This window comes from Cryptomeria japonica, chromosome 2 (assembly GCF_030272615.1).
Source record: "Cryptomeria japonica chromosome 2, Sugi_1.0, whole genome shotgun sequence".
NCBI lineage: Eukaryota > Viridiplantae > Streptophyta > Pinopsida > Cupressales > Cupressaceae > Cryptomeria > Cryptomeria japonica.
Window position 1 is genome coordinate 128,516,879 of NC_081406.1, and position 72,089 is coordinate 128,588,967.

The window sequence follows — 72,089 nt, forward strand, 5'->3', positions numbered from 1 at the left end:
AAGGACTTGATGAGGTCCAATCCTCCTTACTTTGATGGTATGGGTATTGGTCTCGAGGCAGAGACCTGGCTCATCGGTTTGGACCGGTGTTTCACTATGTTTCCATACAGTAGCAACACCAAGGTGAGATGTGCTATTATGTGTCTCAATAATTTTGCTTCAATCTGGTGGAGATTAGAGGAGGAGAAGATCGGTATATGCATTAACACCGTAACATGGGAGTTATTTTTGGAGAGATTCAGGGCACGATTTCTCTCACCCCAGTGGAGGCAGACTCGAGAAGATGAGCTCTACGCCTTGCATCAGTATGGGATGGTAGAAGACCATTATGAGCATAGGTTCTATGAGCTCAAATAGTATGCTAGGATTGGTAATGACGAGGCTATGCTTGTCTAACATTTCTTGAGAGGTTTCAATGACCGCATTAGTGGAAGAGTGAGGGTGTTTGAGCCACCTTCAGTTGAGATAGTTGTGGTGAAAGTCAGATTGGTTGAGCTGAACCTTAGCCATGCACTTGGTGGTTAAATAGGGATGTAGATAGGGAGTGCACCTTCCAGTGGGAATAGAGCTCAGGGAAATCAGTCTCAGTCAACTACACCATTTAGCACCCCTCAAACACCCGCTAAGGGTGGACAGCAGTAGCAGCAGCAACTATCGAAACCAAAATAGTTCTAAGGCCAACAAGGTGGCAACTCTTAATATAAGAAGAATAGGAACTGGCAGAAGGGCAAATAGGGCCCTACAGGGTAGTCCTCGCACAATGCATCTCACGCCCCTAGTCAGGGAAGTTTCCAGCAGTCTAGTGGGCTGACAAGTAATAGAGGATCTTGCTTCTCTTATGGATAGTTTGGTCACAGAGCCGCGCAGTGCCCTTAGCGTTTACACAATGCAGGTAGTCAGAGGCTAGTGGCATCTGAACCTACAGTGGGAGATGTAGGGAGATCCCATAGAGTGTTTGCAGTGGTAGATGACCACCAAGTTGATCATCAGGGTATAGTCATTGAGGCAATAGGTATGTTGCATGGAATCCCTATCTCTGTACTTTTTGATATCGGTGCTTTGGATTCTTTCATTTCTTCATCCATTGTGGAGCGGTGTGGACTTACGTCTGCTAAGCAGGCGGATAGGTGGCAAGTAGAGCTAGCTACAGGTGTCTGTGTTTCTGTAGATGCTTTCATCCCCAGTTGTAAGTTGGACCTAGGAACCATAGTTACCTCAATTGACCTTTGAGTTATTCCTTTGGGTTCTTATGGAGTTGTATTGGGGATGGATTGGCTATCATCTCACGATTCTCGTGTGGATTGTCCAAAGAAGATAGTGGAGTGTTTAGATGACCTTGGTAGAGAAGTGGAGATTGTTGGAGTCTAGAGGTCGATATCCCTACGTATGATCTTTCTATGCAACTTAAGCAATGCATGCGAAGAGGGTGTCATCTTTTTGCAGTTTCTATTGAGGATATGGATGAGTTAGAGAGTTGAGAAATCACTCTTGATAGTCACCCTATTCTAGGGGAGTATGCTGATGTGTTTCCATTGGATATTCCCGGTATGCCTCTAAAGCAAGACATAGACTTTCGTGTCAATTTGGTTCCAGGTGCAGAACCTATTTTGAGAGCTCCATATCGAATGACTACTCAGGAGTTAAGTGAGTTAAAATTGCAGATAGAAGAATTGTTGGCCAAGGGATTCATTCATCTTAGTGTTTCCTCTTATAGATGACCTTTTTCATCAGGTTAAGGGAGCCAAGGTGTTCTCTAAGATTGACTTGAAGTTTGGATACCATCAGTTGTGCATTCAGGATGTAGACATTCATAAGATAGCATTTCGTACTCGTTATGGTCACTATGAGTTCACAGTGGTGTCATTTGGGTTGACGAACGCACCTTCAGTTTTCATGAGCTTAATGAATGGGTTTTTTCGCACCTATCTTGATCGTTTCATCATTGTATTCTTGTATGACATTCTGATTTATTCTAGATCTATGGAGGAGCATGAGGGTCACTTACGTCAGGTATCACAGTGCTTGAGGGAGAATTAGCTTTATGCCAATTGGTGAAGTGTGACTTCTTCTAGACTGAGGTGAATTATCTTGGTCATGTGGTTTCAGGAGAAGGTATATCCATGGATCCTTCAAAGATCCAAGCCATTGTTGATTGGCCAGCGCTGACCAACATTTCAAAAGTTAGGAGTTTTATGGGTTTGGTCAGATATTACCGTCACTTTGTTGAATGCTTTTCTCGAATAGCACACCCAATTACTTCTCTTTAGAGAAAAGGGAAGAAGTTTGTTTGGTCAGAATAGTGTGAAGCAGCTTTTAGGACCTTGAAGGAACTCCTTGTCAGTGCTCTGATTTTGGCAGTTCCTGATCCATCTAGAGATTTTATGGTATGCACAGATGCCTCTTTGGAAGGTATAGGTGCAATGCTTATGTAGGATGGATGTGTGGTTTCTTATGAGTCTCGCAAACTCAAGAACCATGAGTTGAACTATCCAGTTCATGATTTAGATTTGGCAGCTGTAGTTCATGCTCTAGTTAGATGGTGGCATTTCCTGTTAGGGTGTCAATTTGAGTTGCATAGTGATCACCATAGTCTATAGTATATATTCATGCAGCTGAACTTGAATGCTCGACAACAGAGATGGATGGAATTCTTCTGCGAGTATGATTTTGAGGTTCGTTATATTCAAGGGAAAGAGAACGTAGTGGCAGATGCTTTGATTCATAGGCGGCATGAAGTTTCAACATTGTCCCTTGGAGTAGACTTGAGAGAGAGAATTCTAGGAGTTCTTCCTCAGGATACTTGGTATCAAGATGTTAGAATGGTGATATAGTCTGGAAGGCCTTTAGAGGGTAGATTTTCTGGATATAACCTTGAGGTAGATGGACTTCTTCGTCACCATGGACAGATCTATGTACCTCCTTTGGAGGGTCTTCATGTTTTGATCATGACTGAGGCCCATCGTGCACCTTATTCGGCACATCCAGGTGTCAAAAAGATGCATGTAGATCTTAGACAAATTTATCATTGGGCTGGTATGAAGTGTGACATTGCTGATTTTGTGTTGAAGTGCTTAGAGTGTCAGCAGGTAAAGGCAGAGCATCAGCACCCAACAAGGCTTTTATAGCCTAATTTGGTACCGGATTGGAAATGGGATATCATTTCCATGGATTTCATTGTTGTATTGCCTGTCTCTTTGCGTTGTCACGATGCTATCATGGTCATAGTTGACAGATTGACTAAGGTTGCTCATTTTGTTCCTATTCGAGCTTCCTATATAGTAGCGGTGGTGGCACGAATCTTCTTGGAAGATGTAGTGAGATTGCATGGGATTCCAAGGTGGATCATATCTAATAGAGATCTTGTCTTTACCTTAGCATTGTGGACCTCACTTCAGCATGCTTTGGGAACTCAATTGAATTTTAGTTCAACTTATCACCCAGAGATAGATGGTCAGACAGAGTGAGTGAATCAGGTGTTAGAGGACATGCTTTGCATGTATGTGATGGACCAACAGTCACATTGGGAGGACTATATCTATCTAGTGGAGTTTTCTTATAACAATGGATATCATAGCTCCATAGGTATGTCCCCCTTTCAGGCATTGTATGGTTGTCCTTGCCACACTCCTTTGAGTTGGGATCGGCTAGAGGACAAGGTGCTTATAGGACCGGATATTCTTTAGGAGATGGAGCAACAGGTAGAGTGGATTCATGAGAATTTGGTGGCTGCACAAGATAGGCAGAAGAAGTATGCAGATGCTCATAGGGTAGATCATTAGTTTTCTATTGGTGACCATGTGTTCTTGAGAGTACATCTATGGAAGAGTTTGATCCATTATGGAAAGGGTTCTAAGTTGGTGCCTCGATTTGTTGGACCTTTTGAGATCCTTGAGAGAATAGGACCTATTGCCTACCGTCTTGCCTTGCCACCAAGTCTATCCCGCATCCATGATGTCTTTCATGTTTCAGTTCTTCGACCTTATCATCCTGATGTGACACATGTTCTTGATTGGAACTCTTTGCAGGTCGAGGTTGACGGCTTTCCATGGAGCCCGTGTGCATTCTTCAGCGTCGGGATTTGATCCTCAGGGGTAGCACCATCGACCAGGTAAGGGTCCTATGGGACCCAAATGATGAGACCTCGGTAACTTGGGAGGATGCAGCGAAGATGAGAGAGTTGTATTCTTATTTTTTTTAGGCTTCTAAGAGTAAGCCTAGTTTTGGGGGGGAGAATGTAGTACCCCTACTCGTTTGAACTTATTAGACTCATATTTTATTATTGTTTTTTTTCAGAGGATACATTACCATGATGTGTTATTCAACTTTTTTTTATGGCATGATTTCATGCTTTATCTTGATATGAAATGAGTAATTTATTGCAGTATTTCAATACTTGTGATTTATGGCATTTTATGGATTATTGCTATGTACTGACACTTTACTTTATCTATGCAATGTGGAATTATATGTTGTGTGTCTAAGAGTGTATTGGATGCAAGGGAATGATTTTCCTTCACTCATTTTGGTGAGATAGGCAACTCGTGATTCTCCTTCATTGGTGTGTATGCCATGTTTTCTATATTGTATATATACATGTGTGGTTCGGTGATGCAGGATATTGCAGGTAAAAGTACCAGGTAGGTACGGGGTATCATCTCCACCTAGCTTCACAAGTCTAAGCATGCCTTATATTTTCCGATGGAAGTGGAGGAGATAGTAGTTGACCCTATTTTACTCATTTGCACTCATGTGAGTGTCGTCAGTTGGTCGTCCAATCAGTTAGTTCGGCCTTCGTATTTTATCATTTGATCTTTTTATGAGTATTTACTTGAGATTTGTTCAGTTTGTGTGTTTTAGTGGATTTGATTAATTAATTAAGTTATGGAGTTATCTCATAGTTGATTTATGTATGCATTGAGATTATAAATTTAATTAATTAAAAGAAGTTATTAAATTAAGTTGCAAGCTGCATGATATTAGAAATATATTTTATTTAAAATCTAGTGAAAAATAAACTAGATTAATTTCATTTATTGTTACTAGAATTTTAAATAAATAAAAGAATAAAAGAATTAATTAGAATTAAAGTATTGCTTTAATTTCTTTATTTAGAAAATTAATTAATTTGCATGAGAAAAGAAAAGAAAGAAAAATGATTTTTAATTATTACATGTTAACTTATCCCTTTCTTAGAAAATTGGAAAAGAAAATAAAATTGCTTTTATTACTAAATTTAGGTTTTTGGAAAAAGATATTCAACCTAAAATTTTAGTTTAAAAAGAGGAATCGGTCATTATTTTAGGATACACAGGAAACAGGTCAGGGATTTAGGTGAAGAAATTTATTTGGAAGATTATTGAAAGGATTAGGGCTCTTCTACAAATTTCTTCCAGGAAAGCTATACCAGGTTGGGTGGCTTCTTTTGATTGTTGTTTTAAGAAAATATTTTTGTTTCTTCTATCTTCTGAATGATGTGTGTGTTAAGATGATTGTCATATCCTGTCTAATTAATTTTGTTCTTAGCTGAAGTCCATACCTGAAGTTAATTTCTAGTTTAATGGAAAGAAGTTATTTCTAGGTGTTTGTGGATTAAATTTTGAGAAAATCGGGAAAATTATTATGGCAAATTTTGCCAAGAATTTTGTTGTGCATGGAAATTGCAAGATTTGGGGGGGGGTATGGGATTTATCAGAGAAATCATTCCCTCTTGTTTGTTTTTATTCCGATATTGGTTATGACAATCTTTTAATTGTATCACTGTGAAATTGTTAATTACTTATTTGTTGGGTTATTTAAGTTTTGGGAAAATATTTTATTTAATTATAAAAAAAATATTGTTAAAGATTAAATTCTATAAAAATGAATTTATTGGAAAATTATTGTTTTATTTATGTTATTGAATTTACTGAAAAGAAATTAATTTTTACAAAATAATATAAATAAATTAACCCTCGGTAGCACTACCGACAGTAGTACGGCTACTGTACGGTAGCATGGGCTACCGTGCGTAGCATTTGCTACCATGCACAGTGGCAGAGATTAAATGTTTTTTTTTTCTTTAATTCCGATGTGCGTACCTTGACATAGCACTTTCGAGTTTCGTGCTCGGGGTTGTGTATTTTGAATTCTTTATTAATTAATCTATAATATAATATATGTGTGTGTGTGTGTGTGTGTGTGTGTGTGTGTGTGTGTGTGTGTGTGTGTGTGTGTGTGTGTGTGTGTGTGTGTGTGTGTGTGTGTATAAGTTGTTTTTTATTAATATGGGTATTATATTATGTTAGCTTTATTTTAATACTGTGGAAATTAAATTCTGAGTTGTTAAATATAATATAATTATAAGTGAATTATTTGTAGGTGTTCATATAATTATATTATATGAATATAATTTAATTTATAGTTATATTTATATTTTATGAATGTAATTAGATTATAGATTTTATTAATATGGGTACTATATTATGTTAGCTTTATTTTAATACTGTGGAAATTAAATTCTGAGTTGTTAAATATATATTTTGTAATATAATTATAAGTGAATTATTTGTAGGTATTCATATAATTATATTATATGAATATAATTTAATTTATAGTTATATTTATATTTTATGAATGTAATTAGATTATAGTTTGGGTGTTTTTAGAAAAATTTGTAAATTTTGAGATTTTACATTTATGCTTGAAAACATTAGGAGATTAATTTTTGTGTGATTGATTAAACCTTATTGGACAAATGACAAAATTGATTTATTTGTATTAATATAGTTGTAAATTCTTATTGTCATTAAATTCCTTATTTGCAAGTTATTTATGCTTTTGGTTGTTGTAAGAAACGATTGTCTGTATTAGGGTATTGTGTAAATGGTGTTTGCAGTCCAGCTTAATTTCATTGCAATTCTGGTTGAGTTGTCATTGTGTCCTATGTTATTATATCTCCTTGGTCAGGTGTTGTTGTATAACCTTATTGATGTGAACCATTGTGTGTTTTGTCCAAATGGTCAATCTTGGGTTAGTGATTGTGTATCCTTCACCTGTGGTTTGTCAAGATTAGTTATGGCTATCTATTTCACCATATTCTCATAGAGAGACCTTTCTAGTTAGTGTCCTATGAGAGAGAGTGTCTTTTGAGTGGGGGCCACGCCCGAAGTGGATGACAGGATAACCTGTTGAAAGCTAGTTAAAAGTGATAACCTAATAATATATTGGGGGGGGGGGTGAAATAAATATTAATTAAGATAACGTACCTCGTGCATAGGTGTAGTGCTTGTATAGGGCTCATAATGTTACGAGAAGGCCTGGAATGGCAAACTTACCACCTTGTCTTCATGAAAGGATTGATAGGGTCTGCATGAGACTTAGTTGGATCCAGAAGCTGGGAGAGGTTATCAAGATAGAGAGTCGGGACCTAGGAGGCCTACCATGGTAACCATCAAGCTATGTGTTGACACTCTCTCCTTAGAGTCACTAGTGTTTGTAATTTGAGTCACATGGATGTTTGTGGAGTCATGTAGTTCTTTTGTACTTGTCTTATTTTGCTTGCTTGAGGGTTTTCTACTATCTCCTAGCATGGTGGGGTGGTTTCATTTTGGGATCACATGGTCGGGTGGTAGTGCCACTTCCCATTAGATGTTCTAGATTGTATCTTCAAGCGGGGAAAGGCTTCACTGGTGTTTGTTGGTTCGTGGTTCATGTACCAGCTCATGTCCATGATCATTGTTCAGTTGAGACCTTGTGGTCATTGTATCAAACTTTTATGTAACCTTGATATTGTAACTTTGTAATCTGTGGTATTATTGGAAGCCATGTATTTATGGATATTGTAATATTATGTCAGTGGAATGTATGTTAATTCAGTTGCTTTGATCTTATGTAAATATGATTTATGAAAAATTGAATGCATTGGTATAATTGAATCTTTCATTATGGAATTTAGATGTATGTGTAGTTTTTAACTTAAGCATTTAATTTACCTAATTAAGTGGATAATTGGATTAACCATGGTGTTGATATAATCTACGATTAATATTCATTTGTAACCCTTAGGAAATCATTTTTTAATCTTCCGCTATGTTATTAGACGTGCAATGGTTATAGTTAATGCACTAAATCTTTAAAAAAAAAATATTTCACCCTTTAGTTGCCTAGTTGTGTTGTTTTCCTTTAGGGTTCTTAGCGGGGCATTACACTTGTTAGAGCTTACCCGGTTAAGGGATTTGATTCTATTGTAATGGTTAGAAAACAACAAGAATGGTTTGATATGTTCTGAGTAGCACAATACTTTCTTGATCAGATCCTTCTAAGTACATTCAACACTGCTCTTCAACACACTCTTCATCTTAACAAAAACTTTTGCTCTTCATACATACATCATAACATAACATGACATCTATATCAAATGATTCACTAAGATGTCTTTAAATAGACATTCAAATCTTATGTCGGTCCAAGGAAATCAAAACACAATTTCCTAGGTGTAGTGTATCTAGACAAGTGATCATAACTCATCACAAAAATGACCGCCAAGTAGTCGGTGCTGGTAACTCATCACAGAAATAACCAAATATCGATTGGAACAATCAATACCAGTTTGAATAAAACATATGAACCGTTGTCTTTGAATCTCTTCTTGATCTCCATCTTTATCTTCATCTTGATGTAGACTTAGTATAACCACATGTTGTCCCTTATGCACATACCAGTTGACACAAAGTACCAGTTAGGGATTAACCTCTAAATACCGATTAATAGTGAAAATAATTGAAGTTACACCAGTAGTTAATATGATCATATATGTGTGTGAGAGTGTTTCATCAATGACAATAAGTGATGAATACATTACAATCATCATCAAACCACCAAAATTAATATATGTAAAATTCAACTCTAAAGAAGAGGTAATTTTCAAAGAGAGAAAGAGAGAAAGATTTAGAATGAAGGATCACAACCCTAAGGAGAGATTTGTTAATATGAGGATCTGATAACTACTGAGAGGGGGGGGTGAATCAGTAGTTAAACAAATCTGTAATACTTTAAAAAGCACTTCCAAACCTAGTACCGGTAACTACTCAAACATACCGGTTAGCATATTTACCAAACCATTCACTCAAGTGTTCATCAACATGAAAATAAAGTAATGTTATCAAATCAATACATAAACAATTCATCCACCATATGAACACAGATATTTTTCACATGGAAACCCGAATGGGAAAAACCACAGTGGGAATTAGCACCCACAAAATATTTTCACTCTTTCAGGAAGGCCCCCAGTTAAAGGCCTAGCCTAGTTAGGAGCTTTACAATATGCCTAGTTACAAAAAGACCCTATTAGGAGTCACTCGGTTAAGGGATTTCACCTTAACCCTATTAGGAGCTCTACCCTATTAGGAGTAACCTTGTTAGAGGATTTTAAACTCAAGCTAATGAGCCACTCAATCAAGGGATTTACAAATAAGCCCTATTAAAGTCTACCCGAATAAGGGATTTTAAATTGTTGTAATTGTTAGGGAACAACAGGGAAAATGATTTGATCACAACACTTCCTTTCTTGCTAGTACAGATCCTTTTCAGCTCAACCTTTGCTTCTCACATGCAAACTCTTCAATCTGGTTCATCGCAACATCTAACTCTTCACCAATCATCCATACTGGTGTCTTGATCATCGCATTGTTCCTGCTTATCAGTTTACCGCAACTTAGCAGTTTTGTTGTCTAACACATTCCTCTATCGGTTAGGATTTTCCAATAGACCTAGATGACTTAGATGACTCAACAAACATGGTTTCCATCAATGACAACACAAATAAAGTCATCAAACAACTTACAACTATATCAACATCATCTAGCCAACAATCTCCATCAACTTTACCAACTATACCGGTTATGCCAACAATAACTTTACTAGTCATCTTCACATGTCTTCATCAATTATGTTCAATGCCAATAATCTCCCCCTTTGGCATTGATGGAAACACCAAGATATCAATAGGTAACACCAAGGAAAGATGGCAACACTAATATCAAAAAATGTTAGAGTTTACTTCATTACTACTTCACGACTGTTGCACTTGTTCTTCATTGTTCTTCTCCTTGTCTCTATTATTCTCCCCCTCTCATTTATTCTCCACCTTTAACAATAATGCCAAAGGTGCAAAGTGTCAAAAATACATCTTCTATTTCTCTTGCTTCCTTCATCTCAGCTGCTCCCCTTGAGGAGTAGCCCACCTCTCATCAATCCACAGTGAAAGATCTTCAATTAGTCCATTGGATTGATGCTTCAACAACATCTTAGTTGACCTTTGGTAGGGGTATAAACCCTATCTTGTGTTTGAGATATTCAAAGGTATCCTTAGGCAATGACTTAGTGAAAATATTAGCCAACTGCTCCTTACTAGACACATGTTCCATCCTAATTGTCTTTTCCTACACTCTTTCTCTCAGAAAATGATACTTCAATTCAATATGCTTTGTTCTAGCATGCAATACTAGGTTCTTTTAAATACTTATTACACTTGTATTATCATAATATATGACCACCATGTTGATATTAACTGGTGACTGAGAGGGGGGGGTGAATCAGCACTATACCGGTTTATACCAGATTAAACCTTAATCAAAACTTCTATTCAAACTTAACACTTATCAATATAAGAAGCATTAATAAGAAACATGCACACATAAAATCAAACACACATGACAACCAAGATTTATCATGTGGAAACCCAAATGGGAGAAAACCACGGTGTGAGTAGAAACTCACAAAATCTGCACTATTCTGGAGTACGCCCGATGAGGAGCCATCCCTTTTAGGAGATTACAAAGACACTATTAGGTGCCACTCGGTTAAGGGATTTTATTCAAGGCTTGTTATAACCTTTACTCTATTATAGGTAGCCTTGTTGAAGGACTTAGGATCATCATTTAAGATGTCACTCAGTTAAGGGATTTTACTGTGTTGCAATTATTAGAGAGCAACAAGTCATTGATCTAATGATGACACTTTTATGTCGTATAGATCCATTTTGTATCTGCTTCAATATTTGCTCGGTGATGGCTTCACCGATTCATGAGGAACACTTCTGCACTACACTTGTTCTTCACCTTTTCTCTAATTTTCAACCTCAATCAGCTTATAACTTTTTTAACACACTAAATTCAAGATGAAAAACATGTATTTAGCTATCTTCAATCATGGCACAAACTTTCCCTCCAAAAATCGAACTTAAGAAATCATTCTCTATGCCAATATGTTTGTCCCTCAAATCTCACCAATTATACCGATGGGACTAACTATTCATGCCACAAATCTCGTTGGTTCTCTATCAAGCACTCTGACTTCAACTGGCACTTTCTAAATTGATCAGATCTACATTTCACCATTGTGATCTACTACTAGTTGTTTTCTTTATATCGGTGAACCTGCTTTACTCTGCTTAATTACTAGTTGCTTCCTGTAAACTAATCTTTGCTCACCGATGGAATATTTTAGTCCCCTGTTCCTTACCAGACCAGTATAATCCTTTTCTGATTGGTTATGATGATATTAGAACTGGTATTTCCATCAATGACAACTTCTTAAGTACCTCAAGCTTCATCGTGCCCACCATGATGCCAACACACTGGTTCTGTCATAGTCTCCTTGAATCCTTCCAATACATGTCTCATCCATATTGCTTGAGTACAGTTCATGAATGCAGCCGCATACATTGCTTCTATTGTAGACTGATAAATACAACTTTGTTTCTTACTAGTTCGCGATACCAATCTTCCTCCTAGAAAGAATGTGCCACCAGTTGTGCTCTTTCAGTCATCTATATTACCTGCCCATGGATACCATAATCCATAATCAATAGTTCCTCTAAGATATCTGAAAATTCTCTTCACTGCAACAATATGAGTATCTTTAGGATTATTCTAAAATCTAGTCACTATACCAACTACATGAGCAATATCTGGTCTGCTATGAACAATATAGTGTAGTTTCCCAATCATGGATCTATACTCAGTTTTATTCACTGGATCTGAATCATCTTCCTTGGACAATCTGCAACAAGTAGCCATAGGGGTTCCAACTAGTTTACAATTTTCCATTCCAAAAGATTTCAATACCTCCTTCACATACTTGGACTGACTGATAAAGATGCATCCTTTCATCTGTTGAACCTACAAACCAATGAAAGATTTGATTTCTCATATCAAAGACATCTCTATGTAAACTTCTTCTTCTAGAATTCCATTCAAAAATGCAAACTTAACATCCATTTGGTAAAGCTTGAATCCCTTGAATGCTGCAAATGCAAGTAGCATTCTAACTCCTTCAAGTATAGCAACTGATGCAAAGGTTTCTCCATAATCCTCACCTTCTTCTTGTGCATATCCTTTGCAAACTAGTCTTGCCTTGTTCCTAACCATTTCACCATCTTCATTCAATTTGTTTCTAAACACCCACTTAGTACCAATCATATTTTTATCAGTTGGTATGGGGACAAGTGACCAATTGTTGTTCTTCTCTATTTTATCAAGCTCTTCATTCATAGCCTTTATCCAATCATCATCCTTGAGAGCTTCTCTTACTATATTTGGTTCAGTTTTGGAAATCAGACAAGCACTTTCTCTGATTTTTCTTCTTGTTTGTACTCCAACATTCCTATCTCAAATTATCTGATCTGTTGATTGATTCAACTTTACATATCTAGGTATAATCGGTTCCGATATAGAAGTTTCTTCTTCTTTATCTTCTTCTTTTTCATCTACTGGTTGAGCAGTATCCTCCATACTGTTCTATATTGGCATATGTGCAGAGTATGATGACATGATGATATTGTATGTTGTCATTGATGTCAATATACTGAAGAGTGAACCAGTATATTGAAGTAAGAAACTTGCAAGAGAACTGGTATGATGTTGTGAACTGGTATATGTGAAAAAGTGAAGCGGTATGTTTGTCCAAGTGAACCGGCATGTTGGAATGAGAACCGGTATATGGAATGTCTTGTATCAAGGTTATGTGAAAAAGTGAAGTGGTATGTTTGTCCAAGTGAACTGACATGTTGGAATGAGAACCAGTCTATGGAATGTTTTGTATCAAGGTCTCATATGGTATGACTATCGGTTGGTAGTCTTAGCTTCAGGGTTTCCGGTTGAAGTATTCCAAGCCTGTGTGATTCAATCGATGACATCGTGTGATGAGTTAGCATTGTAATGAAGAACAGATTGAGCTGCCACATTTACACGTGAAGGATCTTGCATGAAGGAGATTGATCCTATCTACCTTGGGAATGTGCGAAGTCTCTGTAAATGGTGGAGAACGTGTGATGGGTTATCAGCCTCCAAGAAGCGGTGAAGAACGAACGTTGGAGAACATCTTGAGATCTATTCAAGACTGTTGTAATCAATGCAATATGTTCAACAGTTAGGATTGAACCGACTGAATTGCTTAACCTAAATGTTTAGGGTTTAGGGTTTATGCTACCGACCTATCTTTTTCCTATAAGGTTGATGTTGTTCTTCATGTTGAGGTTGTTGGAAAATGTTGTGTGTGTATCTAAGTACAGAGACATGTGATTCTTGCTAGACCAGATAAGAGAATAGATACCTGCAGAGTGTGATTACAGAAGGAAGGAAATAAAGTGGATCTGTATTGGCATTGAGTGTTGTTATTAGATCATTGTAATACCTGTTGATCTCTAACCACTTTAACAGTTGGAAAATCCCTTAATAGGGTAGCTTTAACTAGCTTGTTGTAAATCCTTTAACAGGGTGACTCAAAATCATTGAGTTCTTAAAATCCTCTAACAAGGTAACCTTTAACAAGGTTTAACCCTTAACTGGGTATTTAGCCATCCCTTAACTGGGTGATCCCTAGCAGGATCAGTTCCTAACAAAACCTATTGTAACAGTCTTTAACCAAACTAGGCTCCTAATAGAGCGGACTTCAAAAGGGTTCAAAGAATAGCATGTGGGTATTCATCCCCACCATGGTTTTTCCCAGTTGGGTTTCCACATGAAAAATATGTGTGTTATATGTGATGTTTTTCATGTGATGCTTTGTTATTTTCTGTCAAGCAGTAAAGCATGTTGAACCAATAAGTCTTTACATTTGTGTTGATGTATTACTAGCGTATGCATATGGGTGAAGTGGAAATAAGATGTTAGATTGTGTGGAAAGCTAAGAGTTACCGGTTTATGTCTTTCACATTCATACTGTGTTTAACCGGTAGTAATCTTGTTTATACTGGTGTTATTGCTTGCCAATCAAGTGCAGTGTTTTCAGTCAAACCAGTTCAAGGAAAAGTGTTTTTGCCTATACTGATTCACCCCCCCCCCCTCTCAGTACCAGTTTGGTACTAACTGTTCATCATTGATTCATCATTCTACTTATCATCATTTTGAACTTTCAGTTCAATAATCACTATCTTTTGTTCCTCTACTACATCAAACTTGTCGGTATCATCAGATTTATCAGAATACTAGTCAACTTTCACATTAACACTTTCCACAATCTTCTTAGTTCTTTTGTTAAAGTACTTGAATTCTTTGCTCTTAGTTGAATAACCAAGGAAAGTTCCTTCATCACTCTTAGGATCAAACTTTCTGGTATACTCATCTCTATTTATGTAACACTTGTTGCCAAAGACTTTGAAATAACTAACATTAGGAGTTTGACCATACCATAATTCATAGGGAGTATTGTCACTACCTTTCTTGACCAATACTCGGTTCATTGTATATACTGCATTGCTAACAGCTTCTCTCCAAAACATTTTAGGTACTTCAACTATGGTCTGATTTCTCCTTTCTGCAATTTCATTCCATTTTGGTGTCCTTGGTGCAGACAATTGTCTCTTGATTCCATGCTCATTACAGTTTTTCACAAATTCTACAGATATGAATTCTCCACCATGGTCAAATCTCAGACATTTTAGGTTCTTACTAGTTTCTTTCTCCACTAAGGCTTTGAATGCCTTAAACTTGCTGAAAGCATCTGACTTCTCCTTCAAAAATGTAACCCACATCATTCTTGAATGATCACCAGTAAATATCATGAAATACCTATCACCTTGAAAACTTCTAGTCCTCATAGGACCACATAAATCAATGTGCACAAAATCTAAAATATTCTTAAAAGAAAATGATTTTCTCTTGAAAGAAGAAGTAGTCATCTTACCCAACTTACATTCTTTACGAATCACATTGTCTGGTTTGACTAGTTGTGGCATACCTCGAACCATATTTAACTTGCTGAGCTTCATCACATTATCAAAATTCACATGAAAAAATCTTCTATGCCATAACCAATTGTCTTCAACTATAGCAACCAAACAACTGTTAACATTAGTATTCAGATGGAATAAGTTACCTTTTGTATGTTTACCCATAGCAATCAGTTCTCCTTTGCATCCTAAAATCCTGCACAATCCATTCTTAAACTCAAGATGATAACCTTTATCATTCAACTGACCAACACTCAACAAGCTATGCTTTAATCCTTCAACCCAATATGCATCATCAACATTAATTTTACCATTCAAAAAAATTGATCCTTTACCTTTTACCATACATGGTGAATTGTTGCCAAATCTTACTACTCCACCATCAAATTCATCAAGTGAAATGAACTTGTTTTTGTCACCAGTCATGTGGTGTGAGCAACCACTATCAATGACCCACTCATCATTGTTCTCAATATGAGATACTAAAGCTTTCTTGTCAGAGAGATCTTCCTTAACTACTACAAAAACAATTTCCTCATTATCTTCATCCTCAGATTCCTCCTCGGTAACACCTTCATCAACTACAACATAGCATTATTTCTTACCTTTTCCTTTAAACCTTCTGAACTTTTCCTTCTGATCACTATTAGGACAATTATCAGCAATATGTCATATCTTGTTACATGAGAAACATTTAAGAGGAAGCTTGCCTTTGTACTTACAGGTTCCTCTAGGAAGTTTCTTTGCCAATAAAGCCTCAATTACCATCAAGTGATCTTCACCATCCACTTATTCATTACCACTGCCATGATGACTTGACCTATAGACATCCTTTCCTTTTCTTACCAGTGCATTAGATACCAAATCTTTAAAAGTAGATTCTACTTTAGGTACACTATTTCCAAAGCTATTCAACTCAAAAGAAGTAGGCTTGCCTATAAAAGAATCAACTATAACTATATCTTTGCTTACTGACCTCAATTCTTGGATAGCAGATACTCTAATAGCATAAGAAGGCAATAAGGTTCTTAGAATTTTACTTACCATTGTGTCTTATGTTATGGTTCCATCAGCGCTTTTGATTCCTCCAACTACTTCTTTTATTATTTGTCCATACTGGGTGATGTTCTCACATTCCATCATCTTCATGCCATCAAACTTACCTCTAAGGCTTTCTTCTTTAGCTTTTTGCACATGTTCATCTCCACCATAAATCAACTTCAACTTTTCCCAAACGTCATAAGCAGTTTCTAAACCATGGACATCAATATACTTAGAATCAGAAAGTGTACTTACAATGGCTTCCAATGCTTGAATATTCTCTTGTTGTTCATTTAGTTGATCTACAGTCAGAGTACCGGTATGAGGTGAATATTGATTTTCAACATGCAACCAGAACTGTGGCCCCATACCTTTGATGTAGATCTTCATTCGGTCACTCCAGATTTTGTAGTTATCCTTTGTGAACTTAGGACCCACCTTCTTCATCATCTCGGATCTTTACCTCAAGCAATTAAGCTTCTACACAAAGAGGACCTAGTGCTCTGATACCAATTGTTATTATGAGGATCTGGTAACTACTGAGAGGGGGGCTGAATTAGTAGTTAAATAAATCTGCAAAACTTTAAAACAACACTTCCAAAACTAGTACCAGTAACTACTCAAACATACAGGTTAGCAGATTTACCAAACCATTCACTCAAGTGTTCATCAACATGCAAATAAAGTAATATTATCAAATCAACGCATAAACAATTCATCCACCATATGAACACAGAGATTTTTCACGTAGAAACCCAAATGGGAAAAACCATGGTGGGAATTAGCACCCACAAAATATTTGCACTCTTTCGGAATGGGCCCGGTTAAAGGCCTAGTTCTGTTAGGAGCTTTACAACATGCCCGATTGAGAGTAGACCTTGTTAGGAGTCACCCAATTAAGGGATTTTGCCTTAGCCCTGTTAGGAGCTCTACCCTGTTAGGAGTAACCTTGTTAAAGGATTTTAAACTCAAGCTAATGAGCCACCCAGTCAAGGGATTTACAAAATGAACCTGTTAAAGTCTACCCGGTTAAGGGATTTCAAACTATTGTAACTGTTAGGGAACAACAGGGTAAATGTGATGAATAATGATGAATAGTAAATACTCAACAGATACTAAGAGGGGGGGGTGAATCAGTATGGACAAAAACTTCATTAACAACTTAAACTGTAAAGATTTCACTAATCGGTGAACAGCATCACTGATCTAAATCAAGGCAATACCAGTAAAACACAGTGACTGTAAAATTCATAAACCGGTAACACTTAGATCTTCACAAAACCTAATATCTCATTTCCACTTTACCCATATGCTTAAAACCTAATATCTCATTTCCACTTCACCCATATGCTTAAACAAGTAATACATTAGAAATCTAATGACCACTGGATCAACATGCATTACCGCTTAACAGAAAACACTAAAACATCACATGAAAAAGCATCACACATGACACACTGATTTTTCACGTGGAAACCCAACTGGAAAAAACCACAGTGGGGATGAATACCCACAAGTTATTCTTGAACTCTTCTGAAGTCTGCTCTATTAGGAGCCTAGTCCGGTTAAAGACTTTACAACAGGTTCTGCTAGGAACCGATCCTGCTAGGGATCACCTGGTTAAGGGATGGCTAAATACCCGGTTAAAGGTTAGAACCTTTTTAAAGGTTACCCTGCAAGAGGATTTGAAGAACTCAATGATTTTAAGTCACCCTATTAAAAGATTTACACAAAGCCTGTTAACACTACTTGGTAAAGGGATTTTCCAACTGTTGAAATGATTATAAGTCAACAGGTAATACACTAATCTGATAACAGCACTCAATGCCAAGGCAAATCCACTTCAATTCTTATACTTCTGCAATCATACTCTACAGGTATCTACTCACTTCTCTAGTCTGACAAGAATCAAGTATCTCTTCACTTGGATACACACATAACATTTGCCAACAACTTCACAATGCAAATCATCATCAACCTTATAGGCAACAATTAGGTCGGTAGCATAAACCTAAAACCCTAAGCATCTAGGTTAACAATATAGTCGGTCCAATCTTGACCGTTCAAACACATTACATAGGGTAAAACGATCTTGAACAAATCTCAAGACATTCTTCATCGTTCATTCTTTGCCGCTTTTGAAAGCTGATAACCCATCACGCACTCTCCACCATTTACTAGGATTTTGCACATTCCCAAGGTAGATAGAATCAATCTTCTTCATGCAAGATCCTCAAGAAGGTTCTTCATGCACATAAGGTTGACGTGGCAACACGGTCTGATCTTCATTTCAATGCATCAACCATAAACCCAATACAAACTTTCCATATACCAGTTCACATACCGGTTCATTCCATCATATCGGTTCACCTTTTCGCATATACCGGTTCATATCATCATACCAGTTCACTTCATACCATCATACCGGTTCACTTGCCAATTTGCTTACTTCAGCATATTGACATCAATGACAACATACAATTTCATCATGTCATCCAACTTTGCACATATGCCAACAAAATGATCTGATCACAGCACTTCCTTGCTTGCTAGTACAGGTCCTTTTTAGCTCAACCTCTGCTTCTCACATGCAGACTCTTCAATCTCGTTCAGCTCACTCTTCTTCTCAAATCACTGACACAAAATCTCTTCTCAAACTTGACCTAAATACTCTTTTCAACTAGGTCAATTACAAAACCCTAGCAATATTCAAATTTCAAGACAATTTACACCATTGAATGATCACCGCACATCGATTTAATAAGAATAAAACCCTTGTCACATTTTGCTAAGCACTTTGCTATTTCCCAAGAAATTTGATCCTTGTATGCACTTAAATACCATATTATCATTACACACGATTTCTAACATGTCATCACTAAGTTATGGACATGATAAGATTCACCGCCAAACCTTAAATCATTATCGGTCAAAGATCTGTTACCAGTATACATTCTTCTTCACAAAGTTTATGACAGTAAATCATAACTCATTCAATATACTGAATTTATTGATGCAGTTGCAATCACAGACTCATGCCAATGTCACAAACATATATTCCACACTACAACATCTAACTCTTCACCAATCATCCATATCTATGTCTTGATCATCGCACTGTTCCTTCTTACTGGTTTACTACAACTTAGCAGTATTGTTGTCAAACACATTCCTCTACTGGTTAGGCTTTACTGGTAGGCCTATATGACTTAGATGACTCAACAAACATGGTTTCCATCAGTGCCAATACAAATAAAAACTTACAACTATATCAACATCATCTAGCCAACAATCTCCATCAACTTTACCAACTATACCGGTTATGCCAAAAATAACTTTACCAGTCATCTTCACATCTCTTCATCAATTATGTTCAATGCTAATAAGATTAATCATAGGAGACATACCATCACAATATGAAAAAATCAACCCCTAAAGGGAATAGTGAACCTTAGAGAAAAAAGAAATAAGATATAGGCAAGAATGAACTATGTTGCTGGCCCAAAATGTTTGTAATTGAAATAGCATCACCTCTTATGACAAAGAGCCCCCAATCAAGTTAACTACTTGTGTTATAGGGTAAGGAGAAACATGAAGGGTGAATGAGGTTTTAAGGCACTACCTCTTCACCAAGAAAGAGTGTGAGATCAGTTGTAAGAGCTATGTGAGTCCTATCATTTTGTTCTTGAACAAATGTTTTAAATGCTTTACACTTTCCAATAGAATGACAATAACTATGATGAAAAAGACAATGTTCATCACCTTTATTATGTTTAGAAGTATGATTTATTTCAATGAAAGGAAAGACATCATTATTATCATACTTCAATCTCCAAAAGATTCTAGTAGCTAATTTGTCTTGATCATCAATAGGATTAGGTCATGTCCCTTGAAATTTAGGACAAGGGTTGTTAGAAGAAGATGGATTGTCATTTATGAATTTAACAGTTCCATTATCGACTAGTTCTTGCATACTTTTTTGGAAATCTAGACAATCATTAGCATGATGGTCATGAGTTTGATGATATGAACAAAAAGGAATATTTGAATAAGAAGCACCTTTAGATGGACGATAAGTTTTATGTCTTGAAAGATAATCCTTAAAGTTTTGAATTCTAAGGAGATCATCCATAGGTGAATAACAATAATGTCCTAGACCTTTGGTATGCATTTGTGTACGAGGGTTTATAGGGACTCTAATTCCTTGTTCAAATTTCCTAAGTCCTTGTCTTTTAAAACCTTGTTTTGATATTATGTTATAGTCATTCCTATAAGAATTTCTTAATTGAGAAGGAGGAGGAACATTATAATGAATTTCTTTAAAATTTGTAGTGTAAGTGTATCTAGAAGGAGAAAATGGAAAAGTAGATGAAGAAGGAATATCTTGTATAGGGGTATTTTTCCTTTCTATCATCATGCATATCCTCTTTGATAGGTTGGGAAGGAAGATCCTTATCATATAATACCTCATCTTCACTTAATGTTACGTGGTGAGATAGATCATGAATGAAATGCATAACATCATCTTCTCTACAAATGTTTTGATGATTAAGATAGGCTCTAGGGGAATGAGGATATAAAGAGATTGAAACACCAGTATTTTGATCTTGCCCGGGTCGGGTGGACCCACAATAGTGGGTTACAAGTTTTTGCCAACTTTGACACTACAATATTCATTTTCGGAAAAAACTTCAGATTCGGACACCTATTACTTCTAAACTGTAAGGAATTTGTAGATGATGTGAACTAGTGATTTGTGTCATTTTGTATGTAGATTCTAAAAATATTTTTTTGATAAATTTTGGAATCAATTTTCTTCCATTTTTCTATCTCTCGAAAACTAGTTTTTTTCAAAAACAACATTTTTAAAGAGTGATACTCTGTATAGCATAATTTTTTTTCTATAATAGATATGAATGTAATTTCTTTCAAATTTGGTTTTGTAACATCCATATATAGTGTTTGCAAATGATTTTGTAACATTATCTTCAATATTTCATATTTTATTAATATTTGAAGTTGACTTAACTATAATTTTGACATATGTCCATTTGATATTACATTACTTGTTGTATATGTAACAAAAAAATCAAATTTTTTTTTTGTTGGAAAGAGGACTTCAATACCTATTGCATAAATATTTTTGAAAATTTTTTGGGTGATGTTTACTATTTTTCCATAACCATTGAACAAAGAAGTTCATGTTCAGTGAAAACCCTACATTCATAAAAAATAAAATAAATATATATTAATAAAATTAAATATATTAAAAATTATACTATTTGGAAAGCTTATAATAAGGGATAAATACTTAAAAAAACAAAACTTCTATATGAATTCATTTGACCCCCCAAAAGCTAATGTAAAATTGGTTTTTTATCAGCATTTGATAGATGCAAAGGAGACTCCATTGCAAGTATGACTTAGAAGTAGAGAGGTTTTATCCAAAAAAAATTGATTTAAGAGCCTTTGATCTAACTCTCTTCAATTCATTACTTCAAATGGGACCTCTTAAAGCTTAAATAATTATATATTCTAAAAAATGTATGATTTCAATTAAAAATCAGGATGTACGAAAAAGTGGGAACCGACATTGTGAGTTCACCCCCGAGACTTGCGCTAGGGTATGTGTATAAGAAGAAGATGGTACCATTTTATCTTCAATTATTTCTCTCTATTAGAGAGATCATTGATAGGAGTATTATCTCTTTCTTCATTCACATTATATGCCCTAGGAGAGGTACAAGTATTAGATTTTCCATTAGTATCTCTATGATTGGGATCTACAAAAGCTTTGATATGATCTACATATGTAATTCATTTCCCTAAAAATATCACCATAAAACAACATTCACTATGGATAAAAGCTTTTACATCTAATTTATTGACAAGAAGCAATTTGGAAATTCTAAAAATGCAATATGCCAAAGTGCTATGAATGAAAATGAGCAATATGAAGTGAAAGAAACCATTATCCAACACATGATTATGATAAATATAAGTGAAAAGAAATGTAATCATATGTGAAATAGAAAATAAATCATATCTATTAAGTGCCATCATGAATATGTAAAATCACATCTGAAAATTGGTTTCACAAATTATGCAGCCCACAAATCAAATTAACCAAAATAAATTAGGGTTTTTGTGAATTAAACCTCTAAATTTATGCAATTTGATTAAAATAAGATCTATGATGCAAAATTGAAAATTAGAATGTGTTGCAAGGTGTGTGCCCTTGGTCTCCTTGTGTTGTGTAGTGCAACGCTCAGTTTTGTGACATGGCTTAACCATCTCATGTGGATTCTATAAGTCTAGTGGTTATATCGGGCATTAACAGGTCGATCTTTTGGTGCAACGGCAACCACAATTGTAACAAGTGGTATCAGAGCTTGATCACAAGTTCAAACCACTCACTTGCGATGGGGGTTATTGCAAGGTGTGCGTCCTGTTGTTCTCAAAAAAGAGAAACCCAAGTTCACCTGTAAACTATCTATGAAATAGCCAATCTCAATCAATGAAATGCTTCAGGGCTTGGACAACATAACATAGGATTCTAATGATCCACCTACACTTCAGGTTCTGCTAGATCTAGGGAGGGACACCCTTTTGATGCATAAAATACAACCAGTTACAGACATATGGCATCAATAAAAGCAGATGAATATCAAAAAGGCTCAAGAAAAAGGAGGTTACTACATATGGGCTAGATCTACATTTACATCTCAAGTAGATTGGAGCATGATATAGGTGGAACAAACTAAACCTACAAACACAAAAGTAAAAGGATATTTGATTTTAAGATCTCTAAGAATCCCCAAAATCTGCAAGACCAGTGCCTTATCCAAGGGCAAGGAGTCATACATCAATCTACAAATGAAAACTTCTATTGCAAATCCAATTTATTAAGAAAGATATCCTTGTATTAATGCCTAACATTAATACATTCTAAACTCAAATAGAGGATCATACATATCCAAACATTATCCTAAATCCAAAATGATTATTCATAGAGTTTAAACTCTTCCTTGAAGAGAACCTAAGAACACTCATTACACTCCCACTTTGAGAGGACAAACCCAAACTCCCTTGAAGACTAGATTCATTGAAAATAAGAGAAGGCCTAGAGACAATCCAATAGATTGTATATATGCCTTACATATATGTGACCTGCAACAAAAAACATCTATAGCAAGAAGATACTCTATTACTTGAAAAGGGACATTGTATTACAAAATTGGAAAAAAGCTCAGAATTGGAAACCAAGATTCAGGAGCCTTTACAAAATGAGAAGACTCTCGAATAAAAAGGAAGGGAGGACAAAATTAGATTTCATTCTCTGATAATGGAGACTACCCTATCTTCTCATTAACTACCAACACAAACGGCCTACAGAAAATCTAATCTTCCTGACTGAGAAATAAATTCTGAGATCTCAAGGTAACTGCTCCAAAAATACTTGTTGTGGGTTATACTTGACTATAGAATCAGATTCCTTGGATCGAGAGCTTTCTAATGATATATAACACTTATATATCAGGCAAAAAATAATCCCTTAGTCATCAATCCCTTTGTAGGTCGGTCATTTAAAGTTTCTGCCTTTTCACCGCAGTCTCAAATTATATTTTAAACCTTTGAATCTTTTTGCGCAGATCTCTGCCATGCATCACCTTCACATGGCACCCCCTAATTGGCTCTGGGGTCCTTATCCTACCTTCCTAGCACCACCTAGACTCACCGTCGAAATGAAGCTCTTTGTTTCTTCCTTGTCGCTAATCCGCAATGGATATTCATCATGCATCTTCAGACTGTGGATCAGCAACCACCATTGATCTCCCTCAGACTTTCTTGTTCTTTATTTCCTTTGGATTTCTCTTCTTTTCCATCAGGCCCCACCACTTGGTTGCCAAGTTGCGGCTATTAGCCATCGAGCAACATTTTGTTGTGACTTGGCGACAACCATTGATCTCCCTCGGATCACCATTGATCTGCCTAACTTGCCTGGCCTTTACCTCACCTGAGCGGCTCCCTCTATCACTTTCTCTTCTAACGGGACCAACAAATGGCACATCCTGATTTGCCTTTGGATCCATTTAGATAGCCACCTCAACTACCACCTTGCCAGTCGCTATGTCACAGGTGATAGCCAATGGACACTGGCAGTATAGCGACAGTCATAGATCTTCTCTCAACCTGCTCGATTCTTAATGCATGGGCCACTTTCCATTTCCACATGTGCTTAGTCTCCAAGTCATAGGAGATATTTGGTGATCATCTTCCCATTGTGACATGGTGACAACTATTGGATCATCTCACCTAACCGTCAGATCTTCTTAACCTGCTAGGACTTTACCTTAGCTAATTTTCTCCCCTCTTTGTCGCGTGTCACCACTTGGAACCCCTTGATTCATTCTGAGATCTTCCTGGGCATAACTTGTCTATCAGGTCTACCAAGCATCAACCTCTGGTTCACCACCTAATCCATCTAAGCACAGCCTCATCCTCCACATCAGTGGCACTAAACCCACCACCTATTCTGGTTTGTTAGGCTTCAATCTTTTGGCCAAACCTCCCCTTTGGCAAGCCACTTTCTTGTCTTATCGAAACCTTAGTTTCATCGATACCTTTTATGTCGATGAAACTGATACCTTCGGTGAGTCCCTATAGTGATCCATCGAATCCAAGGTCTCATAGATGTTCATTTTGATGACATGCCACCTGTCTTCCTCATGTTACCACTAGACCTTCCACCTCATCAGTTGTGTGTCACCACTTGGCACCTCATGATTTGCTCAGAGTCTACCTCAACGCCACCTGTCTGCCATGTGGTACCCCTTGATTGGTTTTGGGATCTCCAACCTGACACCTTAGCATGACCTCCACTAACCACTGGAATGAACCACCTCATAACTATCTGCCTTAACTGCTTGTATTAACTGTCGGCCACAGTTCACCACTAGTGGTTTGTCGCCAAGTCACAGGCGATACTCGACGATCATCTTCCCATTGCGACATGGCGACAACCGTTGGATCATTTTGTCAGGTTGTTGATATTCCTTGATCTGCTCAACCCTTAGCCTCTCTTAAGCGGCTCTCTCTTGTACCACGATGTCACCACATGTCCAGCACTTGTCTGTCACCTCATCAGTCACCAAGTCATGGCTACTAATAGTCGAGCACTTTCACATGGTGGTATAGTGATGGTCGTCTGATCTTCTGCAACCTGCCCGCTTGTTAATATCCCCTTTTGGTGCAAAATTAGGCCGCTCTAAGATGCACGCACACGCGGGGGGGCCCACTGGGCTGAGCTGCTCCTTGTCAAAATCTCGTAAGCTTTGACACCTAATATGTGTGGAGCTTTGCATTTAAATACAACAAATTTACTCTGCACGGCCAATGTGGGATAAATGGTCTACGCCTTGAAAGTTCATTTCTTTTGTAAACCCAGTTTGGTGCCCAAGTAGAAATGCCTTACACAGGTGATTGCATCTACATTGAAGTTTTTTTTATTCCCATGTGCGATGCAGGGGATTTGGTGATACATTTGCCAAAAGAATATGCCTGCAGGTTTTAATTTTTTATGCCCTCACATTACAAAGTCGCGACTCATGCAAGAGAAATGGTTGAATCTTGGACCAAAAAGGTTCAAGGGTTCAAGTTCAAAATGAATTACAATAATGCACTTGCCTTACCATAAAACAAATCTGTGAAGAGAAATCCATAAAGCAAGGCTTCATTGGGTCACCAAATTTAGCATGATTTTTATGAGTCCCAATAGTGGTTCTGACTGAGGATGGTTGATTGCAAGATCAACACAAGAATTCAAAATCTTTGGTAGAGCATACCACCCAAAAACAAGACACTTCTTCTTTTAAAATCTTCAATGAGATTTACTCTCCAAAACAAGGGTTCCCCATTCCATCCAACAGCAGGGCTCCTTATTGAAAACCACACAACTGAAAGCAAAGTGACTGTACAATAGAACTTATTTACATATGGCCCTAGGCCATCAAAATTGGAATCAATGCTTACCTCTATCAAACACATGATTCTCATTTCCATGAATCAAGGGTAAGCTGAAAGTTTCATTTACACTTGCCTGATCACAAACCCTACAACTTCTCATCAGCTCATCACATAAAAGATAATCAGCACGCTGGCAATCATTCAGCTTTTGAAAAACAAAACCTGCCTGTGAATGCTGATCATCAAATGACACATAACCGTCATATTGTTTACAATTGTTTCCCAGCTGAAAAGAAAAGTAACCGAGCTCCATGTGATCATTGGGAACATCAAGCACATGCTGATTGCTAGTTTGCATAAATCAAAAACACTTATCCATAATACAGGCTTGCAAACTAGAGAGGAACATTTCCTCATAAAATGACTGCAACTTAGCATGCTGATCACACCTTATATCAGCCTTTTGCAAACATGAAAATGCATCATCACTTGTCAATGGTTCATTTGCCACTTACAAATCCGGGAAAACCACTTCAGATTTATCTTTCTCTTTAACACCAAGATCCACACAATGCATATTGAATTTTGAGTTCATATCAACATATGAATCTACATCATCCCATCTATCAATCTTATATGAATTTTCACTTTGTCTACTTTTCAAATCAAATGTAGGGAAAGAATCAATAGCATAAGTATCATACTTCACACCCTCAAAAATATCATCAGTATCAAAATGTATACTGATTGGGTATGAGAGATTGGGGAAATTTTTGGATGCATACCTCTTTAGATCAGCAGCTAAGAGTTCTGAGATTTGTTCACTACTTAGCGAAATTTCTCCTTCATTCTCATTTTCCTTGGCTTTATCTTCTATATTGTAAACATTGTCCCAATTTGATGCATGCATTAAATCTGCAGTGCTCATGTCTTTGTGCACATTTATTTTGTCATTACAACAACTTGCATCTGCATCATTACCTTTATTATGCTAATCATAAATTGCTGCTATATGTTGCAACATAGTTTCATTACTTTGGTTGCAAACACTTTGTGGATTGAGGAAGATAGCAAGGTGATCTATATTATTCAAATCTAAAACCTCAATAAGCTCATGACTATTTCAACAATAACTTGTACTTTCACAATTTTCTTCTTGCTCTAAATACACATCTGCACTGTCATGCTGAGAATAAGAGTACCTTCAGCATCATAAGAGGTATATCCACTCACGAATTCATCTCCATCACTGTCCTCAATACTATGTACATCTTCAGATTTGTTCATTTCAATCTCACATATCCATTCTTTAATACTAGCAACACTTTCTTCCCTCAAAGTTGAAGACCAATTAACTGAGTCAGGCTCATCAAGCTCTAAAAATAATTCAATCCAAACTGACTCATGGGGTTTAACATCAACTGGGAGCTCATTTAATGCAGCAATAAAACTTTCATAAAAAAACATATGGTGATTCTTCATTCCTCTTCCCTACTTTCTTTCTTAGAAACAAAATGCACTTTTATTGGATCTTTTGAAGATGTATTTCAATCTCCCTATCAATGTCTTTCAAATTTGACAAAGAAATTTTAGATCTAGGAACCACATCTAGATCCATCAAATTTGAAACATCTACTGAACCATTACTTGGACAATGCATCTTACTGTTTTACAAATACTTTGCAAAACATATGCAATCATTAACTTCATAACCAGATATACTTCTCACCATATTTCTAAATGAAACTTTTCAAAACAAGAAGTATGTAACCTTAAAACCAATACTCCTTTTCCTGGTGACTTGCTTTACCTTCTAAGGAACAAAACTTATCTCATGAATGGGAAATACCTGGGTATATTTGTTGTTGTCGTTCACTTCACTTTTGATTGAAAATTTGAAGAACTCCTCCCAATCTTAGGTTCATTCTTGCAGAGTCGCCACCTCCCTGAAGAGGAATAAAATTTAGCCACTGATCTTCACTCTAAAACAGCTTCAGATTTCTAGGTACTTGACATGGTAGAGTCACATAATATTCTTTTTTTTATTTCTCAGCAACAAAACCTTCCAGGATGTATACCTTCAAATCTGAAAACAACTTTCAAACTTGTAAACTCCTAAGACTCTTCCCCAAATGACTTTGGCCAAACTCACTTACAATTTGATTCAATGGTCTATACCAGAGATCTTTAGATTAGTTCCCCAATAGAGTTGCCATTTCTATTGTTCTCAAAAAAGAGAAACCCAAGTTCACTTGCAAACTATCTATGAAATAGCCAATCTCAATCAATGAAATGCTTTAGGGCTTGGGCAACATAACATGGGATCCTAATGATCCTCCTACACTTCAGATTCTGCTAGACCTAGGGGGGACACCCTTTTGATGCATAAAATACAACTAGTTATAGACATATGGCATCAATAAAAGCAGATGAATCTCAAAAAGGCTCAACAACAAGGAGGTTACTACAGATGGGCTAGATCTACATTGACATCTCAAGTAGATTGGAGCATGAGATAGGTGGAAAAAACTAAACCTGCAAACACAAAAGTAAAAGGATATTTGATTTTAAAACCTCTCAGAATCCCCAAAATCTGCAGGACCAGTGCCTTATCCAAGGGCATGGAGTCATACATCAATTTGCAAATGAAAACTTCTATTGTAAATCCAATTTATTAAGAAATATATCCTTGTATTAATTCCTGATATTAATACATTCTAAACTCAAACAGAGGATCATACATATCCAAACATTATCCTGAATCCAAAATGATTATTCATAGAGTTTAAACTCTTCCTTGAAGAGTATCTAAGAACACTCATTACACTCCCATTTTGAGAGGACAAACCCAAACTCCTTTGAAGATTGAATTCATTGAAAATAAGAGAAGGCCTAGAGACAATCCAATAAACTGTATATATGCCTTACATATATCTGACCTACAATATAAAACATCTATAGCAAGAAGATACTCTATTACTTGAAAAGGGACATTGTATTACAAATTTGGAAAAAAGCACAGAATTGGAAACCAAGATTTAGGAGCCTTGCTCACAAACATTTGGAACCTTCACAAAATGAGAAGACTCTCGAATAAAAAGGAAGGGAGGAAAAAATCATATTTCATTCTTTCAAAATGGCAACTACCCTATCTTCTCATTAACTGCCCACACACACGGCCTGCAGAAAATCTAATCTTCCTAACTGAGAAATAAATTTTGAGATTCTGAGGTAACTACCCCAAAAATACTTGTCGTGGGTTACAATTTACTATAGAATCATATTCCTTGGATCGATATCTTTCCAATGATATATAACAATTATATATCGAGCAAAAATTAATCCCTTAGTCATCAATCCCTCTGCAGGTTGGTCATTTAAAGTTTCTGCCTTTTCACCATAGTCTGAAATTATATTTTAAACCTTTGAATCTTGCTGCACAAATCTCTACCATGCATCACCTTCATGTGGCACCCCCTAATTGGCTTGGGGGTCCTTATCCTACCACCTTAGCACCACCTGGACTCACCACCAGAATTAAGCTCTTTGTTTCTTCCTTGTCACTGATCCGCGATGGATATTCATCATGCATCTTCGGACTGTGGATCAGTGACCATCATCGATCTCCCTCAGACTTGCTTGTTCTTTATTTCCTCTGGATTTCTCTTCTTTTCTATTAGGCCCCACCACTTGGTCACCAAGTTGTGGCTATTAGCCATTGAGCAACTTTTTGTTGTGACTTGGCAAGAGCCGTTGATCTCCCTCAGATCACCGTTGATATGCTTGACTTGCCCGACCTTTACCACGCTGAGCGGCTCCCTCTATCACTTTCTCTTTTGACTAGCCTGACACATGGCACATCCTGATTTGCCTTTGGATCCATCTAGACAGCCACCTTAACTACCACCTCGTCAGTCACTATGTTATAGGTGATAACCAACGGGCACTTTCACATGGCAGTATAGCAACGGTCGTAGATCTTCTCTCAACCTACTCGATTCTTAATGCCTGGGTTGCTTTCCATTTCCGCATGTACTTAGTCACCAAGTTGCAAGGGATATTTGGTGATCATCTTCCCATCGCGGCAAGGTGACAACCATTGGATCATCTTGCCCAGCTGTCAGATCTTCTTAACCTGCTAGGACTTTACCTTAGCTAATCTGCTCCACTCTTTGTCATGTGTCACCACTTGGCACCCCCTGATTCATTCTGAGATCTACCTAGGCACCACCTATCGATCAAGTCTACCAGGCATCAACCTCTAGTTTTCCACCTGATCCATCTAAGCGCAACCTCATCCGCCATGTCGGCACCACCAGACCCACCACCTATTCTGGTTTGTTAGGCCTCAGTCTTTTGGCCAAACCTCCCCTTCGGCAAGCCACTTTCTTGTCTTATCGAAACCTTAGTTTCATCAACACCTTTTATGTCAATGAAACTGATGCCTTCGGTGAGTCCCTATAGTGATCCATTGAAGCCAAGGTCTCATTGATGTTTATTTTGATGACATGCCACCTATCTTTCTCGTGTTACCACTGGACCTTCCACCTCATCAGTTGCATGGCACCTCATGATTTTCTCAGAGTTTACCTCGGTGCCACATGTCTTCCACATGGCACCCCTCAATTGGTTCCAAGGTCTCCAACCTGACACCTTAGCATGGCCTCCACTAACCATCAAAATGAACCACCTCATAACTGTCTGCCTTAACCGCTTGTATTAACTATCAGCCATAGTTCACCGCTAGTGGTTTGTCGCCAAGTCACAGGTGATACTCGGCGATCATCTTCCTATTGTGACATGGTGACAACTATTGGATCATTTCATCCGACCGTTGATCTTCCTTGATCTTCTCGACCCTTAGCCTCTCTTGAGCGGCTCTCTCTTGTGCCATGATGTCACCACATGTCTGCCACTTGTCTTCCACCTCATCAATCACCAAGTCACAGCTATTAACAGTCGAGCACTTTCACATGGCGATATAGCAATGGTCATCCGATATTCTACAACCTACCCTCTTTTTAATCTCCCCTTTTACTGCAAAATTAGGCCACTTTGAGATGCACGTGCATGCAGGGAGCCCACTGGGCTGAGCTGCTCCTTTTCAAAAGCCTGTAAGCTTTGACACATGATATGTGTGGAGCTTTGCATTTAAATACAACAAATTTCCTCCACGCGGCCAATGTGGGATAAATGGTCTACGCCTTGAAAGTTCATTTCTTTTGTAAACCCAGTTTGGCACCCTAGTAGAAACACCTTACATAGGTGATTGCATCTGCATTGAAGTTTCTTTGCTTCCCATGTGCGACGCAGGGAATTTGGCAATACATTTTCCAAAAGAATTTGCCTACAGGTTTTAATTTTTTACACCCTCACATTACAAAGTCGTGACTCATGCAAGAGAAACGGTTGAAACTTGAACCAAAAGGTTCAAGTTCAAAATGAATTACAATAATGTGCTTGCCTTACCATAAAACAAAGATGTGAAGAGAAATCCATAAAGAAAGGCTTCATTGGGTCACCAAATTTAGCATGATTTTGATAAGTCCCAATACGCCCTTGGTCTCCTTGTGTTGTGCAACGCAACACTCGGGTTTGTGACATGCCTTAACTGCCTCATGTGGATTCTATAAGTCTAGTGGTTGTATTGGGCATTAACAGGTCAATCTTTTGGTGCAAGGACAACCGCACTTGTAAAAAAATATTCACTCTGATATGAAATAATTAATCCAAATTAGACAACCCACTAGTTCAATTTTAGAATTATAAATTAGGGTTTTTGTGAATTTAACCTCTAAATTTATGAAATTAAATAGGAAATTAAACTTGTAATTTTAAATTGCATAAACACTTAGATCTGAGAACATAAATCAAAAATAAGGGTGTAAGGAGTCGGGTTCACCAAAATGTAATGGTGAAAAATTAGGGTTTTCACCAGAAAGAAGGGAGAAGACTACTATTATTTGCTTAGGGACTATTAAATTAAAAGAGGGGTGAACCTAATAGATCTAGCCCCAAATCAACAAGGATAGGGTTGAGAATTATTATTAGATTCATTGGCTTAGGATTTTATACCCTCTTTTAAGTTGAATTGTGAAAATGCTGAAATTAGGGTAAATGTGTTGAAATTGAAGAGATTATACATGAATAGTGAGCTACAATTGTCAAACGGAGCCACCAACCTGGATTTGAGCAATATGTGAGTGTGTGGACCTATTCCTAGAAGTTCATCCTAAATTATCAAGACCAAAATGCCTATCGCTCTAGTCCTTCACACTTTCACCATCCAAAGGGGAACCTGTTCATCTTTGTGAATAATGTTGATCCTAGAAATTGTAGCTTCACACTTGTTTTCTACACACAAAAAGAAGGGGGAAATTGTTGAGAATAGGGGTTTTCCTAAGTCAAACCCTATTCTAGAAATTAACCTTGAATGAAATATTGCAAATACAGAAATAAATAATAGAAAGATATACCTCAGATCTACAATTGTTGATGATGATGCTTTGCTTCTTGAATGTTATCACATATGTTGTATGAAATGACATGAACATGACAAAACCCTAATAACACACAAATTCTTACATATGAATGATGTCATTTTGCTCCACAAAGGTTGAATGAAGAATATGCAGCCTTGAAGACCTCTGAAAATACTTGATAATGAATGCTTCACGGATGCAAGGATGCTTTAGGTCAAATACTTATGATGCTTGGATTATTAGGATTGAAATGAATTGATTAATGTCTTAATATATGGGTGTTGAATGGTTGAATGGTTTGGAATATTGAGAGGGACAACAACAATAATTTTTGATGATCCAATTGATTAGTATTTTGCAAAAAAAAAAAAAAAGAGCAAAAATGAGCAAGATATGGCCATTTGAAGTTGAACTACAAAATCAAAAAGATCAACATGAGGGGCCTGCCAAATTTTCAAAAAAATGATGACATCAGCAATCTGGGAGGTTAAATTTGATGGTTGTTTGGCCGTCACCAAAACTTTGCCTCCCTACCTATGTGGTGTTCGTACAATACGGATGAAAGATGTGTAAAAATCAAATGGTGCCATGTGTCGTACAGAAAATGAGGCATCTGATGACGTGTACAGATGATGTGTTGTACGGCATGGTGATGTGGCAGTGTGACGTCAGCACTGATGTTGGCATGGTGTGCCAACTGGGTGTACAACCTGCTGATTGTGCAGGGTGTTTTTCCCACGGGCCAATGGCCACTTGCCACATGGCGAACGTGGGTCCCACCGGGTTAAATGGCTACCTGAGAGGGAAGAGCCACCAAGATGGTCCTAGTGAAGAAAAGGCGGTTGATAAGAAAAGGAGTCACCAAGGAGTTTGGGCGGTCGGCAACAGGAGCTTGGGGGTCGCTGGGAAGTGAGGCGTTAACAGTGGGAGCTTGGGGGTTGTCAGGTCGGTGCATGAGGTGATTGACGGTGGATCCATAGGATAGTGATCAGTGGCAATGGCAGCAGATGAGTGACTATCGATGAGTGAGCAGATCGGTGGACAGAACAGGTGCCCAGTGGGAGCACAACAGCGGGGAGCAGCCGGAAATACTGGTCATCGGTGATAGGGAAGAACACAAGCCAGCAAATGAGGTGCTAGAAAAGGACGAGTACCGGCAGGAGGATACTTATGGAAGTATGGTGGTGGGTGAAGGACCCCACCAAACATTAAAAGCTCTACAAAAAAGTGTATAGTCTAAGTACGATGGGCGGGGGTGACACGACCCCCCCCCCCCCACAAAAACAAATATATTTTGATTTTTTATTTAAAAAAAAACTTTTCAAATCAATAAATTTTTTGTGAAATATTTTTAAAAAAAGAAATTAAAATAATTTTGCAAAAAATACAATTCCTTTTTTATTTTTTGAAACATTTGTACTGTACCGCCCTAATTGGGCAAAATTTTCCTCCTAGCCTGAAAATCGACTTTCACCCAATATAGGCAAATTTATAGTCAAAATTCATGGAAACGGCCACTTGGACTCAATGGTAATGTCCAAATTATTGTATGATGCCCCCAAAAATAGTAGCACCCCATATACAAAAATGCAAGCCTTCAACAATGCCTCTCAAAGACAAATCAATGACACTCTAATGGCTCCAATACCATGTGAGATTTTGCCAAGATCATGTTGGCATATGCACACTCCAATGAGACATTGTAGGTGATTGAAGGTTTTGTCATTGATGGCAACCTTACAATCCTATGACACTAGCAAGGTATTCCACCGGCACTAGCAAGATCAGACTCTACATTAGCACTCAGATCACCGGCACCGGCAGTGAAAGGTAGCATACCGGCACGGAGGCCGACAGGATTTTTGTTGTAATATATTTTGTTTATTATTTGTAAAATCATTGTAAGCCAACTTGGCAAGTTGTAAAATGGCTCTTATATAAGAGAGATCATTGTAGAACATTTTAAGTAAGAAAGAGGAATGTAATTAGGCGAAATAAGGCATACCTATTATGCGAATTATAGGTTAAGGGTTTATGTAAAAAGCAAAGAGGAAACTGGTACTAGATCTGGCATTATAGATGCTATTTTGAAGCAGTACAAGACACTGGATTTATATAATCCATTTTGTAAGTCAATGAGACTTCCCATTTTGTATTTGAGCAGTGAGCTCTAGGCAGTTGGCCTTCCTGCATGTGCAGGCCCCTCTTGTAGTAGTAATATTCTCTTATTGGCCAGTAAGTGAATATTGTGCGTCACAAATCCCACCGAGGTTTTTCCCACACTGGGTTTCCTCGTTAAATCCTTGTGTTATGGTGTGTTTTTCATGTGGTTGTTTTTATCTCTATTTATTGCATTACTTTCTGCTTACTGGTACACAGTATTAATATGCTCTACATGTTTTAAGTTAAGAAAATCTATTAACCGGTTAGATACTAATTCACCCCTTCCCCCTCTTAGTATATGTGGGAATCCTAACAATTGGTATCAGAGCTTGGTCCTCTATTTTCAGAAGCCTAATAGAGTGAGGAAGATCTTAACACTGGTAGAGATGGAAAACTTGATGAAGCAACTTGAAGGAGCTCTCTCAGACTATGATGCAAAAAAATTGAAAAATATCAAACTTAAAGATGATCTAAAGGCTACTCAGGACATTATTCAAGCACTTTAAGAAAATTTTACTATTTCAAGAAACAAGAGAAGAGAACTTTGTGAAAATATGCAAAATGAGAATGATGAAAAAGAAACTCTTAATGATATGATAAACAAGCTGAAACAAAAGAACATGACAACAAAGAATGAGATGCAGGATATGACTATGAGATTGTGTAAAGAAATTGAAGATAGAAAGAAGAATGAAGAAGATTTGACTAGAAGACTAAGTGATGCTGCAAATGAAAACACAAGACTCAGCTATGAAAATGATTTATTAAAGATAGATCTAATGCACACACAGAATGACTCAAATGAACTTATGAGGTAGAAAGAAGTCTTAGAAAGAGAACTAGATACTGCAAATCAACATAAAGAGAAATTCAAGAAAAGCTCAGAAGAACTTGGTAACTTGTTGAAGAATCAAAAACCTAAAGGTGACACTTGTGGAATTGGCTTTGAAGTTGGTGAAAGCTCGCAAACACACAGGATCATAGCAAACCGATAAGACAACCTACTGCTTATAAATCTAATGGAAAATGCTTTAACTGTAACAAGTATGGTCATAGAGCAAATCAATGTAGATCTAGAAATTATCAGAATATCAACACCCCCACCAGTAAATGTTCAAAATGCAACAAAGTTGGTCATAACTCTGAGAATTGCAAAATGAATGTGAGATGTTATGTTTGTGGAAGATTTGGACACTTATCTAATCAATGTAGAACACAAACTGGGATAGGTTATGGGAAGGCTATTCAGAAGAATAATGTGACTTGCTATGCATGTAACAAAATTGGGCATATTGCTAAATTTTTTAGAAGTAAAGGATCACCAGCAAACAACAAAGGTCCTAGTTTGAAAGGTAAAGAAAAAGTTGAAGTGAAGCAGGAATTTTCAAAACAATGGATCAAGAAATCAGAACTGAATGTGGATAGGAATACTCCTCCACCGGTAGAACCAAGCAACACTCCACTGGCAGAACAGAGTAGCACTCCACCAGTAGAACCAAGAAACACTCCACTAGCAGAATAGAGTAGCACTCAACCAACAGGAGTCTCTTCATCAAATTGAATAAAATTTCCTTGAGGGTTTGGCAATTAATGAGGCATATGCTATTATTCCCTTGGTTGATGGTGAGAATTTGAAATTACTTCTATACTAGCAGACAAAGTTAAGTGATTACTTAACTGGCGTGCATTAAATGTGGTCGTTGGCAAATTGACATTATAAATTAATGTTTTTGGCTCCATTTTACTTCACTGAGCATTCAAACATTCGAAGACCGTGAAATCTCCAGAGCTAAGGCATTTTCGAGCAAAGAGGCAAAGCACTTCAACAATCAATCCTTCCTAAGGCAGAGAAAGGTATTTATAATCATTGCATCCTCCTCTATACCTGAATTCATAGAAAACCCTACTATAGTCAATGTAATCAAACAACCTAGGCCCATATTTCAACTAGTTCCCGAGATAGCTAAAAAGGATGACAATGTAGGTGCTTTTTCCAAATTCCCAAAGGAGTTGTCTATGCAGAAGACCCTAGAATCTATATTCATTGCCATATAGAAGAATTAGGAGATGAAGAAATCAAGAGCATGTACAAATATGTTATCTATGATGATTCCAGTAAAGTAAAACCTGAACACCAAATTATTGAAACCCTAGGATTCATTGAGATCCTCAGCATTCCAGATTTCCCCAAGGAAGTTATTAGGATAGTGTTAAGTAGAGTACATGGTGCATTCTTTTGGCTTGAATCTGTCCATAAAATTACCAAGGAAGTGGTGAAAGTTGTAACAAGATTACCCTCCACCGGTAGCAAACAAGACAAAATGAAGAAGGTCTCAAATGACCTGGTAATGAACCTAACTGGTGCAACATCCAACAAAAGGTCTCAAAGGGTTATTGATGTGACTGACATAAATGTGATATTTGTTAGCATGATCTTAGGATACAAAGAAACACATGCAAACAGACTTAACTCAATTTCCAATTTATGCATAAAAAGTGCACATGATATGGTAAAAGAAAATGTGAAAATTGATGTATGTGAGTGGCTAAAGGATGAATTGATTGATAATTTAGGGAAGATCAAGAAGGATAAGAAAGGAACTTTTAGATTTGGTAATTTACTTGTATGCTTAATGCTACATATAACCAAATAGATGCCTGGTATAGGCAACAAGAACCTTGGATTTGACATACTAGTAGGGAAACAATTATCAGACTTATTCAACAACATGGGTGAAAACAAGGTAAAGAATATTGATGAGTATTTTCAAGCACTAAAGGCTAGAATGAACAAAAGAATTAGACTGTCACAAGAAATTGTTAACAAATACAAGGATGATATATGTTTTGTAATTAAAAAGGATGAGATCTGGATGGAAGCAGTTATCCCAAGAACAAGTTGGGTTACTGAAATGGGCTATGAGACTAATAAACACATCATTGAAACATATGCTAAAGCTCTTCTAGAAGCACCAAATGAACCTAAGGAAGAAGTATTTGGTAGTGATGAGACCACTGAAAACCAAATTCAATCTAAGAAGAGAGTAAAGAAAGTAGAAGCAACTGTGAGAAGAGGTTCAAGGCAGGCTAAGGCTATAAAAGAAGATGTACTGAAACAAACCGGCATCACTGAAGATGAGTTATAGGCACAGCAACCAGAAACTCACTTGTCACCAGTAGCAACTTCTTTAGAGAGTGACAAGCTAGCTAAATTTAAATGAGTTGTAAGGAAAAGACAACCTTCACCAGTATCCACACCCTCACCTAGAAGAACTAGACAAAAACAACAGATAGTGAGGCCTCCAGTAAAGAAGACAACCCCAAAGAAAAAGCTAACACCTAAGAAGAAAAGGACTCAACAGAATATTTCTCCAATTGACAAACTATTGGATGAAATCACAGAAGAAGGAAATCTCAAGAACATAGAAAAATTATATGATACACTATCAGCAGATGAGAAAGAGCAAGTTGAAAACAATGTCATTTTACACCTAGATATCTATTAAAAAAATTTAATGCAAGTTGTAGATGAACTACCAGATGAATTATTCAAGAGACTGGAAGCAAGAAGACAATATGTTGTAGAACTTGACAAGAAAATCAAAATTGAAAAATTACTTGTTGTCTACCCAGTCAACTCTCCAAAAGAAATAGATGATCTAATTGCAAAGGAAATCTGGTCAGTATTCTCTAATGCACACCAACATATTGCACTAATGGTAGGAAGAGTAAATGAGGTAACAGAAGAAACAGAAAATGGATGGGATATATTCCTTGTGGAGAAAGAAAAGCAGGAAGAATACAGGAACCCCAAGCCTATCAAAGTCTATCAAAAGGACAAAGATAAGGGTAAAGGAAAGCTTGGTGGACCTCCTAATATCAAAATAAAAGATAACTTATCCCCACCGCCTCTGATTACTCCACCGATAACAACAACAAAAGACCAACTGGCAGATGACAGTATGGATGTATCACAAGAGGATACTAATCCTAATCTTGAGGTACTATACACAATGGATGTTGATACTCAAAAGCTCAACATTGTGATAGAAAAGGACACAATCGATAAGACTGACATGGCTAGTAAGCCATCGGTAGCTGACAACATTGTTAACACTGAAGGTAAACTAGCAAATGGGAAAATAGAGACTGAAACAGATCAACAGACAAAGAGACAAGCAAAGCAACCGGCTTTGGAACAGGAATAGGTTCATGTGGAAACAGTGCCACCAGCAACAGGAGAGAAACAAAAACCCTTGCTTAAGGAAATGGAAACATAAATTGACCTACTAGAGGTCACTACAAGCATGGTTACTTCCTCCACCGATGGAATTCAGAATGTTGGTTCCTCCTCAACAGGGTATAAATCAACCAATGTAACTGAAGTTCTTTTAGATTCTTTGAAGAAAATAATTGATTGTAGTTCACAAGCTTATAAAGCTATAGATGACACAATCCCAATTTTGAAGATGATAGCTCCAAAATGCAACATAGATAATAAGGATTCTTTGAGTCAACTTGACACTTTGTCGAAGTATATTACTGACAACACAGTGACAGTTGAACAAATAAAGGAACAGGCATTCAAAGACAGGTTGGAAATTGAAAAACAAAATTTCTTTGAGGATCAAATAAAGAAGTGTACTAGGGAATTTGACACACTTCTACCGGAACTATGCAACCCATTGAAGGAATTTAAAACTCTGTACAAAGATACTTGCAAGACAAACTTCTTAACAGTTGACATAGATAAGAAAATGAGCAAGGTACAAGAAGAAATAAATAAACTTGCTGACAATTTTGTTAATTCACCTCATACATTATCAGTTTTTAAGAAAAAGATAACTAGTTTTGAGGAAGAATTACTGAAGCTAGTGAGAGAAAATGACAGAATAATAAAGAAGGCTAAAAATCTAAGACTAAGACTAAGTCCAAGACTAGACTATCTAGCATCCTTGAGGAAGGAAATATCTAAGGCATTAGTACAAGGACGGAAAACACCGGCAGAGCATATATAGCACCTCACCGGTACAGTTCAAAGAATAGAGGCAGCAATAAAAGACAGTAAGAAGTTTATGGAAAGCATAAATTTGGTTTTGGCAGATCTTTTTCAAATTGTAACCACCCAGTTACAAGGTTGAGACAAAAAAACTACAACTCTATTGACACCTTGAAAACCTTTGTCATTGATGCCAAAGGGGGAGTAGTAGTATGAGAAAATAATTTGCAAAAGACTTATCTGCTTAGGGGGAGCTCATATGTTTTTGGTACAAATTTTTGGAATACAAGTTTTGAATACACTTTTGAAATTTTCTCATGAGTGTTGCCATGAATGCCAAAGGGGGAGATTGTTGGCATATGCACACTCCAATGAGACATTGTAGGTGATTGAAGGTTTTGTCTTTGATGGCAACCTTACAATCCTATGACACTAGCAAGATCAGACTCTACATTGGCACTCAGATCACCGGCACCGGCAGTGAAAGGTTGCATACTGGCACATAGGCCGACAGGATTTTTGTTGTAATATATTTTGTTTATTATTCGTAAAATCATTGTAAGCCAACTTGGAAAGTTGTAAAATGACTCTTATATAAAAAAGATCATTGTAGAACATTTCAAGTAAGAAAGAGGAATGTAATTAGGTGAAATAAGGCAGACCTATTATGCGAATTATAGGTTAAGGGTTTATGTAAAAAGTAGAGCAGAAACCGGTACTAGATCTGGCACTATAGATGCTATTTTGAAGCAGTACAAGACACTGGATTTATATAATCCATTTTGTATGTCAGTGAAACTTCCCATTTTGTATTTGAGCAGTGAGCTCTAGGGAGTTGGCCTTCCTGCATGTGCAGGCCCCTCTTGTAGCAGTAATATTCTCTTATTGGCCAGTAAGTGAATATTATGGGTCACAAATCCCACCGAGGTTTTTGCCACATCGGGTTTCCTCGTTAAATCCTTGTGTTATGGTGTGTTTTTCATGTGGTTGTTTTTATCTCTATTTATTGCATTACTTTTTGCTTACCGGTACACAATATTAATATGCTCTACATGTTTTAAGTAAAGAAAATCTATTAACTGGTTAGATACTAATTCACCCCCCCCTCTCAATATCTGTGGGAATCCTAACAGATCAAGAGCTCAATGATAAGTACAAAATAGAGAGACAAAATATAGGACAAGAATAAACTATATTTGTTGGTATTATGGATGTGTTGCATTGGTTTTGTCATTGATGTCAACACTTATCAACACTTATCCTTCTGGAGATCTTTGGTTATGTTCACTAGCAAGTTCAATGACTTATGCACAATCATCGGTATTTGGTTCACCGACACGTTATATTGTTCACCGGCACTGAGGATGACTTGTTATCATCTAGAGATCACTTGGTTATGTCAAAGACATGGTTTGGACATTTGGTTTTGGTATTTTGTTTATTGGTCTAATCGAGTGGACATATTTTTTATTACCAGCAAATTGGTCTAGGTTATGGACTGGCATTCATTATCTATTCCAGATCAGCACGACATGTTATGGAGATAATTTAATTGATTGGATATTGTATTGAGCCGACATGATGCATTACATCTTGACTTATTTGTAATTGATTTAGTTGTAATATTCTTTGTTAGCCGACCTACACATTTGGTCTTAGGTTTTGGTATATATGTAAGATCTCATTTGTGAGATGATGTAATACGTAGAAGGAAGATAACGGTATATAGTTATGGTATTGTAACATGGTATGTGTGAATATTGAAGATCATTTGAGTAGATCATAGAGAAGGTGATTATTAGAGCTTAACCGGTACTGAATCTAGCATTAGAGATGCTACTTTGAGCTGTACATTATCATTGGATTTAATCATCCAATTGTATTCAGTGTGACTCCTATTTTTTGATTGAGCAGTGAGCTCTAGGCGGTTGGCCTTTCTGCATGTGCAGAACCCCATTTGTATACACATACTATTTACAGTAGTATCATCTGATTGTGGGTAAGGTTTCCCACCATGGTTTTTCCCCTTATAGGGTTTCCACGTACAAATCTCTATGTTATGTGTTGTGGATGTTGTTTCTCTTTCTGTTTCATACATTAAGTTTCACCGATATTGATATTAATTATTAACCGGCATTAAGGTTGGTTTACTGATATTATGTATCAAGTTTGATTAAGTTATATTTGGGTTGAAATTAATTAACAACTGATTCACCCCCACCCCTCTCAATTACCTTTGGGTCCTAACAATATTCTCATCAATAGATAAATGATCAATTAGTTACATACAATGAATATGAGCTTGCTTATATAGGCAAGGCTATATGGATATGTGAGCACATAAACATGGCATGTGGCTCAATAAGAAACAAGGGTAGGTAGGGATAAGTAGGGGTAGGTAGGAGAAACAATATAATATTCCACATGAGGTGGATCACCCATCAAAGGTGGAATTATCACTCCATATTAAGTGGATATGATAGAGTAATAACAAGATCACACCATAAAAGGTAGAAATCTCCTACAACACACTATCCCAATGTGGCACAAACACCCAAGTGTCTCATACCCAAACTACTATGAAATGTATTAAGCTAAGTAAACTTATGTAAGGTGTACTAATATCCAACATAAATAAATAATTACACCAATTGGGGTGAATCAGTGTTCTCACACTTATAAAACTTTTACTGATATTTTAACTCAATCAATCTCATAAAAAATGAATTAGCAAATGCAGAATAAAAGAAAAGCATAATCACAATATAGACACCGGATTTTTATACATGGAAAACCCAAATGGGAAAAACCATGGAGAGGGTTAACTCTCAAGATAATAGAACTAGTTATATGGTGTTTACAAAAGGGTGGGTCATTGCCTAAATACAATTCGACTCACTACCAAAATGCTCACTATAATATAAATAAGTGAATTGAGGAAAATTGCATCTCTGAATGCATGAGGTTAGTTCCAACATAAGCTCAAATATCAACACAACAACTCACAATAGATCCAGTAAGGGATCTCTCCAACATGTCCACAACTGTCTGTAGTAGATCTAGTAAGGGATTATTGCAACACTACACTCACACATACACCTTCGCTCTTACACATACATCATACTCTACTATTCACACTGCACATTGCTTGCAAACACTTTGTTCCATTGTCTTCTCAATTCGCTTGAACACCACACTTGCTTTTTCTCTCTCTCTTGCTATGTCTCATTCACACATCCATATATATATATATATATATATACAGATAAGCACACACACCAAGATTATATGTCAGCCAAGCACAAAAGGTTTATAGAATAAAGCATTGCTTGGATCAACATGTTACCCAATAAAGCCTTGATAAAAAATAGAGTAACCAAGTCAGCCTTAATTTATCTTCTACACACTTCCTTAATTACTGAAACAAATGCTTCAATTCTTAGAACAAAACAAGGGACTACCAAATCCATAGATATAGACCCACAGACACAAACTCCAAGCTTAATCGTTTCCATCTTCAAGATACCAATAACACAGATTCCAGAGCATAGAACTCATAGAACATAATGTAATATAACCATTCAGATAAAATTCAATAGACACAATTAATACCTAAACTTGATACAAACCATGATAAGAAAAATGCAAGATTTCAGAGAAGAGGATCTTCCAAAAAATACTTATGTACACCATGCATGCCTTACTACTTCATATCACATACATATATATTTTCCATTGTTGCTCAACATCACATACATACCTATCTTCCACTATTGCTCATTACACCACATCTAGTCACAACCGGATCATCAGGTTTGACATCAATGGTGCATCAATGACAACAATGACAACATTCACACAAATCTAACAATCTCCCCCTTTGTCATTCATGGTAAAACATTTCAAAAAGAACAATCATGTATATCTACATATAACTCCCCCTTACGCATATCACTTATATCTCCATTTTTCCCCCTTTAACATCAAGGACAAAGGATGCCTTCGATGAAAAAGAAAAAGAATGCATTCAACAACAAAAAAAATGTCAGAAATGTATATCAAAAAGAAATTCTTTAACTTCTTTTCTATTCTTTTCTTCTAAAAGGTTTGTTTGTATTTCTCCTTAAGATTCAGAAGGAGAACCTTCCATGAGTATACAACCAATTTGATGGTAACAAACAATATTCTGCATCCAACGAACACATTAATAGCATGAGATATACTATCTAGAATGGATGGATTCTACTCATACTCAACTATGTCATGAAGCAATGTTGAGAAGTGTTCCAGTTTAGCCTCAACAATCTCCTTAACTTTCCAAAAAATTCTCACATAATCTTCCTTCTTCCTTGCAAATATAATAACTTAGATTGCAGAGAATTTACCTTCTTCCTTTGATCACCATCTTTATTGCTCAAAAAATCAAATGTCTTACCAATAGAACTCAACTCCTCTTCAATGGATTCAACTATTGCTTTGAAATTCACCATAGCAGTTGGTCATTGTAGATAATACCTATACACTTTGCTAGCACTTTTGATACAATCATTCATTTCACCTATGCATTCTAATAAAGTTTTATGTACATGATTACATTTCTACAACATATCTTGTATATTATCTGCTTTTACCTTTGAATCATCTTTTCCTTGCACTGCAACCTCCAACTCTTCTTCAACCAAAGGAGACTCTAGATCATCTAATTCAATTATATCTTCCTATTTCAGTTCTTTCTTCTTCTTCTCAGGTTTCAAAGAAGTAGAAAACACAATATCCTTCATTTTTCTCTTTTTGAGGGCTAGACCCTTCTTAGTAGAGTCGGTAGCCGGGGATACCAGGCCAATACACCAAACATCTTGAAATGTCTTAAAGTAATCATCACAAGCTTCTCTCTTTTCCAAACCATTTAGATATCAAAAAATTTGTCTTGCAACCAAGACTTGACACTCCCACAACACATTTTCCTTTGCTGATGAAGATCCCAGAAAATACATTACTAAACATACAAGCAACGATCCAAACCAAAAGAGGTAGCCTTGATCTTTTGTCATTTTGATATTTTCTAACAGCTGATTTTTCAATAATTCACACAAATGGAAAACTACATCTTCCATAACAAACTGACGTGCAACAAATACTGCAATGGCTGGCGTAGAACCTTCCCTATTTCTGAAATAAACTTTAAAAGTGATTCCTATGCAACAAACCTTACCACAGGGTTGATTATTTTGTCAATCAATAGCACTCTCTAATCTCCCATTACTCTGGTTAGTGTTCGATATTAGAGTTGTTGGAATGTGTTGTTGTCATTAATTTCAACATGATGTAAATGTTGTCATTGGTGTCAAAGGAACTAAATGTCTTTGATGTCATAGATGTAAGAAGACAATTAGTATTGTCAAAGGTGATGATTTATATAATTGGATAGTTGTGATTTATATGAAGAAGACATCCAGAAGGCATCTCCATGATCAGATTAGTGATTATTATTGAAGATGAATTCCATATACAAGATGAAGGTATACAGTGATCAGAGCATAGTCACTGAGAATATATACTTTGTATTCTGACATACATAGCAAGACATGACTACAACAACAAATGGTCATAGAATACATATATATAGTGTGTATATATACATAGTAATATATAAAATGATGACATCATATAAATGACAGTATATATAGGTCACAGCATAAAGAAGATCCATATATATAAATATATATACATATACATAGCCCACATGATAGAGTATTTGATTGCAGCCTTGATATCAGCAAGACTCAAATATCTATATTTCTGAGAATAGATTCAGTATATATTTCTGAAAATATATTTTTGAGTATTGATTAAGATATACATTCCTAAGTATATAAGTTTACAGTCTGGAATAAGTTCACAGTCATATTCTGTTCCAAATCAAATGAAAGATTACAGTTCGCATGGTTCATAGTTGTCTATCCACAATGATGATATCATTACACCATAATATCAATATAGTATTATGATATTAATTTATACGTATTTTAATGTATATTTATAATATATATACAGAGTCTTTGGTTGCAGAATATACATATACAGATAATGGCGGCAATAATCAACTTTATATGTTGGTGCGAAGACCAATACAGGCAAAGTTGGAGCAAACATATTTTGTGAAGACGTTTCAGAGCCTCAAACAAATAAATATTGTGAGTCAGAGAAATGATCTATCATGGTAGAAAGGCATTACAATATGTGGCAGTAGTTCATTCCTTCTAAGGTTTCGATTTGTTTGGAATTGATGAAAATGACTATGATAGCAAAGCAAGATGCAATGAAGAAAATTAAAGAATGACTAAATAATTTGTGAAGAGAACAATAAATATTCCTACGGCAAATACAAACAGTTATTTGATTATAAGTAATGATTTAATTCTTATGTCAAATATGGTTGACTTTATGATTCAAAGATGTAGAAACTGAGATCGCCCAGGTTCATGAGTTCATAGTATATACACAGGTCGAATATAGAGACGGAGATTCTATGTTGATTTTTTTTTGGAATGATCAATATTGCACAGGTTGAAAAAGTCGACTATGCCTTTGAACAGTGATCACTATTAGCAGTGATATGAATATTGAATGTGAAAAATAAGATATACATATGTGAGTGTTTTCACTAAGACTATGGCCACAATGATACGAAGAAAGATGGACAATAATGTAGAACTAAAGAAATTGTTTATAGCAACAATCGTGTGAAAGACGACAGTAATAGTAAATACTGTTAGGACCCGAAGGCAACTAAGAGGGGGGGTGAATCAATTGTCTATTAATTTCAACCCAAATATAACTTAATCAAACTTGATACATAATACTGGTAAACCAAACTTAATGTCGGTTAACAGATTAGCAGTTAATATTAATACCAGTGAAACTTAATGCATGAAACAGAAAGAGAAACAACATCCACAACACATAACACAGATATTTGTACATGGAAACCCTATAAGGGGAAAAACTATGGTGGGAAACCTTACCCACAATCAGATGATACTACTGCAGATAGTATGTGTATACAAATGGGGTTCTGCACATGCAAAAAGGCCAACCGCCTAGAGCTCACTGCTCAATCACAAAATAGGAGTCACACTAACTACAATTGGATGGTTAAATCCAATGATGATGTACTACACAAAATAGTATCTCCAATGCTGGATTCAGTACTGGTTAAGCTCCGATAATCACCTTCAAACCTTCCTTGAACCTTCTCTATAGTCTGCTCATATGATCTTCAATATTCGCACATACCATGTTACAATACCATTACCTTACATACCATCATATCTCACAAATGAGATCTTACATATATACCAAAACCTAAGACCAAATGTGTAGGTCGGCTAATTAAGAATATTACAATTAAATCAATTACAGATAAGTCAAGATGTGATGCGTCATGTCGGCTCAATATAATTACAACAATATCCAATTAATTAAATCATCTCCATGACGTGTTATGCTAATCAAGAATACATAATGGATGTTGGTTCATAACCTAGACCAATTTGTCGGTAAGAGCAAATATGTCAACCCGATTAGACCAATAACCAAAATACCAAAACCAAGTATCCAACCCATGTCTTCAACATAACCAAGTGATCTCCAGATGATAACAAGTCATCCTCAGTGCTGGTGAACAATATAACCTATCGGTGAATGATATACTGGTGACTATGCATAAGTCACTGAACTTGCCAGTGAACATAATGTGCCAGTTCAACATAACCAAAGATCTCCAGAAGGATAAGTGTTGATAAGTGTTGACATCAATGACAAAACCAATGCAACACATCCATGATACCAATAATCTCCCCCTTTGGAATTGATGGCAACACAAGATGGAAAAACATCTAAGTGCCAAAACAGAATGCCAAAAATCAAAAACCAACAATCTCTAGAATAGATCAATACCAAAAATCAAAATACAAATGCAGAGAGTATATATCACTCCCCCAATAAGTAATCTCTACCCAAAGGATAATGTATGTTTTTCCATAGATATCTCTCCCCCTTTGACATCAAATGTCAAAGCAATACAAATACCAGATACAACCAATTCATAGAACCAATTACAATAACCAATTGTTAAATCCAACTACTCCCCTTGAGAAGTAGCTCTCCTCCATCAAAGCCAGAAAAAAAGGTTTCTCTGTTAATTCTGCCAGTTTGATGTCAATCATCAGATGTCTAAGTCTCTACCAGTGAGGGTATAACCCCAAGCTTCTCTCTGAGATATTCAAAAGTTTCCTTAGGCAAAGGCTTAGTAAATATATCTACAATCTACTCTTTAGTATTTACATAAACCAATCTCACTTCTTTTGCTTCAACATTCTCTTTCAAAAAATTATATTTGATAGAAACATGTTTAGTTTTCGAGTGAAATACTAGATTCTTAGATATATCAATTGCTTTTGAATTATCATAGTAAATGATTATAGGTTCTTTGCATTTTACCTTTATGTCCTTCAACATTTTCTTAATCCATAATACCTAAGTACAATTAGTTGCTGCTACAACATATTCTAATTTTGTTGTTGATAATGATGTACAACTCTGTTTCTTGCTCAACCATGAAATCAATCTGCTACCAAGAAATAATGCCCTACCAATGGTGCTCTTTCTATCATCTACATCTCCTACCCAATTTCCATCGATGTATGCACATAAATCAAAATTTTCATCTTTAGGATACCATAAACCAAGATTTGTTGTACCTTGTAGATACCGAAAAATCCTTTTCACTTTTGATTCATGATTTTCTTTAGGATTACTCTAAAATATTGAAACAATACATACTGCATTCATTATATCAGGTCTTGTTTGTGTCAAATACAGTAAACCTCCAATCATAGATTTGTATCTTTTCAGATTAACAGGAGTTGAATCGTCCTTCAATGTCAATTTATCAGTTGCAGTCATAGGAGTACTTACCAGTTTAGAGTTTTCCATACCAAATTTCTTTAGTAGTTCCTTCAAGTACTTTGTTTGACATATGAATATACCTTTATCAGTCTGTGAACTCTGCAATCCTAAAAAAAAATTTATCTCCCCAATCATAGACATTTCAAATTCTTCCTGCATTTTATTAGCAAAGTCTTTACACAATCCATCTTCTCCTCCAAAAATGATGTCATCAACAAAAACTTCAATAACCAAGATGTCTTCATTAGTCACTTTGAAATATAAGTTGTTGTCATCATTACCTTTAATGTAACCAAGCTTCAAAAGATATGTTTCCAATCTAGCATACCAAGCTCTAGGAGCTTGCTTCAATCCATATAAAGCTTTCCTTAATCTGCAAACCATATCTTTATCATTTGTCAATGAAAATCCATCAAGTTGTTCAATGTAAACTTCCTCTTCAATATCACCATTCAGAAATGCACATTTTACATCCATTTGATATACTTTATAGTTCTTGTGTGCTGCAAATGCAAAAAATAATCTGACTGCCTCAATTCTAGCTACCGGTGCAAAGGTTTCATTGTAGTCAATTCCCTCTTTCTGTGAATATGATTTACACACTAATCTTGATTTGTTTCTGATTACCTTACCATCTTCATTAAGTTTATTTCTGAATACCCATTTAGTTCCAATTACATTTTTATCTTTAGGTCGGGGAACCAATGTCCATGTGTTGTTCTTTTCAATTTGTTCTAATTCATCTTCCATAGCTTTAATCCAATGTTTATCTTCACATGCCTCAATAACAAATGTTGTTTCAATTTGAGAAATTAAACATACCTCTTCATTTTCCAGTCTTCCTCTTGTCATAACTCCTTGATACTTATTCCCAATTATCTGACTTTCAGAGTGATTCAGTCTTACATACCTGGGTGTGTTCACTTGTTGATGTTCTTCAGTCACTGTGGAATTATATGATGATGCTGGTGTGACTGGATCCACATTCTATACCGGTGCACTATGTATAGGTTCATTTGTGATCATCTCAACTATCGGTTCAGAATCCATAGACCTTGAATTTCCTCTAAATTGTTTATCTATCTTCACATTTGCACTCTCAATGATTTTCTACAATCTTTTATTAAAACATCTATATGATTTGCTCTTAGATAAATAACCAAGAAATATTCCTTCGTCACTTCTAGGATCAAATTTTCCAATACACTCACCTAATGTAGAATTTGCTTCCAAGTATTCTGAAGTATTTAAGAGTAGGAGTATTACCAAACCATAGTTCATAAGGTGTCTTACCGGTTTCACCTTTGATGTGAACTCTGTTGAAAGTGTAAACCGTTGTATTCACTGCTTCTCTCCAGTACACATGAGGTAGATTTGCTTTTGATATCATGCTTCTAGCTGCATCCAGAATAGTTTTGTTCTTCCTTTCCACAACTCTATTTTGTTGAGGTGTCTGAGGTGCTGATAGTTGTCTTCTAATTCCATTCACTTCATGAAATGTATTAAACTCCTTAGATGTAAATTCACCTCCTTGATCTAATCTTAAACGTTTGATTTTCTTATCGGTTTCATTCTCTACCATTGCCTTGAATAGTTTGAATTTCCCAAAATCTTATGATTTCTCCATGAGAAAGGTAACCCAACACATTCTAGAATAATCATCAATGATTAGCATAAAGTATCTATCTAACTATAGACTTCTTGTTCTTGCCGGACCACACAAGTCAATATGGATTAAATCAAGAACATTGTTGGATTTCTCATAAATACTCTTAAAATTTGTTCTAACTTGCTTTCTCATTTGACATTCCTTACATATTGGATTATGAGGTTTTACAATCATAGGTAAATCCCTTACTGCCTTAGATGAACTAATCTTTATAATGCAATCAAAATTCACATGACGTAGTCTTTTATGCCATAACCAACTTTCATCAATATGTGCAATCAAGCATGTATTTTCATTGTTATTCAAATGAAAGATATTACCTCTAGTCTGATTACCAGTTGCAATCTCCAAACCACTTCTATTCATGATTTTGCATTTACCATTCTTGAACTGTAACTGAAATCATTTTTCAACTAATTGACCAACACTCAAAAGATTATGCTTCAAACCTTCAACATAATAAACGTTGTCAGTATTGTGCTTACCATCAAAAGATATAGTGCCTTTTCCTCTGATAAAACAAGCTTTGTCATCCCCAAATCTTACTAGACCTCCATTGTACTCCTGAAAAGATAAGAATTTACTTTTGTCACCAGTCATATGATGTGAACATCCAGAATCTATAATCCATTCATCCTTTTCTTCAATTTTAGCTTCCAGGGCTTGCTCTACTGGTGGAACAGTAAGTGTCGGTTGATCTTCTTTTATTGCAACAAAATCCCATCCATTGTCTATCGATTCTTCATCAAAATCATCAGTAACTCCTTCATCAACATAGTAACATGATTTGTCTCTATTCTTCTTAAATTTGTATCTCTAATATTCAAGGTTAGGCTTATATGTTCTTTTAGCTTCTTCTCTTAATCTTGCATGTCTATCAAGACATCTAGATGCCATATGACCAACTTATTGCAATTAAAACATTTAAATGGTGCTTTACCTTCATACTTACTTCCAATAGGACCTTTAGGCATTTTCCTTGCAAATAGTGCTTCAAGTTCTTCTAGTTCTTCATTTTCCCTCCTGATATCTTCAAGTTCTCTTGCATAAAGTGCTTTCCAATCAGATTTATCAGATGATGATGATGCAGATGATGATGCTTTGAAGGCTAAATCTGTCTTAATTGTAGCAACAAGACCAAATTCCTCAAGCTCAAATGCTGAAAGTTTTCCAACCAAGGTATCTCTAGATACTAATGTATTAGGCATTGTTCTCAACTCATTAATAGCAGTTACTTTCATTTTGTATGCCGGTGGAAATTCTCTCAAAACTTTAGAAAAAATCTCATCTTCACTTAAGGAACCTCCACAACATTGTATTGCTAAAACAATTTCATTAACCCTTTCCATAAAAGCAAAAATTCTTTCATCTTCTTCCATTTTCAGATTTTCATACTTGACCCGGAAGCATTCCAGTTTTGTAATTTTGATAGTGGTATCTCCTTCATTAAATGTCTCCAATTTATCCCAAATAGCTTTAGCAATAGATCGATTTGATAATCCCATGATTTGTTGATCTGACAAGGAGCTCAAGAGGGCTTCTCTTGATTTGCAATCATTCTCTTGATCCTTACCCAATGTTGGTGGATTAGGTTGATTCGGTGTAGGACCAACATAGCCATTCTTTGTAACATCCCATATGTATTTTCCAATGCAATTCAAATGTGTCTCCATTCTGATCTTCCATATACCATAGTTAGTTCCATCAAGTTTTGGATTGTCCTTCCTAAAAAAGTTAGTTGTCATAGAATCTCCTCAAGTTGTTAAACTTTTGCAAAGAGAGGATTTAGCTCTGATACCAATTGTTAGGACCCAGAGGCAACTGAGAGGGGGGGGGTGAACCAGTTGTCTATTAATTTCAACCCAAACATAACTTAATCAAACTTGATACATAAAACCGGTAAACCAAACTTAATGTCGATTAACATATTAGCAGTTAATATTAATACCAGTGAAACTTAATGCATGAAACGGAAAGAGAAACAACATCCACAACACATAACATAGAGATTTGTACGTGGAAACCATGTAAGGGGAAAACCATGGTGGGAAACCTTACCCACAATTAGATGATACTACTGTAGATAGTATGTGTATACAAAATAGGAGTCACACTGACTACAATTGGATGGTTAAATCCAATGATGATGTACTGCACAAAATAGCATCTCCAATGTTGTATTCAGTACCGGTTAAGCTTTTATAATCACCTTCAAACCTTCCTTGAACCTTCTCTATGGTCTACTCATATGATTTTCAATATTCGCATATACCATGTTACAATACCATTACCTTACATATCATCATATGTCATCTCACAAATGAGATCTTACATATATACCAAAACCTAAGACCAAATGTGTAGGTCGGCTAATTAAGAATATTACAATTAAATCAATTATAGATAAGTCAAGATGTGATGCATCATGTCAGATCAATACAATTACAACAATATCCAATTAATTAAATCATCTCCATAACGTGCCATGCTGATCAGGAATAGATAATGCATGTCGGTTCATAACCTAGACCAATTTGTCGGTAACAACAAATATGTCAACCCGCTTAGACCAATAACCAAAATACCAAAACCAAGTATCCAAACCATGTCTTCAACATAACCAAGTGATCTCCAGATGATAACAAGTCATCCTCAGTGCCGGTGAACAATATAACCTATCGGTGAATGATATACCGGTGACTGTGCATAAGTCACTGAATTTGTCGGTGAACATAATGTGTCAGTTCAACATAACCAAATATCTTCAAAAGGATAAGTGTTGACAAGTGTTGACATCAATGACAAAACCAATGCAACACATCCATAATACCAACAAATCCTATATGGCAGAAAATATAATACTGATTAAACATACCAATGATACCATGTGATTGGTTAAACATGGATACATCGGGTAAGATAATTTAAATAAAACAAATGAAATCAAATTGTCCCTTAGTAGCAGTGTTGATCGATTCATAATCATTGATGATTATGTGGAAGAACCAATAATTATATAATCGGTAATATTTAAGAATTAAATTCGATAATCAACAAAAAGAAAAAGGTGTGATCTTTCACTCACCAATGTCAAACTACAAAGTAGTGAAGAAAAAAAATGTTTTTTTTAAAACAAAATGATATAGGAGGTTGTACGATCATGAGGGGCATGATTAATTTAAATAATAATAATCCAAAAGACATTATCTGAAAGAAGATGTCTTATCCTTGTGGAAAGGCATGAGTAATAGATATATATTGAAGTAAATTGAAATTTGAAGAAAATGTGAGTGAAGAAAAATGCTTTGAATATAAATCAAAAAGGAGCGGAGAAGATGTTGTGTGGAATATAATGTTGAAAAAAGGGAACGTGTAGTGTGTGGTGTGTAAGAAAATAATTCTGAAATTATAAATCAGAAAATAAAGAGTTTTCAGAAGTGTGAGATATGTGAAGTGCATGGAATTATATATATATATATATATATATATATATATATATATATATATATTAAGAAGTGAGTGTGGAGAAAATCGTAATAATTCTGAAATTATTCTCATACAGTTTGAGTAGATGTATACGAGGATATAGTTGTAAGTTTCAAGAGAAGTACATCTACAGATTTGGTGAGTAAAGACTTTATCATAATGTTGTAGATCATAAGTCAAAAATTGTGGCAGATTTATAGAAGGAATTAATGTGAAGATATTAAAGAGGAAGACTATGATCTCATTGAGATAAAATTGTGATCAAGATTATAGATGGTATTGTTGCATATTTATAGCAGATTTGATAAAAAGGATAAAACAATTTTATATAGCAAATTTGTGGAAGAGTACTTAGCAGATTTTGAAGAAGAATTTATAACAGATTTCTGAAGAAAATATCTCAGATTTGGGAAGAGATCATAGAAAGTCAGAAGAAGACAATATAGCAGTCTTGTGTAAGAAATTTATAGTAATTCATCATCTATTGTTATAGTAACATTGTCAAGGTGGAAAATTATATTTATGTGAAGTGGGTTGGTGCTCACAGATTTTGATTTAGGAGTTGGTGCTTCCAATGGGTTGGTGCTCACAGGATTCTGAAGTGGGAGTTGATGCTTCCAGTAGTTTGGTGCTCACAAATTCAGATTTTGGAGTTGGTGCTTCCAATGGGTTCGTTCTCACAAAATCATATTTGGGAGTTGGTGCTTCCAATGGGTTGGTGCTCACAAATAACATAGGGGATGGTGCCTCTAGTAGGTTAGTACCTACGAAATATTGTAAAAGAAGAAATATATATATAAGCAATAATTTAGCGTGGTTTTCTCCTGTAAGGGTTTCCACGTATATATCTTGTGTTCATTTTGTTAGATCACATATGAATGTTGGTATGCAATAAATATGTTAATGAGATAAGTTATATATTTGTGATTAAAGTTGAAAATTTTTAAGTTGGTGAAATTTGTTGTTATACTAATTCACCCCCCCTCTCACTATAACTGTGTGCTCTTCATAACATATTCTTGTGTTTCAATGTTGCAGGAAGTTGGTTTGGGTGATCTATTGTAGATATGTTGATGCGGGTTAATGGGTTTTGAGATACTTTCCTCTAGTTGATTTAGTATGAGTTTCAGTGTTCCAAAAGGTGATTTGATCGAGTTATGTGATATGGTGCAGTGACTAGTTTTTCTATCAGTTCTCTATTACAGAGTTGTGATTTCAGGTTTGTGTTGCTCCTGAATTGATTCTTTATATGTGTGGATTTTGGAGAGTGTTTGGGACGTTCATGTGTGTCCTCAATTCAATTGGTTCATGATTTGGAACTTCACAAGCATATCTTTCCATTTGTTGTTGGTGTTCTTGAGCTCCGGTGATGAAATAACAATGATTCTAGTTATCCGAGTTGTTGCAGTTGTTGCGGAGGAATTCACATTGCTTGTTGGTGTTTCTAGATTGTGTGCTATGTATTGTGCTAGTCTGCATTAATCATGGTGCACGTTATTGAAGATTTTATTGGTCTGGTGGTATACTTTGTGTTATACGACTTTCTGGCCGACCCGATGGGTGTTGCGTGTTGCGGATGATCTTGGCAAGATATTAGGTGGTGTTGCATGTTCAAGGATTTTATTTGGGTCCATGTTATGTCCTTTTAGATATCGTATTGGTCTTCATATTGAATTATGTATTGTGTGATGTAATTTTGTAATTAGATCTTATGTGTTGTGTCGACCTTGAGATTAAGGTTGATGAATTGTATAAATACATGTAATATTCATTTGTGAGGTATATCTGCATGTGTGTATATTGTTTTGATCCTTCAGTAGCAAAGGAGTAAAGCAAAGAAGTGTGAAAGAGTGTGCAGAAGTGTGAAGAGTAGAGTTTGAGTATATGTGCTTAATCGAAACTATGATCAGGCATTTGGAGATGTTATTCTTTTAGTTCATGTAATCTGGATTGTTGTCTGATCTTTGTAAGGTAGTGATCCTTCCCGAGGTTGTAGCCCTTTGTTGTTTTTGAGCAATGAGCTATAGGAAGTGTGCCTGGATGCAAGTGCATTCCCCATTGTAATATTTACACATAGTATTACAGAGTATCATCATATTGTAGGTAGGTTTCCACCATGGTTTTTCTCTTGATCGGGTTTTCCACATCAAAAATCCATGTGTTATGTGTGTTCTTGATGTAATGTTTATCTTTGCTGTTGTTGTTCTTGATCATATTTGAAGTTTAAGGTTAATTTGATTAAGTTTAATGAAAACTGATTCGCCCCCGCCCCCCCCCCCCCCCTCTCAGTTTTCCTTCATTGTCGTTGCCAACAATTGGTATCAGAGCTAGATCCTCTAGAAGAAGCTTGATCACTTGAGGAGATATGAGATGGCAGTTGTTGTTTTCAAGAAGGAGAATCTAAGATTTCATGGAACTAATTACACTATATGGAAGATTCGGATGGAGGTTCACTTGAATTGTCTTGGAGAAGATTATTGGAAGATCACAAAGAATGTCTACAATGTTCCTCTGAATGGTCTTGTTACTGCAACTAAGATCAAGGATGTTGAACAAAACATATGAGCTAAAGAAACATTGTTGAGTGTCCTGATTGATGTAGAGATGACTAATGTGATGGGATTGCAAACTGCTCATGAGATTTGGGAGAAGCTATAAACCTTGTATGAAGGAGATAAACATGTGAAAGTTGCTAAATTATAAAGCTTGAAAGGAAAGTATGAGTTGCTGAGAATGTCAAAAGATGAGAATATTTCATCCTTTATGGTTAAAGTGAATGATCTTGTACTGAACATCAGATGTGTCGGTGGAGTCCTTGGAGAAGACGAGATTGTAGCTAAAGTGTTGAGATCCCTGCTTCTTGATTACAAACATGAAGTTGATGCTATTGATGAGATCCAAACTATGACAACTATGACAAGAGATATGTTGGTTGGTAAGCTTGTTGCTTTTGAATTGAGCGAACTTGGTGAATCACATGTCAAAACTGAGACTACATTTAAAGCTACTGTATCCAGGAAGCAGAAGTATGATCTGAGAGACAGTTCAACTAGGGTTTCCAAATATGAAAGGGAAATGAGAGAGATGGAAGAACTAGAAAGAGAATTGGAAGAGCTTGAAACACTTATTGCCACAATATTGCCTAAGGGAGTCTGTAAGTATGAAGGAAAGTTCCCTTTGAAATTTTCATGCAATAAGATAGGTCATTTTGCTTCTAGGTGTCTTGAAAGAGAAGAAAGAGTGTCAAAGTATGATAAGCCTTACAAGCCTAATCACAAGTATAGATATCAGAAGAAATGTTATTGTGTTTTTTATGAAGGTGTGACAGATGATGAGTCTGAGAAAGGGAATTCAGAAGATGAATTTGTGTTCATTGATATCAAGGATGATGGTCTGGTACCTACTAATTCTATAAGTTGTATTGTTGAAGAGAAAGCCTTGGTTGCTAAGATTGAAGGGAAAGATGAATGGGTGTTTGACAGTGGTTGTTCACATCACATGACAAGTGATAAAGGTAAAATTGTGAATATGGAGAAGTATGCTAGTGGTGTAGTAAGATTTGGAGACAACAAAGCTTGTGTAATCTATGGTAGAGGTTCTATTTCTCTTTATGGTAAGCATAATATTGATGATGTTTTATATGTTGAAGGTTTGAAGCATAATCTTTGAGTGTTGGATAGATGGTTGATAAGGGATATGATTTAAATTCAAGAATGAGAAATGTAAGATCTTGAATAGCTCCGGTATAGAAATTGCATTGGGAACTAAAACTAAAGGTAATATCTTTCATCTGAATGTTGGTGAAAAAATTTGTTTGATTGCTTAGATTGATGATAGTTGGTTGTGACATAGAAGGATGTGTCTGTTGGAAGTGGGCCAGCGTCCCTCGCAGGGATTCGCAACATGGTTTAATAGCCTCTTGTGTATTCTATAAGTCTAGTGGTTGTATCGGGCATTAAAAGGTTGATCTTTTGGTGCAATGAAATCCCTAGCTTGTAAAAAGTGGTATCAAAGCTTGGTCATAGGTTCAAATCACGCAAGCCACGATGAGTGATGCTAGGAGGGAGATTGTTGGCAATGGTCTAGCGTCCCTTGTGGGGATTCACGGCATGGTTTAATAGCCTCATGTGGATTCTATAAGTGTAGTGGTTGTATCGGACATTGAAAGGTCAATCTTTTGGTGCAATGAAACCCTAGCTTGTAACAGTGTCATGTTAACTTTGACTACATGATTAAGATAAGCTCTACTCAAGTTGTTAAAGATCTGCCTAAGATAGTGAAGCCTACTAATCCGGCGTGTAAAGAATATCAATTGGGAAAGAAAAAAAGAATTTCATTCAAGAGAAAATTGTATACATCTAAGGTTATTAGATCTTGTGCATACTGATTTATGTGGACCTTCTAGGGTGAGAAGCTTGCAGGGTGATAGATACTTATGTTGTTGATTGATGACTATTCTAGAATGATGTGGGTCACTTTTCTAAGGGAGAAATGTGAAGCACTAAAGAAATTTAAAATATCCAAAGCTAGAGTGGAGACAGAGACATGATTGAAGCTGAAGTGTCTAAGATCTGACAGAGGGGAGAATTCACTTCCGGTGAGTTTAATTCCTTCTATGAAGAGCATGGAATTAGGAGACAGTTATAGGCTCTGTGAACCCCTTAGCAGAATGGAGTTGTTAAAAGGAAGAACAAAATTGTTTTCGATGCTACTAGAACTATGATGATTGAAGGAAATGTTCTGCATATTTATTGGAGAGAATTTGTTAGCACTGTTGTGTACACATTTAACCGAGTGCATATAAAAGGTGATTTTGGTAATACTCCTTATGAGTTATGGTTTGGTCATGTTCCTACAGTTAGGTATTTTAGAATATTTGGAAGCAAATGTTATATCAAAAGAGATGAGGATATAGGAAAATTTGATGCAAGATGTGATGAAGGAATATTTTTTATGATATTCTACTAAGAGCAAAGCCTATCGATGTTACAACAAGATATTGAGAAAGATAGTGGAAAGTGCAAATGTGAAGGTTGATGAGAGTCATGAGAAGCAAATCAGAGCATGTGGATATGAATTTGATGATTAGGATGTTACTTCAAAGAAGGTACAGACTCCGAGCATGAAATAGAGTGATCCAGAAGAGTCAATAAATCCAGATGTTGTTGGCGGTGAAGAAGTTCAATAACTGAAAATCGGAATAATTAGAAGACCCCCAGGTATGTAAGATTAAATCATTCAGAGCATATTATTGGCATGATAAAAATAAAGGTGTGATGACCAAGAGAAGAATTGTTGTTGAAGAAACATGTTTGATTTCCAAGATTGAGCCTAAAGATGTTGATGAAGCTTGTAAAGATGAAAATTGGGTAAATGCCATGGAAGAAGAGTTAAATCAGATTGAGAAGAACAATACATGGGAACTTGTTTTGAGACCTAAAGACAAGAATTTAATTGGTACTAAATGGGTGTTCTAAAATAAACTGAATGAAGATGGAGAAGTTGTTAGAAACAAAGAAAGACTAGTATGTAAAGGATAGTCAAAAATGGAGAGTATTGATTTTGAGGAGAATTTTGCTCCGGTAGCTAGAGTTGACGCTGTTAGATTATTTCTTGCATATGCTGCTCATAAGAAATTCAAGGTATATCAGATGGATGTGAAGTTAGCCTTTTTGAATGGTGAATTGGAAGAGGAAGTCTACAATGAGAAACCGGATCAATTTTCATTGACAGATGAAGGAGACATGGTGTGCAGATTGAAGAAAGCATTGTATGGACTTAAACAAGCCCCTAGAGCTTGGTATGCCAAATTGGACAGGTATTTGATGAATTTGGGATTCTATAAAGGAACTGTTGATAGCAACTTATACTTTAAAATTGATAATGATAATATTTTGATTGTTGAAGTCTTTGTTGATGACTTTATTTTTGGAGGAGATGATGATTTGAGTAAAAAGTTTGTTGATGATATGCAAAAACAATTTGAGATGTCTATGATAGGAGAGATGAAATTCTTTCTGGGATTGCAAATTACACAGATTGATAAAGGCATTTTCATATCTCAATCAAAGTATGTGAAGGAATTATTGAAGAAGTTTGGGTTAGATGATTCCAAACCTGTTGGAACTCCTATGGTACCAAGATGCAAGATGACAAAAGATGATGAATCTCCGAAGGCTAATTGGACCCTGTATAGATCTATGATTGGTGGATTGCTATATTTGACTCAAACTAGACCTAACATTATGAATGTTGTATGTCTTGTTGCAAGATTTCAAGTCTATCCTAAGGAAAGTCATGTTACTGTTGTGAAGAGGATATTCACATATTTGAAGGGAACAGTTGAATATGGTTTTTGGTATCCGAAGAATGATGATTTCACTTTAAATGCTTATATAGATGTTGATTGGGCAGGTGACCTTGATGACTAGAAAAGAAATATCAGTGGAGCATTATTTTGGGGAAATAATTTGGTTGCTTGGGCAAGTAAGAAGTAGAATGCTATTTCTTTATCTACTGCAGAAGTTGAATACATTGTTGCTACTAGCACTTGTACTTAGGTGCTTTGGATGAAGTAGATGTTGAAGGATATTGGAGTTGTTTATATGAGCCTACTGTTATATATTGTGACAACTCTAGTACTATCAATATTTCTAAGAATCTGGTGTTGCATTCTAAGACAAAGCATATATCAATCAAGTTTTATTTCTTGAGAGAGAAGGTGAATGAGAAAGAAGTTAGATTGGAGTATGTATCTACAAAGGAACAGATTGCAAATATCTTCACGAAGCCTTTTCCTGCAGATACATTTGTATATTTGAGAGAGAAGTTAGGGGTGATTGCCCCCCCTGGTGTGAACTAGATGCATTGAGTTGCATCAATCTGGTGGACTTCATAGTCTTATTCTATTATTAGATGGATGAGTGGGTGCTACTACTCAGGGGTAGTTAGTGTGTGATTCAGTTGTTCATAATTGTTCAAGTGTGTGTCTAAGGGGGAGAGATTATCTAGTAAGAGGGAAGAGAATAATGATTTGTATGTGTCTTTGGCATTGTTGTCAAAGGGGGAGAGATACATGTGAAAAACTACCTTATCTAAGGTAGAGAGTTATTTATGCATGATCTCAGGGGGAGATTGTTGGAGTTGATTTCTTTCTTTGCATTGATTATTTTTTACATTCATATGTTTCCATCAATGTCAAAGGGGGAGATTGTTGGATATTAGAGTTGTTGGAATGTGTTGTTGTCATTAATGCCAACATATTCCTATGTTTCTTGTGTTTCGGTGTTGCAGGAAGTTAGTTTGGGTGATCTATTATAGATGTGTTGATGCAGATTAATAGGTTTTGAGATACTTATCTCTAGTTGATTCAGTATGAGTTTCAGTGTTCCAAAAGGTGATTTGATCGATTTATGTGATCCGGTGTGGTGACTAGTTTTTCTGTCAATTTTGTATTGTAGAGTTGTGATTTTAGGTTTGTGTTGCTCCAGAATTGATTCTTTATGTTGCGAGGATTTTGGAGAGTGTTTGGGACGTCCATGTGTGTCCTCAATTCGGGTGGTTTATGATTTGGAACTTCACAAGCATATCTTTAAATTTGTTGTTGGTGTTCTTGAGCTCTGGTGATGAAATAATGATGATTCTAGTTGTTGTGGTTGTTGCAGAGGAATTCACGTTGCTTGTAGGTGTTTCTAGATTGTGTGTTATGTGTTGTGCTAGTCCACATTGATCATGGTGCACGTTATTGAATATTTAATTAGTTTGGTGGTATACTTCGTCTTATACAACTTTCTAGCCGACCCGATGAGTGTTGTGTGTTGTAGATGATCTTGGCGAGATATTTGGTGGTGTTGTGTGTTTGAGGATTTGATTTGGGTCCATGCTATGTCCTTTCCAACGTTGCATTGGTTCGCATATTGACTTATGTATCATGTGATGTAATTTTGTAATTAGGTCTTATGTGTTGTGTTGACCTTGAGGTTAAGGTTGATGATTCTAGTTGTTGTGGTTGTTGTGGAGGAATTCACGTTGCTTGTTGGTGTTTCTAGATTATGTGCTATGCATTGTGCTAGTCCGCATTGATCATGGTGCGTGTTATTGAAGATTTAATTAGTTTGGTGGTATACTTCATGTTATACAACTTTCTAGCTAACCCGATGAGTGTTGTGTGTTGCAAATGATCTTGGTGAGATATTCGGTGGTGTTGTGTGTTCGAGGATTTTATTTGGGTCCATGCTATGTCCTTTCCAACATTGTATTGGTCCACATATTGACTTATGTATCGTGTGATGTAATTTTATAATTAGGTCTTATGTGTTGTGTTGACCTTGAGGTTAAGGTTGATGAAATGTATAAATACATGTAATATTCATTTGTGAGATATATCTGCATGTGTGAATATTGTTTTGATCCTTCAGTAGCAGAGGAGTAAAGCAAAGAAGTGTGAAAGAGTGTGAAGAAGTGTGAAGAGCATAGTTTGAGTATATGTGCTTAACCGGAATTGTGATCAGACATTTGGAGATGCTATTCTTTCAGTTCATATAATTTGGACTGTTGTCTGATCTTTGTAAGTGTCGCATCCCCTATTTTCATAATTATTATTTAATAATGAAATTAATTATGTAATTATTTAATCATGACATATGATTTTTTATTGCATGATTTTAATATTTTAATTAATATATGTATTGATTTTTTCTTTAAATCCTAAATATAAATTATATTAATAATTTCTGGCATGATTCATGGAGTGGTCTCCCCCCTCTTAATCTTGAGGAATCTCTAGTAGATGTGATCCCTATATTTATTACTCAATGGGGATCTTACCTTTATGATTACATAGATGATCTTGAGTAGCCTTCAAATCATGTCCATTGGAAGAATGAAGCTTCACTCCCAATCTCCTCAGCTCGAAAGGTAAATTTTTCTTTGATTCTCAAGAACCGCATTATTTTTATCTCTAATGGTTTGGATAAATTGATATGGTGCCCTGCGAAGAACAGAAATTACTCTAGCAAGGAAGGGTATAAGGCGATTCATTAGATGTCAGTTCAATCCTATTCACAAAGAGCTTATAACTTCTGTTGCAACAACAGTATTCTTCCTAAGGCAGGGATATTTGCTTGGCTTGCTCTACACAAGAGAATACTTACCAATGAGAGACTTGATAAATTGAATATTGCACCTCCATTTGCCTGTGTACTTTGTGGTGAGCATAATGAAACGTTAGATCATCTCGTCCTCCAATGTGATTTTGCTCATTATTGTTGGATGTTTGTGTTTCCTAAACTTTCCTTTAGCATCCCTCTTCCAAATAATGTATGGGATTTGTTCTAGTCCTGGCTAGTCTTATACTCATCCTCTCTTTTTGCATGCATTTAGAAAGTGATCCCATCCATAGTAGTATGGTCACTTTGGTGGGAAACAAATAAGCATATTTTTAGAAAGTAGACATCTCCTCTTTCTGATGTTTTCAATTACATTAAAAATTTAGTATCAGAACCGGTTAATGCTCATGTTTCAAATTAGTTCAATCCAAATAGGGAATTTACTTCTTGGGATGGTCAAGTTATTAATTGTTGGAAGGGCATTTCTATTCCCATATCACCTTGCTTTCCGAGAGTGAGAATTAGTAAAATTGATAGAAATAAAGTGAAATGGTGTCCTCCAAGTTTGACACATTTTAAATTAAATTTTGATGGCTCCTCTAAAGGGAACCCGGGTGATGCAGGAGTATGAGTATGCATAAGGGACCACATAGGGTGTGTTTTTTCTTTGAAATATGTTTCCATTCCATCGAGTACTAACAACTACACAGAGGCATATGCTTTGCTTGAAGGCATTCTACTAGTTAAAAAATTGAACATCTCTTACATTCACATCAAAGGCGACTCAGCTATTATTATCAACCCTTGCATAAAGAGAAATATTGACAATTGGTAGATAAGATATTTGCTTGAACAAGCATGGGAACTTATTGATACATTTGTAAACTTTACTATTTCACATGTGTATAGAGAAGAAAATTGGGTTGCAGATCATTTAGCAAATATGGAAAGTTCCAAGGTGGAACTTAATATGATGGGTCTGAATTGTGATCTCGATTCTTTTCCAATTCTTAGAAAAATAATTTTGGAGGATATGGGTATAGGATAATATTGCACATGGTTATGCAATTGTTTTCATAATAATAAAAAGTTGGTATGTGAGGTATTATAATTGCAGGGTTATGTGGTTGTGTTGTATTTGAATGATGTGAATGGATGTCGATTTGGGCATCTATGAAGCGAGGCAGACTGTGGACTGCTATGTAAATGTGTACAGCTTTCATGATGTTTTGGTTCGGACTTCATCTTGTTCAACATACTTCAGGAAGCATTCGATACTTGGGGATGATTTGTGGCATTCAGTATTCTAGACATTACGAGATATATTGTACCTTTTTGGCATATTAGGGATTTAAGTTTCACAACCTTTCTATGTAATATCGAGCAAGGATCAGAGTTTTTCTTTCTAGTTCTTTTCTCCAGGAGCTCTTTGAATCAGCTTTTGTAAAGAAATATATAAATAAAATATATTAAGTGGCACTGCCACCTTTTTAAAAAATATAATAATAATATTATTTAAAAAAATGTTTGAAACATATTTTAAATTAACATAATGTATTTTTAGAACAAAGTTTTATTATTATATTTAATGTTTTAACTTTCATTTATTCTTTTTAAAAGTTTCTAATTTATTTATATGTTTTAAGAATTCAATTAATAAATTAAAATAAATTAAAACAAAAGAATCTTTTTAAGATAAAAAGAAACTTAAAACAAAAGTTTCTATTAAAAAAATATTTAGAAACTTAACTTATAGAATTCATGTTATATATTTATGAACTTTAGTAAGAAAAGGTGAGAAAGATATGGAATATTTTTTTTAAGGAAAAGTAAATTTTTTTTAATTTTTTTTAAAAGTTTCCTTTTAAATTCTTTTAGAAACTTAAAATATAAATTCATATTATAATTTATTTTATGTTAATTATATAGATATTTTAAATATATTAAATATTTTATTGAAAAGCATTTATAAATTAAATAGAAAACATAAATAAAAAAGAAAACTTATGTAAATATATTATTATAAATCTTTTATTAATATAATGAATACCTTTTCTAATATATTATAAAAAAAAGAAACCAAGAGATAGAGTCATATATAGAAGGTTTTAAATTTTAATATTGAAAATATTTCTTAGAAAATAAAGTTTCTACATAAAGGATAAGAATTGGTGAGATAAAATAAAATAAATAATTATTATGGATTTTATATTTCTTTAGTTTCTATTATGTTTTAAGATAATTAAGATAATTATTATTGAAAGGATAAGTTTAGATAAAGAAACATTTTTTTCTAAGGATAAAAATGTCTTCTGGAATAAGATAAGAGGAGATGCAATAAAAATAAATTAAAAAAAATCTAATCTTTTTTCAAGTTTTTCTATTTAAACAATGAATTGGTTTTTATTTGGGGAGGGAATCTTTGTTTTTAAGTGCAGCAATAAAACATAGTATGAAGATTATCAAATCATTGATACTAACATTCTATGAAATTAGGGATTCACAAATTCTAGATGGCGTTGTGCGTGGAGGGAGTCGAATGCGAGCTAGGGCATCACAGCCCTAGCTCATAGGTGGAGCATGCATGCTGGTGCAGCAATGGGAGGGTGGTGTTTGTGGGTGTGGGTGTTGCTACGGGAGGGGTTAGCTACGAGGCTACGGGGGTGGAAGGTGGTGCGGTGGCTGCGAGTGGTGGGAGGTGTTGCGAGAGGCAAGGGCTTGGGGTTCCTGCAAAGTCACACCTTGTTCGCGGGGAAGGGCAGTGGGGGTTTCAATCTGTACACTAGGGAGAGGGTGTGTTCTTGCAAGGGGGTGTGGTGTCCTTGACCAGTTCCTTTCAGGAGGTGGGCTCTCCAAGTGGTGCGATGTCTGGATCTCATGGAGAGGCCTTGAAGGCATCTCACGATATGGATTTTTGGGCTATGGTGGATTTGAAATCTCCACCCCAAAATGTAAAGACCTTTGATAATAACCTTTTTTGCCTCAGATTCTGGGGCTGGAAGTGTTGGGAGCTCTTGAATCTTGAAGATTAATGGCTTCCTGGAGAAGTGCAGCGAGAGACCAAGGTTGAGTATTCCTTTGGAGATGATAGTGGTGTTAGGCCCAATATGGAAAGCTAATGTACTGAGAGGGGAGGGGTGAATCAGTACTTCAAATCCTTTTATCAACAATATCTTTACTGTTATGCATAAACCACAAACTGTTGTAACATAACATAAAGCTAAAACAAATAAATAACAATCATACATGATTCACTCCATAACACATATATTTTGGTTACACAGAAACTCTTGGTTAGAGAGAAAAACTACGATGGGGATGGCACCCACAACTTCACTACTGCAATAATAAAGGTTTCTTGATTAGAGCTACATGTTCAGCTATTTCTGATAGCTTACCCTATTAGGAGTATCAAGATTGTTAGATCTACCTTGCTAAAGGATTTTACAACACTTAAACTAAATGTTGCACCTGGTTAAAGGCTTTACAATTTATAGACTTTGTTAGAGTCTTTTACCCTGTTAAAGGTTTCTCTTACAACTTCAAAATATTACAATAAAATCTTTACAAATATCTACAACTTTACATCTGGAATGTTATAGCAGATTCTATATGCTCAAAAATGAGATTACCTTGCTTATAGCATACCTCGGTAACCCATAGAATAACTCGATAAACCCTTTTGTTTACTTTGTTCTTTGACTATTCTCTGAAATCCTTCTCAATGACCTATGTGTCTCTGTAACAGTCATAACACTTAGTTCTTTCTTACGTATCACACATGTCTTGCTTCATACACCTCTATGTATCTCTCTCTGTCACACTTTTATCCTTAATCCATGCTGAATAAATAGATCTATTATTTCAGTGATCAGTTTCATTGCTTCGATCTTACAAACATGATTTATCAAATGAATAACTATACAAAATATTTCATTGGTTAGATGACCTCAAAATCATACACAATCTTTAAGTGCAATTTCCAATGTGATAATGGTTTTATGTTCCTCGATCTTGTAACACATTTTCCCATGTGTGTCTAGATTCAATGAATCTAGTAACATGTTTCACTCGGTGTATATCAACTCAGTGTATCATTATTTCTTCTTGGTAGACATGGAATGTTACTCGGTAGACAACTCGATGTATACTGGGCTCTGTGACTACATTCTTCTATAACTGACTATTCTGTGCATACCAACTGAATGTTTCGGTAGTAGTAACCAACTAGAGTATATAGAATGACTTTGGATATAAAACTAATTGAAACTATAATAAGTAGTAACAATCTCCCCTTTTGACATTAGTTGAGATGTTTCACAAAACTACTTTCAAAGTCATAACTCAAAAATCTATATACTTACAAAATTTTGACAAAACTGATAGCATATACTTTTGTCAATGAAATAGTATATTCAGATATACTCCCCTTATCAATATACTGTATAAAATTTTGATTTTCCATGCTCGGTGATCAATGTTTTGTTTTTAACTACTCGGTTCACTGCTCTGTTCTCTATTCCTTGTCAAAATTGACTCTGCATTTGAATACTTTATTCTGCTCAGTATATACTCCCCCTGTATACTACATTCCCCTGTATACTTTGATACGATACTCACTCCCCCTTTTTGACAAACATCAAAACTTAGTTACCATTTGGTGGTGGCAACTGGTCAAAAATGGATTTGTACTTTGTTCAGGCATCGGTGAGAGCAGCAGAGAGGGCATCCTTAACAATCTCCATGAGTGAATTCTGAGCAGTAATGTCAGCTAACAGTGAAATGAGTCCATCTAAGGTGCTTCCCTCTTGTTGAGTGGATAGGGATGTAGCTTTGTTGATCTGTTCTTGGATGGAGGAAAGATGAGGAATGAATAATGTTTGAAGTGTCATTATGTCCATCCTTATCTTGTGTTCTTCATTCCTGAGTTCCAATTGTTGAGCCATGAGCTTTTGTAACTTTGTATAAAAATTCTGAATGGAATTTGGCTTAGTGGTCAACTTATTTGAGAGATCGGTGATCTCTTTCTCAATCACTTCATTTTTATTCTTGATATCTTTAATGAATAAAGAAAATGTACAGAGTTTCTGAAATAAATAAAGAATGTGCTTGAGTTGAGAGGTCAACTCAGCAATAAATTTGACAAGTTTAACTTTGCCAATGGCAATAGCTTTCTGTACCTCTTCAATCATTTTTGCAGTGAGCTCCTTGTCTTTTAAATTTCTCAAATATTCAGATGCATCTACTCCAGATGTCTCTATTTTGGTTAGGAGTTCATCCAGTTGAATGTGGATGGCTGCATCTTTGGTTACTGTAGCTTCAGGTAGCATATCGGTTAAGAGTGCTTTCACCTTCTGAAGTACTTTATTTTTCTTTTGAATAGCCATTTGCTTCTCCTGTTCGGCTTTGGCTTTGCATAGTTCACCAAATTCAATGAGTGCTTGCCCTTTTAATTTGGATATATCAACATTGGGCAACACTATTGGTTTTGACAAATCTAATTTGAAACTATTCTTTTTCATCTTCTTTTCTTTACCTTTCATCGATTGAACTAGAACAATGGCTTGTGAGGCTTGTCGACCCTCGGTAGGTTGCTCGGTAGAGGCAACACTTTGGTTGATTTCTTTAGCCTCTGTAGTGTCCTTTGGTGTCTCTGAGCTTGGTGTCTCGATTGTAACATATTCAGTGCTAGATGGAGCATGAGAGGTCTGTTCTTGAGAAGTAGTTTCTCATGTTGTAGACTTGTGACCTTATGTGCCTTGTTCCGTATCTTGAGGGACCTCGGTTGAGATAGGCTAATTGATCGGAGGATAGGGCTGAACTTGCTCCAAAACTGATTCACTGGATACAAGTTGGGCATAAGCATTCCCTTCTATCATTTCTTGTTTTGGTGCCTCAGTAACCATGATATCTTCATCTACTTTTATGGTGTCAGTAGGGTCTTGCTTGGTGATATCAGGATCTTGCTCAGTGACATCAACTATTTCAACTTCAACTTGCTCACCATCATTCTTGTTTCGAAAGATTTCCTACCATTTTTCTTTGGTCTCATTCTCTACATCCAAGTAAAGGCCATTCATCAATTTCAAGGCTCTTTGCTTGACTAGGAATTTTGTGTGGTAGTTTTCAGATGTTCGGTGATCTCATCTATCGACATGTCTGGGAAAAGATGTACCAAACTTCTTTCTCTCATCTATTTCTCTAAGTCCATTGCATACTTCCATCTGTTGTCAATATGCAAATATAATTCATTTAGAAGAGATTTGCATACTTCCAATGGGACCAATCAGAATTTCAATAGTGTGCAGATGACAGCTTCTTCTATTTGTCTCTTTCCATCATCAGATCTGGATTCATATTTTACATATCTGAATGATCCAAATCCACCATATTGCTTCAGATTAGCATAGAAATTTTCAACACTATGTACATTTACCTTTGTACTCTTGACAATCTGAAATTTGTTTTTGTCTACGGATTCAGTATCACTAGACTCTTTAGTCAAAATGAGTCTCCGTGTAGATTTCTTGTAATTTTTTGTTACCTTTGGTGTGGCAACACTCTTTGTTTTCTTACTCAGTGATGTTGCAGATGCTCTTGTGTTAGGTCACTTTGCTAGAGGAGTCGGTGACACTTTGGATGTATCTTGTTTCTTTCTTTTCAAAACTTTCCCTTTAGGCAATTCGGTGCTCAGTGTTATAGCTTCCTCTTGGGCTTCAGATTCCTCTTCAGTAATTACTATAGTGCCCTTGATAGGTGTGGAGGAAGAACCTTCTCCAAATTTCTCTAATAATGCCTTGATCATTTTTGTTTCTTTTCTTGTAGCCTTGGGTACTACAATGCTCATTTTTAATTTTTCCTTCACTTCTTCATATGTTCCATACCTCAACTCAATAGCATGCCTTGGTAATGTAAGAAAAGCATCTATCTGCTATTGTGTGATGTCAAAATCAATCTCGTAACCCATAGGTGGCAAAGATTGAGTTCTCGTTTCCACACCATTAACATAGCAGTAATCAGTGTCAACTTCAAAACATATGTCATCCTTGTATTTCTCCACTAACTTGGATGGAATTCTATATCTATTATGCATCTTCTCTTGAAACTTGCTGAAATAATCATCCATAATATCATTAAAATTATCACCTAGACGTTTGATAAAATCATTGATTTGATGGGTGATTGGTCAGTGTAGTTCCCAAACAACTTTACCGACTGATGGAAAGAATTTTTCAAAATAGAAAAACATGCATATTAGCAGTGATCCAAACTTTAGTGTATTGGCCGAATTGTTCTTCTTTGGCTTCCTTATGGTATTGAGATTCTCAAACAGGTTTTTCAACAATACCTCACATAAATCAATTTTCATGCCTTTCTTCACAATTTTATATGCTAAGTCTACTGCTGCACAAGGTACATTGTTTTCCCTTGCCGATTGGAAGAAACAGTAACCTATTACTCTAAAGGCAAACTTTAGCTCTGCATCTGTGACATTGTTCAATTTCAGTCCCCTGCAATCAGATTCTACTCTGGTTAAAGTGATCAATTCCTTCTGTGATATCATTTTCTGAGCTCGGGCATGATCATAAATAGGGTAACCGATTATCAAATGAATGATTTTCTTGGTGATCTTAAACGGTTGCTCTTCTAGCCACATGAAGTCATCATGAACTCTGCTAAGAATAAACTTGACCCATTGGGGTTTGAATACACAGGGATATGTTAGGGCTTTGGTCAATCCCTTGATCTTAATGTGCTCATACTTGCTATCCATTTTACCATCAGTACACAATTCATCATATGTGTCCTTGATTTCAATGTGACCTAGTTCTTCAACTTGACATTTAGTAAACAATCTCACATCCTCGACTAATAAAACTCTATTCGGAATGAGTGAAAATGTAGTTTTGTCATCCGGTTCAGATGCAATTTTGGGAGTTAAAGAGTATTTCAGTGAGGGCTTTTTGATGTTCTCAACAACAACGGGATTCTGGATCTTAGGTGCCATTACAGATTTCAGATAAATACTAACAAAAGATCCTTAGGGTTTGAAGACTTTCAAATGGCAGATGCTTTCTACTTTGCAGATAATAACAACTTGATATGATTGGTAAACCAACTTAACAATGCATTGAGATTGATGTAATTACCTTGAATTTTGCTTTGGAGGAGGTTTGATCGCCTTTGAATCGCTTTGCTCTGTTCTCTTAAAAACTTGGTAAGTGAAAAATGACCGCGTAAATGCTTTAAGTACACAATATATCTTATCGGGCTCTGTACAAGTTAGGTCAAAAACATTAAATGCACTCAGTTCCACTAAACCTTCTTTCCTTTTTGTGCTTTAACCGAGTAGCCAGACTTCCTTCATTTACTGACTTAATGGGCTTCCTGTATTCACCGACTTGACAGGGTTCCTGTATAGTGCCCAAAAGACTTTGATAGAATTTCAAACTTACTAATACATCTTAGTTATGTAGATTTTGAATTAAGTACATAATAAAATAGGAACTGTTAAGATTTGACCTTTAAGATAATGCAGTCCCTTCATACCTTTACCGATTAATTTGGAATAGGTGCACCTAACTCGGTAGGTAAGGTGTTTTTTTTCATTTGACACAATTTCATTCTTTTTCCAAATCATTTGTAATTTGCCTTTTATTTCCTCAATGTCTCCTCTAGGTTGATCTTAGCAATCTCTAGCCAAGTGTCCAGCTTTGTGACAATGAAAACATGCAATACCAGGATTTTTCCATGATCTTCGGTTGTTCATTCTAAACCTTATAAAGCAGTTGGCACTTATAGGTCCATATGTTCCACAACATTCACACCATATCCTTGTATTGTAATCCCATGGTACTGTAGAATATTGTTGGTAAGGATCTGTGTGAGTTTGGTAGCCTCTAATATTTGCTCGGTGTGTAGACCACATATAGTTTTTCTGCTTAAACCAACACTCCTCGGTAATATGTCCATATCTATTACAATTTTTACAAAA